This window comes from Tinamus guttatus, unplaced genomic scaffold (genome assembly GCF_059628265.1).
Source record: "Tinamus guttatus ecotype Peru unplaced genomic scaffold, ASM5962826v1 Tinamus_guttatus_pri_ptg000308l, whole genome shotgun sequence".
In the NCBI taxonomy this organism is placed as follows: Eukaryota; Metazoa; Chordata; class Aves; order Tinamiformes; family Tinamidae; genus Tinamus; species Tinamus guttatus.
Genome location: NW_028288842.1, coordinates 951,964 through 1,012,911, shown reverse-complemented (window position 1 = coordinate 1,012,911; position 60,948 = coordinate 951,964). Strand labels below are relative to the sequence as shown.

The following is a 60,948-nucleotide window of genomic DNA, read 5'->3' as shown; positions in this document are numbered from 1 at the left end:
CACAAAAGTGGAACGGATAGTTTCTCTGGCAATAAAGAGATAGGTTATCTAATTCCTTGGTAAAATTCACACAAGGAAATTCTGGAAGAAAAATTCCAGAATGAGCTGCGCACACATACTTCTCCATAATAAATGGAGAAATTAAAGGATCAGAGCAGGTCAGCTGAAGAACGCTGCAGGGGTTAATGTTGTGGAAAGATTCAAATGCAAGTGGCCAAGACAAAACTTGACTTCAGAGACAGGAAATGGGAATTGTTTTGCCTCATCGTATATGACTTCAGCTGACTTTTCCCTCACCTTTTCTGGCTCATGAGTTGAAAGCTTTGAGCTTCTTTGGCTGTGTTACTGCTATGTGGATCATTCACTCAAATGTAAAAATCAGTGAGGTCAAGGACATGCCTTTGGGGATGGAGATTTCAAGCCTGTGAATACTATTTTCTTTTTTCACCACTGAAGAGGAGGACAGGCACCTCCTTCGATGCTGGGAAACACTTCTGTACTCTTCTATGGGCTGGCTGTTCACTGTCACTGATAGAAGGGGAATATTTCCTAGACTTCCTAATTTAGAGAAGATGCTCAAAGTTAAGGAACAATTTTAATAAAATTTGTGGAAAAAAAAAACCCTCCTTTAAAGATCTGTGGAAAGAGCTGTAGGGCCCTTAAAGGCAAGTTTTTCTTGCAGGCAGCAGAAATAAGGTTAAACTATAGCTTTCCATGTTTGGGGGAGAATTAACCACTTAGAGTTGGAACTCAAATTTCACAATTTTCTCATCAAAGATTTGTTCAAATCAAAAGTGACTTTGGGATCACAGCATTCCCAGGTTTACAGGGATTTGAGAACTAAAAAATTTGCTTCCTGAGCCAAGCTTTCGATGGTACGAACAGATTCCTGGGGCTAGATCTGATTAGGAGAGTTTCCTTGAGGGGCAGCCATTGATTTGCTTAGCTCTGTTAATCTGATCACTGCCTCCTGCTGGCCCTGAGGACACTCTCTCTAACCATCTTTGCCTACCCATTAGAATATAGAAGTGCTTCCACTCTGGTTGATGATCTGCTGGACAGGAGCTTTAAGACAGGAGCAGAAAACAAGTAATTGATGCATAAAAAATAATGCACAGCAATATCCCTTTCTCCTGCAAGCAAAATAGATGATGTTTCTAAAGGTAGCCATTTACCTGAGTAGCAACATTGTCTTTTCTCTTGAAAATCACATACATGCATGTACACATATAATGTTTGTAGGCCGTACACATCCTAGTGTGCATCAGTACAAATACGTAATTACTATAAAACTCTGATGATAAAAATCATTTAAATAAACTTGACGTGACGGTCAACTATTAACATCGACATCCTCTGGTGTCCTTTCAGAGCCAAGTCTTCTCAGTTCTTGCAATGACAACCTGCATAATCATTTTGCAAAGGATTTTATAAAATGGCAAGCCCAAACAACCTCATCCTGGTCAAAATTTGTGCTGAAAGCTAGAGCAAGTGATGGGTTTGTAGCATACAGCTGTAAGACGGAGTGACAGAGTACTTCTGGAGAGCAGTGCCAGTAGGGGGAAGAGACCCTACATACATCCCTCTACCAAAATTAGGCTGCAAGAACGAAAACAAGATCTCTTGTAAGTACTCACAATGCATATAGAATTCAAACAATTCTTTTTTAATGAAATCCCTACTGAGTCGCTTAGCTTTTCTTTCCCCTCAGAAACTTAAATGCTCATGAGCACTTCTTATTTATCCAGCATATAGCAGGTGAAGTGACAGTTCAAATATCTCCTATGCCACTGTGTCAGACCTGAAACCAAGAGTCCAACAAATGTCCGCTTTGTTGCTGATCCTTTTCCTGCGACTCCTACAGGAGGCCAACTGGGCCAACTGGTGACAATAGAGATGCTACCTTCACACGTCTTTGTTCACTATGAATTGGACACTTGATATTGTGTTTAAGACCTGCCTTCCCATGCTGAAAATTGCCCATTGCTGGTAAATCAACTTCTAAAACCACATTGAGAAAAAAAGTCAGGTCAGGACCTAGTGGTATGAGCATCCCAGTCTTTACCAATTCTCTGACCCATGTATACTCTGCCTCATTCCTTTCTTTTGGAGTAAGAATGAAAAAAAAAAAAAAGAATTTTATCAGATCAAAAAATATCAAGGGGAAAGATAAATCGAGTTTTTCTAAAGGAATTACAGACCATGGATGATCCCAATGCTGTTATTTTAATGGTGTTGAATATTCAGTGAGCGATGAACATTCACTTTTGGAAAAATCGTGAGGTTACTCAAGGTTATCACTCTCACTATGATAACAATTTGACAACTTTCTGAAGCTTGTTAGCTTACATTTTCCACTTTGAAGCAGGAAAAAAAAAAGTGTGTCATAATTTTAGATATCATAACTAAGAACTCATGCAGACAAGTTGCTAATTTCATTGCCTGGCAATCTTTAACTGCTTTTTAAGCTCAGCCAGTATACAAATAGCTGAGGAGAACATGTGGCATTTTTAGATGGTTGCATTAAGAACTACCATAAAAATGAAAAATAATTCTTGAACCACTGAAATGAGGATGAAGTCATTTCAGCCCTCCTATTAATGCTTAAACAGGTACAGAGTGAAGAAACAAACCATAGAGTTCATGAAGGTCAATGTGAATCTTTTACTTGCTTATATGGGCATCGGTACTTCAGCAATACTGTTTTCTAAACTATGTAGTGCTGCTTCCTATAAACAAAAATGTTGTTCCTAAGTCAGCAGAGGCAATGAGTTTCCATGAGGCAATTGTAAAATTGAAGATGATGTTAAGTTGCTGCCAATCTCAGATCTCTCTTCTATACTATGTTTGATGCAACTTGAGTTGTCCACTTATGTAGAAGATGAGGTAAAAGACAAAGGTAAATTGATACATTTGTCAGAAAATCTTGGTCACAGGCTGCTGTTGTCTGAATAAGTCTCTGCAAGATGATTTTTGGTGTTTCTAATAATCGCAGTGCAGAGAGCAGTAGGAAAGATCTTATTGTGGAAGAATGTGGTCCAGTGCCTAAAGAAACAGTTGCTTTCAAGAGAAACTGAAATTTATCACAGGCAGAGGCAGCTGTTTACACTGTGACCTTGCAAGCATTATATTAGGTATCGGCCTGATAATGCTTAGCACATAAGGGTAGTTCTGAGGCTTAATTAATATCAGCCTTGAAGTTTCAAACCCACAGAAGGGAAGTGAAAAACAGTATAATTTGAGCCCGATAACTGGGCTAGCAGTTTCAGATCAAATACCTAAAGGGATTTAAGAAAAATATGTTGGCAGGTGCCTTCCCTGCAGTTAGTCTGCTTTAATTCCTTACAGAGTAGCAGTATTTTTAGCTACACATGAAACTACAATATAAAAAAACATAGCACAAATATAAAGGGTTTATGAAGAACTTAGGAGCACTGTACTAGTAATCATGAGGCAGAGCAGTTCCTTCAATATCTAACCTCCAAGAGTGGACAGGACCAAAGTTTCCAGAGAAGGGGAAAGAAACGCAGAAGTGGGTGATTACAGAAGAACTTCCCCCTAGGATGACTCCTGGCCTCAGTTATATCTTGTAGCCAGATCTTGTCATTAACCACACATTGTGGAGGACAGTCCTCTTTGATCTGTTCAAAATGCTCAATTTAATTAAAATCCATTGAGAGAATAACCCGAAGGAAAAGAGTTACTCTCTCTATACACTGACCTCTTTCTACTTTTTTTTTTTCCTTTTCATCATCTCTAAATGACAGTTCCAATTTTTTCAACTTCTCTTCCTTCAAACACTCCATCATTTTAATGTCCCATTTCTAGACTCTTCTATTTTGGCAAAAAATATATCTGAGAAAAAACAGTGAAAAACAAATAGAGTATTTTGGATATGCCGATAGGCTTGGTTTATAAAACAGCATTATAATACTTATAGGACCTATTTTCCATCCTGGATTATATAGTACTCACACAACTTGTTTCTGAATGCTTCTGCATCTGAAGTGGAGATGCAGTGGTCAGCAGTGATGACCCACTCCTCATTTCTAAGTAGTTAATTTTCGACTATCAAGAGTAACCGACATTTGTGCTTGATATTTTCTGTCCCAAATCTGGTTATATTTATTTGAAAACAGCAGATTCCACTTGTTGTCACACTTCCTATCCACCCACTTTTCCTAGATTCTTCTAATGGTTTTTATGGCTATCCCTAGTCTTCCAAAGCCTTCAACCATTTTGCCATCTGCAGATTTTATCACTACTCACCCTGTTTTCCCAAACGATTGACAAAACCAGCATAGAATACATCCAATGGTAGGGATCATGAAGACACCTACTGCTCATTTTTTTTGCTGATGTGAAGACATATCATGTCTTTCACACTTTATTTTCTCTCTCATACCTAATTTCTGAGCAGCATTTTAGCTGGTTCTTAAGATATTTATGACAAGTGCAATAAATAATACAGATATTGGCATTGTGGGATTAAGTAGAAGTGTTTTGAACAAAAACAGCTGCATGAGAAGCTGTCTCTGATGATTCTTGCCTTATGTTAATATTGTGTATGCTCCTTATGCTCTTCATGTCACATTGCACTAGTCCTTAAAAAAAACTATCATGGGGGAACATAAAGACACTCCGCTGCTGTTTTAGAATCAGTATATGGTAATGCAGTATGCTCATCAAAACTATTCAGATATTCTTTCTTTATTAGAACAGTCATCTTAAGCACACGATGAGGAAGAATATGTGTTTTTCAATGGAAAACAAATTCCACTATGTACAAAGGGGCAAAGCATGATTATCTTTACCTGCTAAGCCAGGAGATATATTGTAGGAGTAAATCTGCTGGGACCAATAGTCTGAACATGTTATTTCTATACTTATGCAAAACCATCCTTAAAAATTGTCTGACAATGAAATAAATCTGCCGTAGGCTGAGATTTAGTAACACTATACATTCAAGAGGCCTTGACTACACTGCGTCTTTCAGAAATAATCTGGCTTTAAGTACATCATGGCATTTCAAAGTGTGGCTTCTTTGGATGAAAGTGTAAGGAGCTAAACTAATATATGTAGGAGATATGTTTAGAAGCTGAAGAAAGAGGGCAGCAAAAGGATACCTCATCCTCATCCACCAGACCAAGTTAATTTTGGTTCAGGGCTATCTCTAATCGGTATAGACCTGTATGACGCAGAGCTTTTCTGTAGGGAGTACTGACCAAAATAACTCTCTGTGCTGACACCGCATTCCAGACAAAAGATCACTTTCGCTCAGGAATAATGAATGTGTCTCTAAAGCCAGAGGGATTAGTCTGCAATAAAGTCACCATTCCCCCAGAATCATGCTCGCACAGGGAACGAGTCTCATAACAGTAGTGATTAAAATGAAAACGTAGAAATTCGGACACAATGTTGTATCCCTTCTCTGAAAAATGCATCACACACAGCTGATAACTCAGCTTTGCATACTGACCACAGGAATATCTACTGCGCAATGATACACTCCAGCATTAGCTGCTGCAGCTCGTTTCCACCCCATGCCAACAAGCTCACAGCGTGGCTGAAGAAGTTAAGGAAAACTTTATGAAACACCTTTCTCTGAGTCAGAAAAGCATCATTGTTTACATAGAACAGTAAAACAAACATCTAATTTTAGGGAATTTCTACTCATATGAGTCATTTCCTCATTATCAATTTCCCTGTCATTCACTCAATTTTGGGATCTAGTATCATCACAGGGATCAGTTGGTGATTTGAGAGAAACTACAGACTCCTGGTAGCCTGGCTTATCCCTATGTTAAAAGGACATAAATAGGCACTTGTGCTATTCTGTATTTGTGATGAAGCAGAAAGAAGATGTGAACATTAGCCTAATATAGGGATCAGTTTAATTATTCTTTTGGCCTAGCAGAGGAGACTAGCTGGCTATAATGAGCACAAAGAGATTTTTACATTGCTAAGAGGAAAGAGGCACATTTAAGAGATGGGCTGCTCCACTTAATTTTTAATTAGTGATAAAAACACATAAGTTAGAATATTTTAGTAAAACACCAGGTTATGAAAAGTCAATGCAATAAACTTAACGTGGATGATAACACTTTACAGTTACAGCCTGCTTGCATCTCAGAAGATTTAGTGGGAAATCATATCTTTGAGAGGCTCTCACAAGATCCCAAAGCATGCTATGTGCCATAGCTCAGGTCCCACAAACAAGCAGCATCTCTGGTGTGGGGAGAGATATCCATCAGATATCCATAAGATATCAGGTATTCACAAGACACTACTGCCCCCTTCCATCCACACATGCATCACTCAGAGATCACACACTTCTTTGCAAAACCAGGTCTTTCATACAAGTCTTTTAAAATAAGGGAAGATTAGGGCAAACAACTGGATGCCATAAACCTGTGAAGAAGTGAATGGGCCTAGGTCCCACAGATTGCATCTATTTATACTGCCTGAAGAACAGGGCTATTGGGTCTGCACAACTGGGTTGCATTCTTACCTTTACAACATGCTCAATGTGACCACTCATAGAGCATTTGATCCAAATGTCATTTACATTATGTTTCTTTGGTGTTCACAGAATCCCAGACTGGTTGAGGTTGGAAGGGTCCTCTAGAGATCATCTAGTCCAATCCCCTGCTCCAGCAGGGACAGCTAGAGCACATGGCACAGGGTCACATCCAGGCGGGTTTGGAAGACCTCCAAAGAAGAAGACTCCACAACCTCGTGTTGTTTGTTCTTTTTTTGGCGGTCACAGGATACACATAGCTCAGTTTTGTTTTTGTCAAATACATGCACATTAGTCAGTGGAGAATGAAATCTCACTGTAATGTATGCAGATATCACATTCCCTTTTTTTTTTTTTTTTTTTTTTGGGGAATTAAGGTCTCTGTATTACCTAAGGCTGTTGATTACACTAAACAGGATCCAAAGCCTTGACTGTAACACAGAAGTTACAAAGCAGGACTCTAACCAAATATCTTTTGACAGGGAGAGAATATACCATGAAAAGAGACAAATCCCCCCTGTGAGGACCAGCTAGTTCCTCAGACCTTTGGTCTGCGCCACTCTAAAGGCAGAGTGCTCTAAAGGGCTCTGAAATAGGATGAAGGCCTGCCCTTTCTGACTGCCCTTTTGGAGACCTTTAGTCCAAACTCATTTGGAGGATAGTTTCAATTTCATTCTCATAGAAAGCAACTCTAAGACTCATGTGGAAATTGAGAAATTGTGTTCAATTTGCCTTCCCCTTCCTTTTTTTTTCTGTCAGAATGGATTATTAATGTAAACGTACTTCCCCTCGCCCAGGTTGCTGATTGTTTTTTGTTTGTTTCTTTTGGACTTTTATTTTTTTTCCTTCTGTATCACCCAGGCAGTCTAAGCAAATGCATCTCCTGCGATGTACATCAGCAAGCAACTCTTTGAAGATAAATCACTGTTCATCAAGAGAAAAGAAGAGAGTGTGTCATGGGGCAGGGAGTCCACCCAAAGGTTCTGGACCACAGAAAATAAGGGCATGAAACACAGCAGTTCCCAGAGAAGCACTGTGAGATCATTTTGAAAGGCCCAATACAAGTTTTTGGCCCAAGTGTTGTTTTGGATGTACAGAAGTAGGCATTTTCCACAAGAAGAAATCAAGTAATTTTTCAAAGACTCTACTTTTTTAACAGGGAAATTAACTTTTTAACTGGAAATAAGGAGAAAACAAATTTAAATGTCTAACCTTATCATAGAAGAATACGACTTTACAGCACTGGACAAGATGGAGTAATGGAGCATTGTCGCATTAGGGACTTAGTGAAGAGGCTCTGTATACACAGAAAGAATGGTTCACACAGCCTTCTGCTGAACACCTAAGTCCTTAAAAGGAAGAACTTTAGGCTTCTCTTCTGCCTTGCTGTGTCCTATGGGTGTCATGTGGTTACATTGCCTGTGTCCAAAGCCACACAGATTTTGGGACTGTTTTAAATGCCTATTTGAACTTTGCACGCTTATCTCATTGGCAAATTGCAACAATACCTAGGTCAAAGACTCCCAACTCTAAAAGACTTGAAGACCAGATAGAAGAGATGTTACAGTACAACTTAGCTGTTTGTGTACTTAGGCCAACCTTTAAGGCTATTCTATACTGTCTGGAAATTTCTGTAGCACAGAGTATTCCCATGATTTGGGATGACAAGATTTAAGCTTTGCCTTTCAGCCCCAGGTCATAAACCGCAGACCGTTCTCATGTCTACATGTAGCCATCTAAAAGGCAGGCATGCTGTCCAAGTTAGTTATATAGGTTCCCTCTATGGACTGTGGAGAGGAAAAGGTATCTCCAGAAGGAAAAATATCCAGTCAACCCTAGACATCTATTTTTGCATCATATGAATCATCTTCTAGATGCGTATCTCTCTTTACTGGCTACAAAGAGAACACAGACTTAGACTAGGCAATTTAGGTTAAATGAAGAAAGTCCTATTCTAAATTACAGTATCATTATGCTTCATTTCAAACAGTTTGTTGCTGTATCTTCATGGTGGAAAACCAACACTCTGTCACACAAGACAATCAAAAAGTTACAGTGATAAAGATCCTAATACTATAGTGTGAAGCATAATTTATTCTAGAAATGCCAATTTTTCAGGGCTAATCAAGCTTAGGGCAATGTCAGGAAAACTGGCCTAGCTGGCAATCACACCTTGGCAGAGAAAGGCTGCTGCAGTCAAGACATGCTATGCTTTCCCTCTCTCCTTTCAAATGTAATAAAAGCTTGGGAACTCACACTTTTTTTGCTATTCCTCTTGCTTGGTGTCCAGTAGAGTAAAACAAAAGTCATTTTTTAAGTACAAGTTTTAATACGTTACAATAACCTAATTTCTCTGTGACCCTTCAAGATATTGAGTAAATAGAGTCCAGTGAACTATTGGCTCCCCTCAAAAATCCTTTCCTGTGCAAAAAAAAAAAAAGGTGAACCCGGAGTTGAGATACAAAGGCATCCCAGGCATGTACACAGTGATGGAATGTACACTGACCTTATCATCAAATAAATAATAAATAAAAAACATGGCAATATCGCGAGGTAATGTGCTCTGTGCTCCATGAATACGAGTCACAGGCATCATCTGCGTGTATTGGCAGAGGGTATGGGTAAAACAAAACAGTCTAGGAAGGGAATCACTGCTTAGCTAAGGAATGTGTAGGTATAAATATGCAGATCACGCACCTTGAGACAGGTTTTAGAAGCTTTTCCAAGACTGCTCTGCACCTATTGGCAGAAGCCAAATCGCAAGTAGCCACTATCGATCTCTTGCCTGGTAGGTGGACACTGCTTTTCTGCCTGCAGCATCTGCTGACTCTTTCTACTTCTCCTCCAAAGTTGCTGTCTGAGCTGCCTTCATCCCTATATTTCTTAATAGTAACAACACTGCCAATGATCAAAACAAAACAAAACAAAAAACGAAAGAAAACAACTTGGCTCTGATCATTCACTCCCCAGCCCATTTCCCTTCTTTCTGCCAGCTAAGGGTAACTGCAACACACAACTATTTTCCTTTCCCCTAAAAAAGGTTTTTCCTTTCTGGAATTTGATCCAACTCCACTGATTTTTCCTGCCTACCCAATCTCAGAATAATTTAAAAACAGTCTTTGCCAAGTCTTTCTGGAGGACCACCAAACATGAAGTGAGTTTTCAAGAGAAGGAATACACTCCAAAAATGATAGAAGTGCATTCCTGTAACAAAATCCTGTTTGGATTGCTCACTGATGGAGTAATCTAGCAAGGTTCATTTCTGAGAACAGAGTTTAGCTGGTTTATGCCATCTGAGGGTTTCGTCCTGCCTTTATTTCCCAAATATATGTCAAATTTCTAAAAAATAATGAGGGTAACAGATCATGCAGCTACAGCCTTCCACTTGCTGATAAAATGGAAGGGATGTGAATCCCACTTTCTTCCCTTCTCAACAAGTCCTGTGCCATTTGTGGTACAGAGATGGGATTCCTTGGAGAGTCCTCTACACTCATTAACTTCTTCACAGATAGGAAATCAACAGATTTAAAACAAAATTGAGAAGATCTTGTTCATTCACTGTATAATTACACGAAGATAGCATTGGTATATTTGAGGAAGATAGGCGCTGAAGGTAACAGTTCAGCTTTTAATAGCACTCATGATGAGAATCATCAAGTGCTAATCATGATTTTTATTCTTTGAAATTATAGAAACTGTGAAATTTGGACCAGTTTACAGTCCACATATTTATCCCTCATTGTCAAGTAGTTTGCTAAATTCCAGGAAAAAAAGGAAGAAAATACTACGCAGTGATTTTAGTGATTTTTTTTTTGTTTTTAAATTAAACTTGCAAATAGAGAAGAATCAAATCAGCACCTGGCCTATGTGTTAATTTACTTCAAACAAGAGCTCTGCTGCTTTGAAAAAGCTTTGTATACAAACTTGCCTCTGGCAAAGGACTTCTTTATAGCAGGAGATTCTTAAAATGGGATGATTTATATTGCTCATATCTTTCTGCACAACCTCACAGAGAGGGAGAGGATCCATGTGTGTATGCAGACGCAAAATCTCAGAGGATGCTCTTTCCGAAAAGCCAAATATATTCCGCAGTGTTAATCTATGCTCTTCCAGCATAGATTCTTGTGTATCTTGTTACTTTCGTCACAAATTACAATGGGGACAAAGAACTACTCCAGCTGGATATAGATATTCATAACTGTTGTTTACTATGCACTTGGCAGGAGATATATATGGAACTATCTATATGACACAAGTGGACTATGCACCACAGTGCTCAATTCAGTCATAAAAATGCTCTAATTTATTGAAACAGTGCAGCTGGATGGCACAAAAACTAATCAAGCTAGTGACTCCACTGTTGCCTGGAACAAATCACAGCCCTGGTTCACTGCAGCTCCCTTTAGCCCATTCCTCCGTCTTTAGGATTAATCTCCAAGCTAGAAACGTGCTGGATAAATAGCTCTTGAAACTGAAGTTCTCCATTCTTCCATGGAGCAGATCTAGCCAGGAAACAGCAACGCATTCTCACCCTTGCCATGAGACACTGTGTTCTCCCTGCCAACGTAAACAGCATTACCCGCAATCTTCCCTTTCTGTGGGCAGGCTCCCTGACACACACGTCGGAGCGGGGAGCTGGAGAAACCCCGGCGGGTTCTGGCTCATTGCAGAGCACAGGCACCACAAATGAAGCTATCCTGCTTGCCCTGGAAGGAACAGCTCGGCCAAGAGCTGAGGCTGAGCTATTAAATCTCCAACAAATATGACTGTGTTGGCTTCACCCAACCCTAGAATGGGTGACTTGGCCTCACGATCCCAGAAGAGGGACAAGGCAGAGGCATTTCACAGAGTGATGTTGTTATCATATGCTTCATCTCTAGTAATAAAGGTGAAATAATAGGATGATCAACTACTGGACTTCATCAACCACAAGCATATTTAAATCAACTAGCTGGAAGCGCTAGCTCACCCAAGACCTCTATAAAGCCCTATGGTTCTTCATTCTGGGTGACATGAAGTCCTATGCCACCCCTGAGTGCAGGAGGATCTCCTTAAGTTATGCTTGCAATGAGGCTTAAGGTAGAACTGCCTTTAGGACTATGGCAAAGGGAAGGGAAAGGGAAGGGAAAGGGAAGGGAGAGGGAAGGGAAGGGAAGGGAAGGGAAGGGAAGGGAAGGGAAGGGAAGGGAAGGGAAGGGAAAGGGGAAGGGAAAGGGGAAGGGAAGGGAAGGGAAGGGGAGGGAAGGAAAGGAAAGGAAAGGAAAGGGTTTGAAGAGCTGTTCTATGTTATATGCAGTTTAGCATTTCCTTTTGGTGAAACTGCAGAAATGCCAGAGAATATGGTTAAAGCAAAACCAGTGAAATCATGGAAACAAAGTCAATCCACTGTGGTTTGCGGTTGCTGTGAGTGATGCCATCACACAATCACAGCAAACCACCAAGCATGTAATTTAGTGTAGTATTGCATAGTCATAAGGCAAAAAAAAAAAATTGTCATGCAATATAAATGGTCAAAACAAATCATGGGTCTTTTTTTTCTATGCTGAGGCTTCTTTGCAGCACGGTGTCCTGCTCACTGAATCAATTAATCCTGCAGGTTCCAGCAGTAAAACCTCCCTTTACAGGAGGGACAGGACTAGGGGTGTCTTAGTGCTGGAGACTACCTTCCTGTTTGCAATGTTTTTATAGGCCCAGATGTTGACTGAGGACAGAGTGTTCTGGCCCAAAAGGACATGTCTTCACAATACATTTACAGTGAGGTTGCATCTGCTCTTTGGAGAGACACAAGTCTAATAGGCAATCTGCTTGATTTATGTACCATGAAGCATGAGTACGGCATGGGTAAGATTCTCATTCATTACATAATTTCTTTGAAATGATGAGCACAGACCAAACAAAGAGTAACATTTTCAAGGTTGGCTTTAAGCCTATATTTAGCAAATCGGTTTTTGTTTCTGTTCGTCAGACCTATGAGAACGATGGAGATTTTTTTCTCCTCTGAGAAAAAATGTTACTTTCCCCATTGCATAATCCCTTTTGCTCCAGGTGCTTTGAAAACATGCATCATTTAAACTTCGCCAAAGCATTATGTCCTGGATTCGTACAGGTAAACTAAGGCAAATGGGAAACTAAGCAATTTTCTTAAGAAGCTGAGCTAAAAATACAAGAAGCTTGTAAAAATACAAGCTTCTTTTGTGTTAACTAGCATGTTGCTGATCTTTAAGTGTTGTCCATTTTTCTGGAGGGAAAAATCAATGCAATCATCAAAATATGCTCTAACAAAACACCGCATGTTCTTGACACAGGCACATTTTCCAGAGATTTCAGTTTTATGAAGTTGCACTCAAGGAAGGAAAACCAGTATTTTAAGGGCACAGTGGCATACATTTATATAACCAATTCTGACGTGAGAACCTTTGTGCAAGGAGCGTTTAGGACCTGATCCAAAATCTACTGATTTTTGTCTACTGACACTGGCTTAAATAAAGCTTGGATTGGAACCTAATCTGCTATATTGCACAAGTGCAGGATGTGACAGACTGTTCTGTGCATAACTTTAAAGATAATTATTATAATTAATAATGAAATTAAAGGCAGCAAAGGGAAATAATATGGGCAAGAACAGGGCAAGGAAATAGTGGGAGATGATTCAGTTGTCACTTTCCTTTTCGAGTGCAAATCATCAGAGAGGAGTGAGAAAATAGAAAATGGGAAATGAGCTGCACTCCAGATCTGAAAGGCAGGGTGCATAAAAGAAGAAAAAAATCTAATAGAATATTCATTTAGAATTAATCTCCCTCTCTCTTTTTCTTCCCGCCACACAAACCTCTCTCCATGTATGTGTTTACAACATGAAACATGTATCCTTAAGCAGTAGAGGTTTTCCAGAAAAGTTTAACAGTTCCCATTTGATCCCACTATATAAGTTATGGAGGCTACTCATTAAAAATCTCTAAGAAACACTTTACTGGTCTCGATGCCTACTCCACAGCTGATGTGAGGAAGGAAATGTTCTTTGAAGCCAGCAGAACACCATGGACTTGCCTGCATCTAAGATCTCATATTGGATCTGAATTTATGCCAGCTGCAAACTGACTGCCCCATCGGGGACTGCCGCAACTGAAAAGGGTCATATGGCAAGAGAAGGAGGTGCTGTGGCTATCATGGCAATCGCTTAGGACTATGAAGGAGGCACTGTAAAGCAGCAGGCTTCTTAAACTACTTGAGGATTTTTAAGCCTCTGCTGTGAAGCTTTGTCCAAACTTTCCCCAAAGTTTCAGCAATCAAATCCGAGATCAAGATATCTTCCTTACAGGGAACATGGCCAGCACGTTGCCTTGACAAATGATACTGCATCCTGCAGGGAGTCCTTTGCTTCTCCTCCCACCGATGCTATGGTCAAGGTCAATATTTGGAGAGTGTGGGATCTCTTTTTTGGGTATTGAACATAAGACAAACTCAGGAGCCGAAGGGAGAAGCAGCTCTCTCCAAGGCAGGGCTGGAGGCGCAGGGTTCGCGACGTGGGGCCAGTGCCCAGCAAGCACACCGGGCAGTGAGCCATGCGATTTGCAGCTGAGACACAGCCTCAAGTTTTTGGTTTTCTTCAGGAAGGAAGAGACAAGATAATATGTGCCTTGTTATTACCACTACAAAGTTTTGGTTGCTGAGAATAAATTTAAACAATCCGTAGGCTTTATATGAATTATTACTGTGATGTGCTTACCTGTTGAGCACTGATACTTTATGTGCTTGGGGAGACATGGAGGGCTGTGTTTTGCAAGAAAACATAATTCTACTTTTTTTTCTTCTTCTTTTTTTCCCTTATGCTGTGCACAAAACTGGAAGCAAGAGACCTGAGTTCTAGCTAAGGTGATGCCACCCACCATGGGGGAAGGCTTCTCCATAGTGTCTCGGTTTTTCTTTTTCCTAGTTTGCTGACGGCATTTTCATGCTGCCAGCTGTGGAGCAGGATTCCTCATCCCACTCATGCCCTCAGAAAGGAGGCATCCAAACCAGAGCCTCTTCCCACCTCCACTCCTGCCCCATCCCCAGCACTTCAAAGAGCCAACTCCAGCCCTACACCTGCTTCCCCTGCAACACCCCAACTCAAGACCAGCTCTGGTGGGGTCCCAACCACAACTCCCACAGGACAGGGAGGCAGTGGGGACAGAGGGGCTGCCTAAATGACCCATTCCTGAACAGCCGCCCTCTGGATTGCAGGGCTGACTGGGCTCCCCGAGCACGTGGAGCTTTCTCCCTGCTCCCCACTTCTTATTAGAGGTTCAGCCACAGCTTGAGACCCATGTGAACACTCAGACCCCCTAAGGGCACCAGGCAGTCCCTAAAGGGACAAGCTCACAGGCAACCTATAGTAAAGCATGAGCACATTTGTGCTGAGTGCGCTGGCAACGTCCTCTCGATACCGTGCATTGCCCCTTCCTCTGTCTGGTTGGTGTGCTTGCAAAAATTAGGACCTATTCTGAGACCATTTGAGGCCAGAGGTCATTGGATAATTCACTCACAGCAAACAAGCTGAAAATGTGATATATCATGCTTATTTGGTAGCTTCTGCAAATGATTAGTTGACCTCAGCTCCGGTCCTCCTAAGATGTTGTTTACTCTCAAGAAAATTACTATACAGCGGGTGCTATTTGTTATCTCTTCTGGCACTCTCAGTGGAGGCACCTACGAATGAAAGAGTGCAGAGAGCCATATATCATGAATGGCTTTCAGCACGCTGGCAAAACAATGGGAGGAAATTCATCCCACCGTTTTTCAAGTTCCGTCTGTTTTGCAGAGAAAAGTTCAGTCTCAGAAAAGTTTCAGAAGGTCTGCAAAAGAATCAGGTCCAATGTGGACATAGGAACTGTTTTTTTTTTTTTTAAAGTTGGGGCTTGCCTTTCCAAAATGCAGTTCATAATTAAAGGAAAAGAGGAAGCAGACCTCTATCTGCTTTCCAGTTTTTCAACCATTTGATACACTTCAATTTGACAAACACTGTGAAGCTGTCCAGCACATGCTGCAACAGCTGCAAAGACGGCAAATGACAACCAAGCACCCTTAAAACTAATGTCAGCTATCAAAATAAAGCTCTTTATGGAACGTACTTACCTCCCAGCTCTTTCATAGACTGCAGTTCAGGTTGCTCTAAGAGAAGCAGAAACCAAAAATAAAATTGCTTTATAGCCAGGTGTCATCAAAACACCCACCACAAAATGACAGAAGAAGACATCAGTGTCATCCTATTGCACATGATGTCTGCTTGAGTGAAATAGGAAGTGCCGCACACAAAGAACAGATCAGCGCCACTGCCACGTGTCGAAATCCGAAGGCAGGCGGAAAAATAGTACACATCCTGCTGCTGAGTCACATCCATCCTCTAAAGGGACTACGGAAAATAAGCAAGCAGAGCTTGCGGCAATTGATTTACCAAATCATCTCACAGCAAAAGAGGGAACTGAAGATTTCACCAAATTTCTACATTTTGACCGTTAGTCAGCAGTGACCTCCCCATGGCTGTCAGGCTGCCAGTGCAACTCCACATACTTCCAGCATTACTTTTTCCAGGACCACTCATGATTTCCATGCACATAGTCTTGTGCCCTGCTGGTAGAACTGTTTTCAAAGCCAATACAGGCAAGAAATGCCACATTAGTCAAAATATTTTGAAGGTAGAGACTAGGACAAAGAGTTGGGAGTAGAGGTACTTTGCCACGCAAACTTGCACTTTACACAGCATTGCGTAATGTAATTTATGAGGATAAAACTATGGCTCGGATGTAATTCCCATTTATTGTCCTGAAATGATATATTTTTATTTAAAGTTGTTCTTTAAAGCAGTTTCATTCCTTGGAACTTTAATGTCTTAGATGATATTCTATCATAATATCTGGAGGTCTTACACTTGCCTGGTGGGAGGCATCAGGATATTTTGGCAATATAATCAGAACTGAATCCTCATTTTTCCTCTTAGTCACATCTCTCTTAGAACTGCAGCTGTAACTCCAAAACAGGTCCTGAGCAGAACATATGAAGCTGGTAGCACAAGGTGTCCCCATGCACTGGATGTAAACACTTAGTCACAAAATACATGTATGAACTGTCAAGTATGAACTACTATGAACTACTCTCTTAGCAATTCTGGTGTGAGATTTGAAACCATAAAGAGGGACTTAGTGGCAGCATATGCCAAAAGACAAATTCGGCCTAGCTTTAAGTTTTGTTATGAAAGTTTCTCTCAGCACAGTAGGGGAGGAAAGGGAATTTATCAGACTTACAGCCCTTTCGTAAATTCCTGGTAAGGCATTTTCTTTCAGCAAAGTTACTGGCAAAGAACTTCTACAGTACTCAGAGATTCACAGGAGCCCCTGTTGCCTTCCTTAGCTCTCTTGCATGTCTGCTATCTTCCTAATAATTGTGACATAAATAGCATTTGATTCTACTTTGCTTTTAGAGCTCTGCCTAAAGAAAATGTGCAGTGACACATGGACACGTACCAACTCTCTGGGATTATGCACAGTAATACCCACCGACTGATTGGGTGAAACATTTTTTTAAAACCATGTTAAGTCCGTGGGGGCTTGCACCATGTGCTCCAGCATCTCCTGGCTGGTGCATGCTGATGAGATCCACCAAGTATTTTGTCTTATAGGAAGAGAAGCAGGCTAAAGGGAAACAGGCCTCCTCTCTCTCTCTCCTCTCCTCTCCTCTCCTCTCCTCTCCTCTCCTCTCCTCTCCTCTCCTCTCCTCTCCTCTCCTCTCCTCTCCTCTCCTCTCCTCTCCTCTCCTCTCCTCTCCTCTCCTCTCCTCTCCCTCTCCCTCTCCCTCTCCCTCTCCCTCTCCTCTCCTCTCTCCTCGATTGCACTCCTACTGGCAGTGAGCACTGCAAAACAAAGTATTCGAGGCCTGAAACCATGGGAGAACATGCTAGACTTCTAGTGCCTCTCAGTCCCACATCCCCTTTCCATGACAGAACACTGCCTAATAAACATATTTGCTGGTGATTTCTCATACCTTCATTTTTCAAGCTGCTAAATATTGCAGTGAGCAATTCCTGCTCTTCCCCTTGCCCTAACAAAACATTTTAGACTATGACTGAAATTCACTTCCAGGGGGAATAACTATTCTCCTGGCAAATCTTACAAGTCACCTAACAGCTACTGGAATTACCTTATTTCTGTGAAATCCAGTGTGTAAGTCTGGGGAGCTGTTTACCTCTTGTCTCATCTCTCCTGAAGTTAGAGTCTAGCTGATGCAAAACATGATCCTGGGGCACATTCATTTTTTTATGACAATTTTTAGCTAGTTTGTAAGCAGACTGAGGGACAGACTGAGGTACATATATGTATATGCTGACCTAACACTCCAACTTCTTCTGAAAGAATCTCCTTCCCTCTACGGCAAGGCAAAATAAGGATCTGCCTTGCCCCACATCAGTTAAGGAGGGTAAGTCTGGATAGAATTTTCCATGCCCTGAGAACTGCAAATTGCAGGAAAAATGAAGGATCAAAGATAAAATGCAAATTTAATTTCCTTGTTCTGAAACACCCTTTATCCTCCAGTGTGTGAACGAGCCTGAGGCTGGGGATGAAGAACCGAATGGGACAGCATGAACCAAGCCTACGCTGGCAGACATATAGGAATCTTTACACTTAACTTGTAACAGAAGCAGTCCTGCACACAAATGCAAAGCAACTCCAAGTGCAGTGGAAGAAAATGAGGAGAAAAAAAAAAGGCAGCACACGGGATTGCCTGCTCTATCCTCTTTTTGTCAGAAGACAAGACCATCATTTGTTCCTGGGCTATTCCAGGCAGCCTGAGGTGCAGCGAGGAGAATATCAACGTGAGCTCAGCGCTCGTGTTCTGGCCACTGCCTCTGCACCTGCACCCAGGGAGCTCGGGTTGCTTCTATATTCTTGTTCAAAAAAAAAAAAAAAAAAAAGCCTCAGAACACAGTAAAAGCTGATGTTAAATCTTGGGTTTAAAACAGATACGCAGTGATTCTTTGAATGTCATTTCTCAAATATTCTAAGCTCTCCCAGCACTTATTTGGCACAAAATTGGCAAGACACCTTTTAGATTAGTGTTTCTGAGACCAAACCTTTTTAATTACTGTAATCAGGATTTCTTTACATGAGATACTACTGAAAAAAATACATGTCAGGGAACAGCAGAAATTAGTAATTGGCAACAAAGGTAACAGAGGAAGAAATGAATGGACCTTAGGACTTTAGTAAATACCACTCAGGAGGCTAGTTTTCTTTGGTCATCTTTTTTCTCTTCTCCTGTCTTGAAAAGCTGAAAGTTTGAGGTCCAGCAAACTGCTCCTCTTTCAGGCACCAAGACGCCTTACAGGTCGCTGTGTGTCTCTCTCCTACCAGCTGCTGAGTGGATACCGCACCCTGGCAATCCTCCTGCTCAGGACATGCGCGTTTCCTCCTCCTGGAGAAAAGCAAAGTTGTAGCATACAGTGAAGGGTGAACCCCTCTCCAAGACGAGCTGAACCGGGGAAGCGTATGGTACTCTCCCATGTGCATACTTCACACTTTCTAAGCGACTTTGGAGACGAATGGGCACCGTAAGCGTCCTCATCCCAACATGGTGCTTCCACCCTGCCCCAGAGGTACCTAATCTCGGAGCCAGAGGACCAGATGTTAGTCCTTTCCCATTCATTTTTTTGCTTGTCTATGATGATAATCAGCAAAGTCCATAACAGTAATCAGCTAACTAATTTATAGTCTACTGGGGCCTGGAAGGAGGCTTACAGTTCCCTTCAACATTAGGTACCAACCCGAGATGGACTTCAGTGGGAAACCAGGAGCTTAATGACATCATTAAGCCACCTGAGCTCAGTTCATACTCACAGATGTTCCTCTGCAATGAATATATAGAACAGGAAGCAATGTCCATAGGACATTTTATAAAGAACTTTCCCAAGGTGGTCTGTATGGAAAACATACTGGTATAGCCATACCATGAAAGTCACAGGGATGTCTTTTGCTGAAACTAGAGAAAATAAGCCATTTTTTACATGTTGCTCCATGATAACTGCATACAGAGCATAAGCTACTGCAGTTTGTCAGATGTCCAATAACACTATAGGTCGCAGGTGAGTTGTTTTCTAGTCATGAGGTTCTCACAGCATGAACTGTGGGGGACTACTATGGGGACATCCAGCCCCATAGTAGTATGGTATTATATCCCATAAAAGCCTGAAATGTCACATAGTTGTCTGCAGCTACTACTCTAAGATATAATAGCTCGACTAAACCCTGAATATCATTTAGCAGCCCTAGAGATTAGAAATGAAGTTGCTTGATCATACTCCTCTTGGATATTCAGGTCATTCTAATTCAATAAATTTCTTAGGAGCTGTGAGATTCTTAAAAAAAACCACACATTTTATCGAGTGTCACCAACAAAAACACTAATTCATTGCACTTCTAAAGTGCCTCTCATCTAAAGATAGAAAACCCTTTTTTACAAACTGACTCACAGTGCCCCTAGGAGATATGTGTTATTACCGCTATTTTATATAAGGGAAAACTGACGCACTGATATATTTCTTTGTTTAGGTCTATACCTGGTAAAGAGCCCTGCTTCACCTATTCAGTTAGCAGAGAGGCACAAGCAATAATCCTGTACTTTTTTTGCTTCTTTATTTCAGTCTAATGTAGATAGACTGGCTATTCTTCCTGTCATAATTATTATTTATACAACATTCTAAATGTATTTAGCACTTTGGAGAACATCAATCATTGTGAGAAATATCAATACATGCTGCATAATTTAGTAATAATGGCAATAGTAATAAGCTTTATAGCTTGATGTTCTAAATCCATCAATTCTTATAGCTGTTGGATCAGATCCTAGTAAGTAGAGGTAGAATATTGGAATGATATTTAGCATTTCCTAAGACATTTCCAACAGCTGCGTTGGCTAAGCACTGTATTACAGTGAAGCACACAGCTGATATTAAATAAAACCAAATACACGGGGAATGAGTCTAGAAATCAAGAAGTTTGAGAGGAGCTTACTACAACTTGTGCCTGAGGATCTATACATTTACAGATGAAAGCCTCATTACTGACTCCTGATTCTAGGGCTGTGGGTAAAGTACTGCAAGTGATGAAGAGCCCTCAAATGGATAAAATATATGTCTATGTGTGCACTTAAAGCTTCTTTTTCCTGGGAGGAACAGTGTAAACAGACTCATACTGACAGCAAACATAAGATGCAAATATAAACTTCTCTAGACTTTGAATCACATAGTTGTGATCAAGTTGCACTGCTTGAATCCAGATGCTTTGCATTTGTGGTCCTGACATAAGTCTTATTTATAGAACAAAGACAAAAAAACTTGCCAACAAAATAAAGGCATTCTTCTGTTCTGAATACCAAATCTACTGTTCTTTTCTTTGCTTTTCATTTGTTTATTTTGCAAACTGAATTGTAGCAACTCTACTCACCCCTGCTGAACAAGTAGGTCTTCTGTCTTTCCCACTCATGCAGCTGGGAGCTGAGGGATTTCTCCTTTGGCTAGTTCCTGCATACAGGGTGCCTGATAACGACAGCAAGGATTATCTCCACATATCTTTAAAAAGAAAGGCAATTTAGGGAACAATCACACTAACAACAAAAATCCTCTGCTACCTCTGACTCACGGAAGAACATTTTAAATAAAAGCCATATTGGGATAAACATACAATTCCACGCCAGGTCACTAGCTGCCCCTGAGATACCTTTACTCTAAAGGACCAAACTCTCTCTTGCAGACTTTCATTTGAATTGGATTTCAGGAACCGCTGGTTGGCCAAAATCACAGTTGCACTCATTGGATGTCCATGTACAAGACACGCTTCTCAAAACCTTTAGCAGCCTCCAAACATCCAGGAATTGATACAGAGATCATGTCATTTCCCTCCTCATTGTCACGGTCCCGCTAGTTCATGCCCTCTGACTATTTGCTTATGTACCATCTCCATAGCTGCCTCACTGGAAATATCGTCTTGTCTCTGGCTGTGTTTTCACTGCCTGCAGTTGCTCACAAATTCTTGGTAGGGAGGGATAAGCTTTGTGCTCCTTGACTTTGAATTTCTGTCCATTCATCGAGCTGTGTTCAAACCTGATCTCAGCCCTTGACATAGTTTTGCTGCAGAAATCAGCTTTTAAATGACTCCACATTTCTATCAACATGAACATCACCTTTAAGCAAGTTTGCTTGGAGATTTCCTAAGTGCTGAGTATTGTTATTATATGAGAGTAATTTCTAGAAGTGAATCTCTGGACTTTATTTGATCACTCCATTATATGTCTTGGTCACAGACTGTATGCTGTAATGGGCAACTAGGAGATAAAGGGCCATCCTTAGTCATGGTTTCTTGAAGGTCAGGTTGTTCTGCCAAAATTACCCGGGAGAGAATTGCTTTTTCACAGGCCAGCCTCACAGTTTTCCCATAGTGATCAGCTGCAAGCAAAGGGCACTGAATGTACCTCTCATTCACATGGCTCTGCTAATATTTCTGGGTGACTTATCTGCATAGAAGTGTTCGCAGCTCAAAACCACCTCAGCTCTCCAGATTCTTTTTCCCAGAGGCAGTCAGAGTTTGTGAGAGCCAAATGTGTTAGCAAATCTCAGCACAGTGACGACTTTTTGCCTGGTAAGTGATGCTAATAAGCAGCCAGCTGGGCTGTGGACTTCCTCAGATGGTTCACAGGAGCGCCGGTGACACAGATTCTACTACCATCTCTGGTTGTCCACATATAAAATGGCAAAAGTATTTTGTTTTCCTATTTCCCCTTATAAAATTGCTTAAAAGTATCTCTTTGAACCCGACCTCCTCTCTTTCTCACTAGTATCATGGCTAAATGTCTGATTTGTTTTCATCATCACTAAAGTGCTCATACTGTTATTTCTTCGCCCATGATGGAAAAAGGTGAGTTGAGCTTGTTTTTATTATTTGAACTTTGTCAATAATCTTTAATTCTTTCTCTGATTTCCACATTTGACGACAGAGAATTATTAATATTTCCCCTTGATTCTTCCCAAGGTTCTCCCTCCTCCAAAATTTCAGGTCAGAAAAACCTGCTGTTTTATTTCTGGAGCACTAAAAATATACAAATGAAAATTGCATCAGTGGCATTTAAGCGGTAAACAATAAAAAGATGAACAAGTTATTTTGACAGACTGGCACCTTGCCTGGTAGATAGGGAAAAAAACAGTGTCAAATCATAAGATATCAAAGCTGAGAAAACAGCAATGAAGGAATCAGAATTTCTGTTTCTGATGAAATGAGGGTATAGCATTTGGTCCCTTATAAATGAAGCCAGGTTATTTTCACAGTTGTCTGCCACCAGAGACGTGTCCTTTACTGTCCATTCTTCCTCTTCAGCATGACAGTATGGTTTTACCTTGGAATTTCAGATAAATTACATGCATCCAGTGAAAAACTGAAAAGCTATTAAGGTTTTGAAGATCTTTGGCTGGCAGAGGGCACACAAATACCCATGAAGAGCACAAAGCTGTCAGTCAGGATGAATGACACTCTGCTGAGCAAACTGGGTTGCTTCACTTTGTGTCTTGGTAATGATAGGCACATCTCATTGCTCAAAGGTAGTCAACTGATCTACTGGAGAAAACTCCTGACTGAGTTTCTTACCATGGGACACCATTCTAATATCTTTTTTGACCTCTTGTTATGCAAAAAGTGTATCTCCGAAATGTGTGCCACATTTTTAATGGCCAATGTTATTACTTGGCCTTGTCTGTAATATGCCAGAGTCCTAAGAGAAAAGAAATGAGTCTGCAAAAGCTGCTCACTGCTAACTGGAAATTACATGGGCAGTCTCAGGGACTGCAGAAGTCCTTAGGACGAGTCAGGACAGCAAGAGCATCTGGATATGAATGCATCTGGTGTCATTCGACTCTCAATATTTGGGGGAAAAAAAAAGAGAACAAGTGGGAAAAATAGAATACTAACGAGCTTGCTCCATTTCCTAGAGAAGGAAGTGGTAGGATTTGGCTTCTTTTCACTGAAAATCTGTGCTAAATATGTTCCCTGTCTGCAGGTTTTAGTTTGCCACTGACAGCTTAATTAGCTGATTCCTCAACTAACAGGGAAACATTCTGATTGACAAAACTTATTGGTTTTGGCTGAGATTTCAAAGTGTTTTCTTTACAGTACGTTCCATGGCTATTTTTAAACTTCTTGCAAAGTTCACAGCTTAGCATTTTGATTCAGAGTGAAATTTGTCAACAACAAAAATTGTCATCGCCAGAGCAGTGCGCTTCTGAGGGAAATGGGAGGCATACAGCAGACCTGAAGTACAAGGAGCTCATCTTGAAAGTTGTGACCGACAGCAGCAGCAGCTGCCATATCCTGTCTCTCAGTCTGAGAAGAAAATGGGGACACCTGATTGAAGAGGAACCCAAATAGACAGTTTTGTAATTGAAAAAATAGACTATAATGTAAAGATGGTAAGACATGAAATGATACCATTTGTAGATAATTTGCAATGAATTTTTTACTGTCAATACCAAACAAAACTGTACATAGCTTTAAAAGGGACTCAGAAACCCAAGTGGAGGAACAATAAGGTGCCAATTAAAATTTGATATTGATGGAAGCACCCTGAAGGAACAGCCATCACACACCCTACTTTAGTCTGGTTAGATGCAACAACTCAGAACAAACACACAGGAGGCACTGGACCTAGGTAATGAAACTTCTCTTCCAGAGCAACTAAAAAGGAGAAAATAATGAGCTATGAAAGGAGAGAACAGGTATAAAGTTCTCAGAACACCACCCTGTCATTAAATGCAGTTTGCTTTGTACTGAAATATTGTATATTGCTGATATTTATACCCAAAAATAGAGATTGAAAATGATTGATTACTTTGGAGGAGAGCTAGAGAGAGCACAACAGATAAAGAAGAAAGTAAATATCTCAAGCTAATAAACAGAGACTATCAATCAGTATCATCTGTGAGGTCCATTTCTCTGAAATCTAAAGTGGGCCTTTATACTTCTGGACATAAGCACATGCTAAACTGATTTGGAAAAACAAGATTAAGTATCTAAGAGGAAAATGCAAAAATACTTTGAATTACTAATTTGATTCAAAGGCATCAACCTAACTTCTCATATTTTGGCAGTAGGAAAAAAATATCCATATTTAAAGGTAATAGTGATTAAAAGCACGTAAAGGAAGATAAATGGGAAGTCAACAATTCTGATATCCGTACGTGTCTGATATTACAAAGCATTTATGAGCTTATTGTAGGACCCTTACTGAATAGGAAAGCTTTCTTGGGCCAGCACCTAAGTAAGACTTAATTTGCCACATGCTCTAGGTGACCCTGCGTGTGCAGGGAGGTTGGACTAGATGATCTCTAGAGCTGCCTTCCAACCTTAACGATTCTATGATTCTATGATTCATGGTACAGCGGACTCCAGCTATTCATGACATGCTTGCTAGTCAAAAATACTGAAGCAAGGAAAGAAAAAATGAAAGAAAAAAAGGAAGTAGTCATATATTTCAAAATCATTATCTCATCACCGTCAGTAATCATGTCTAGCAGTGTGTATTTATAAATCTGCCTAAAGCACTTATAATTTTTGCTTTGTAATAAAATAAGAACGATGCTTACACATCTCTATTCATTTCTGGAAAAATCCTGCAGTAATATGCACTACACATGAATATTTATCAGAGTAAAAATAACTATTATGCCCATATTTAATTTTTAATCTGAGATCTTGGATATCATTATCTTTCCTGGCAGTATTCGGAGGAATAATTTCATAATTTAGTAGTGAACAGAACTGCAAATGAACCATAAGTAAATAGAACAGAATTATCTTTTGCAAAGATGGGAGAAAGGGAGATCAAGAGTATGCAGGCTGCATGTGAAAACCTACAGAAAATCAGACATATTTAATGCATGACAGACCTTCTTGCTTTGAATTTTGCCTCCAGAGCTTCCTCACTCAGGAAATATATCTCTAAGTAGGTCCTGTCTCTGTGCCTGGGTCCTGGACTGATGTGATCATGTTACAGTCTCAGGTGTTTCGGTTTGTTTTCATCATGTGAAACCATTGCTTTTTTTTTGGTTCAGCTTTACTGAAAAAGTTTCTAACCTTAATAGTTACCCCAAAAAAATCTTGAAAACAGAAACCCAGCATAATCCATGGCAATAACACTGCCCTTCACCTGCAGGTCAGTGACAAGAAAAGAGGATGTGTAAGAGGGCCGTATAGAACCAAGGGTTTTGCTTTATAGAGCCGCTCGTATTTGTCACTCCATGCGCTCATGTGGACACAAGCCCTGATGCCATCAGCACCCCTGAGTTGAGAGGTGCCAATTCTCCCTCTGTGCCCAGCTTTTTTCTGTCCAGGAAACATGGACAGCATGTAATTACTACCAAAATAACTACCAATAGGACAAGAGGAAATGCCCCCAGGTTGTGCCAGGGGACGTTAAGGTTAGATATTATGGAAAATTCCTACACAGAAAGATTGGTGAAGCATTGGAACAGGCTGCCCAGGGAATTGGTGGTGTCACCGGACTTGTCAGTATTCAAGAAATGTGTAGATGAGGCCCTCGGGGTCAGGGTTTAGCAGGCAGGGTGGTGATGGGTTTACATTTGCGCTTGATAATCTTGAAGGTCTTTTCCAATCATAATGATTCTATGATTCTACATATGGGAAAATCCAGCCCAGCAGAAGATCAGACCAATACAGAAAGACCCAAAGTAAGTTTTAGAAAATGGGACAAATCAGCATGATACAAAATAGATACCTTTTGAATGCTCGATGCAACAGAGTCAGACAGACCAGGAAGGAAAAAGTCCTGTAAACAGGACTACTGCAAGTCCTCCCATCAGCCTAGCCTGGATTTAGCATTTGAGAAAGGTCTTACTGACAGCCTTCATTGGACACAGGATTGCTGTTGGGCTGCATAAAACTAAGCAATGGGTGAATAGAAGATTTCCTGGCTCAAGCCAAAAGGCTTTTCATTGCACAGAATTCTTAGAAATGGGGAAAAATTCCTGACAACTATGTAGGCACTATCCAGGCCAGTCAAAGAATGGCTGCTTTTGTATATTCAAAGAATTTCACTAGTTTTAAATGCTTCAGTAAAGAAAGAATACGTTTTGCAAAGCCATCTGCAGGAACTGTACACCCAATTCCTTTAAATTAATGGCCACTGAGCGCCTAAAAATTGTAGGTGGTTTAAAATACTAAGTGGAGCAACCGGTACAACCGGAACGCCACACTACAGATCATTAAATCTCCAATTTATTACATATTCAGCATAAAACTTCCTGTCTTTCGCTTGGTCCTCTTCCTTCTAGTTCTGTTTTCTGGATCCAAGTCAGCTTCCTCCCTTGCGGTGCTTGAACACCCCACGCACGGCAGTCACCTTGCTCGTCAAACACACATCCAGCTCCCTTTAATCTTTATGAATCAATCTCTTCAGACATTTATACACTTTGTCATTCTCCCCGACTTCTTTCCAGTGTGCCGACAGCTTTCTGGGTTTGAAGTACCCGAAATAAACACTGACTTTCTCACCAGGGCCTGATTAACAATCCACAGCCAGTATAAGAGCCTCTCTCACTGATTTCTTATATTTTGTCTCATTCTCTAACAGCATTAGGATTAAGAAACAGAACCTGCCTCTATCTTGGTGAAACCATCCAGCTCCATGGATCACGGGGGTACCTCTAGCTTTTAACACATACGCATTATAAATCTGAGATTATTTTGCTGGAAACCTCGCCCCATTTTTTACCACTTTTGCCGCATTTACCCCACCTGCTCTTGAACTCACCTGGCACCGGGTCGGGCCTTGCTGACTGGCACCGGGACTGCCTGCACAAGCTGCTGCCGTCATTGCCCATGGCCAGGGGTCTAACCAGGGAGAAGTGAGGGTGGGTGGGCGCACCGGGACTCTGGCACCAAGCACTCCGAGCAGGGAACAGCGGCGCGGAGGGCTGTTCTTCCCTGCGAACAGCAAATCCATTAAGTTTACTATGTGGATTTCACGCACTTTGCATATAACGTGCAAGGGACAAATGAAATATGCATACTGGATTTATTACTGCATTATTTATTGTATTGTATTATCATGTTTATTGCTGTATTTTGCATAGATTCACTGTGTTTACTGCACACATAAACTAAATCTCTGCAATATACATAAAGAACAACACACATATTTTTGACATATTTTGCCCTTAGTTGTAGGTGGAAGAATTGCAACTTCCATATTGTTTGACACATCGTATTACAATTTTCTATTTTCAATTGCTTATAATTATGCCAGAATTGAACCCTTTGCACTGAATTTTCATATAATTTCTCTCTGCCTCTTATTTAGTTTCTTTGGAGAGCTTGAGCAAAACAGATTCAGCCATTTTCAAGGACAATTCTTATGAAGAACAGACAGTTTAATCTATGCTGAAAAATGTTCATTTTTGAACCTCTCCAGTCATCGCCTGCAGAAGAAATTTAGAGAATAACAACTAGTCCAAACACAGGAAGAGTCACCAACTTTTCATGTGAAAATATACCCAGATCTTTTCATGTGAAAATATATCCAGATAGGCTAATATCTTGGTTTTAAAACACTTCTACTTCTCTGCACGTGTTTTTCTGTCACGTGTTTAAGAGCCTCTGGAACCCAAATTCTGGAGGGCATTAAGAAAATTTCTAATTTAAAGACTTCCTTACTCAAAGTAGTTTATGGCTCTGGGCGATGTTTCTTGACTGAGGCCAGGCTGTGGCTGTGGACCAGCCTAAGTCCACAGCTAGTCCAATGAACCATCTTGCTTTTCATGGTGGTGTGGATTCTGAGTTTGTTACAAATGTTATAAGATGGTTTTGAAGTGATTTAGAAAGCACTGGTTATCAATCACTACCCCAGTCTAAAAAATGGACTGAAGGAAGACTGAGTTCAGGAATTTCCAAAGATAAAGGTAAGTAGTCCTGTGAACCTCGACGTTTGGGGGTGAAAACTTTCCAAGATTTGGATTCTGAATGGTGGCTTCCATGCCCATGGAGCTCAAAGGGTGAATAATATGCAGCGATAAACTCACACTTCAAGACTTTTACTTGAATTTTACTTTCCACTTAGCCTTACTCGTTCACTTAAAGAGTCAGGCGGGCACAGGGCTGTAATTACAGAGTACGGTCAGTGAAGGCTGGATACCTTTTAATGAAACTTCGTCTTTTTGTTCTTGTTTGCCCTGGGTCAGGCCTTTTCCACTCTGTGTCCATCATTGCAGGTTCCTGTTCCCTTTCCCATCCTTCTTGCTGCTCTGTCGGTGAGGAAAATGGTTTCATGATGTTCTCCAACTTCTCCCTTTCTTCTCTCAACCCCCATCCCTGCCTTCTGCTGCAGTGGCGAGGAATATACCAGGCAACAGCCTGAAAAAGCAACATACACGTCACTACTTCTTTATATTTTGCATTTTCTCATCAATAATTGCTCAGTGTAGACAAGCCAGGGCTGAAAGGGCTGAAGGACTGTAAGGGTAGATGCTCCAAGGTATTTCTGAGACATCTGCCTTTGAGAGATAAATACTAATGGCATCCACCTAAATCCATTTTTTTTTCTTTGGTCTTTAAAATCCATTTCCACACTTCAAATGTATTCAAATGTATTCAATATTAGATTGGCCATGTAAGAGCTTTAAAACAACCCTTCTTCATTAAAGTGCAACAGACAAAGAAGATGATAAAAGGAGATAGGACAACTGTGCAAGTTTGTCAAAGGCTGCTGAAGACAGAAAGAGCAATCTGCTCTCTGTGTCCACAGCGGATAGGAAGGAATGGATTTAAACAGAGACAATGAAAGTCCCGTTCAGGCTCTAGGATAGCTGTCTGGATGAAAAAACACAGTGATTTTGGACAGGACACTAACCTGACCATTAGGTTCACAAAGAATGGTAGCACAGCTGAAGCCAGTCTTGAATCTCTCTAGGTCCTTCCATAGAAAATCAGAGGGAGGTTTGTGAAGTGCTTCAGCATTTGCTGCCCAAACCTGCAAAGATCAAGCAGCCATCAGATTAAAGGCAAAGTGGCTCCTGGATATTTATTTAATACATGGACTCTATAAAAGCATCAGGCTTTCCTTTTCCTTTTTGATTTCTGTGACACTGCCCCCCATTTTATCTGTGGAATCAAAGCTGAAAGAACTTGCTGCTTAGTTATACTGCTTATTTTCAAGTACCTCTCCTGTGGATTAATAGAGATTAGCAAAGGCACATTTTTCAAGAAGTGATAGTAGGTCCAGGGCTTTTTGGCCCAGCTTGCTGAGAGTAAGATTAAAAATAGGCAGCTTCTTTTATTTGCTGAATGACTAGGGACTTTTGAAGAGATCTGTGATATCAGCTTTAAAATTACAGTCTTGGCTTGATTCTGGATTCCCTCTATTCAGGGAGAAGCTGTCTCAGGTGGAGACTAGAAAAAAAAATCGTACTTTTGTCTTTACATAAAAGATTTGACAATGCTGTCATTTATAAACTTTACACATTTATTTGTAACCTTTACCACTAACACAGCAGCAAAAGGACCCATTATGAAAACACTTCTCTTACATAAGACAGTCACAGCACACTTTTGCAAGCAATGTTCCTAAAGGATTTGGCATTTGCCATCTGTGAGAAAATAACCATTTCCTGGAATCCAAAACAATTCTCATTTGATTTTAAAGGAGAAATGTCTTGAAAAAAAGTAAGTGCTCTCTTCCAAAAGTGCTCACCATACAGCTCTCTGACAAGGTGTATTTGTGGCTTTTTCAGACGTACATCAGAAGACAGCAGCAACTGTGGCTCTCCTGTGCCCCTGCCAGCCTGCATTTCCAGGCTCACAAGAGGGCTCACACAGGGCGAGGATGAACTTGGCTGATGAACATGGATTTTTCCTCATTTTATTTTGCAGAGCCTCAATTTTCATCTCAAAAAAGGAGGCAAGTCCTGGTGGTAAAAGAGGCTTCAATCCATACTACAACCATCTCCTCTGGCATCTAGCTTGCCTGTCTTGCCTTGTTCATCTCTTGTTCTCACTTGGAGCTGGAATATGGAAGTCCTACATAGCTATCTGTCTGACAGACACCAATATTACTGCACATTAATTTTATATGCAAGAACAGGCAGGCTGAACACTGCCCTTTGAAATTAATAAACCAGCAGGAAATTCCTGCTTGCATTTGCTGAAATAGCATCTCCAGTGGACCTTCTATATCAGTTAGTTGTTCACCCCAAAGTCACTTAATGATAACGGGAATGGCAACCTTGTAAAAGTCTTCAGCAGTGACCAGAAAAGAGCATTTCAGAATGAGCAGGGAAAAGCGAGCCTTTTTTTTAAATGATTGGAGCATAAATTCCAAATAAGAGAAGGCCATTTCTGGGAAGCTCTGCAAGCCAGCAGCTTTATCCAGCACAGCAAAGGTTGTGTCAGGTCACAGGGTGGGTTTGGTGCTTGGTATTTTCATCCCAGAGGTTGCTGGAAGCTGGCTGTTGTTCTTGAGCTACACTTACGACGGAGCCTTCTTCACACTGAGTTCACACGACCAACCTTTTTTAATTACCACGGATGCCAAGTGCGTATTAGTGTTGTTTTCTACTTAAAGCTTTTCTGGATTATGATGAAGTCATCTGATTCTTGACATCTTATATCCTATCTATGTCTCTATCACTCATTCAAGCTGGCAAAAAAGGTACATCTGAACTCCTTGGAGGGGAAACCATTTTTTGAAAAGCAGCAACCCATGCACTTGATTTTTAACATACAGCTCTGACACAAAATCAAAGGAGAGTTCATCATTATCTTCATTTTTTTTCAGAGTGGAAAACTAAGGCACAGAGAGTTAATATTTACTAGAAGTTGTTCAAGGCAAAGCCAGAAACAGAACCCCATTGCAAGGACACCGGTTTATGCCTTACTGTGATAGATCACAGCTGTCTCCAGAAAGTGCACACAGGTTGAATGTACATGACTCTTTTCTTCAATTGAGACACTACAGCTACTTCTCAGGCTATACACAGAATGGTATTAGTGGCATGTGGAATACATGGCATTAGTTGCAAATACAATTTGTCTCCTTTCCAATTCTAATTTTTGTGGATGTTTGATCTAAGGTTTCAGTCCACACCCACTGTTGGCAAAAGAAATGACATGACTGACAAAAGTTGGACAGCACAGAGAGCTTCTGTGAGCAGTGGTTGGAAATAGGAAGGCATCAAAGAAGGGCTTTCCAGGATTTCCACTGCTGGGCAGCATGAAATGTTGGACATTTCATGAGAATGCCAGACTTGTTCTGGTGGTGGGCACTAGCGGCTTCTTTTGGATTCATCATGACTTGTGTTAATCCTTCCAAAAATATGACTCTACAAATGCAACATGCACACACACTCACTGTCACAACAGAGCCAGCTGCCATCCTGATCTTTGGGGGAAACCGGAATACTGCCACTGGTTGACCTTGGACATTCTGCATCAGGAGATGGTCCCCAATGCTCTCCTCTTTCTGAAGGGCACGGTTCAGGATCTTCAGAAAAAGACCACCTGGATGAACTTCAGCAATTATCAAGTTTCCAGTAGCACTGAAAGAACATAAGCAGATTCAAAAGTGTGAAAGCCTAATAGAAAAAAAAAAGTATGTATTTCCTTATAACTGCTTTCTTTCTTAGATGTCAGTTTTTAATGGTAAGTAAATGCACCATGGGCAGAATGTTTAGAGCACTGCCATTTTACCTTTTATACAGTGGCTCTCTTTTAAAAAATCCATTTGCATTAAAATTAGTATATCCTATTTATCTCCTGCCCTTAAGGAACTTTCATTACCGTCAGAAAGATTTCTTGTGGAGCAAAAAGTCACCGTTATACCATTTGCATTTGCTTTTGTCTAAATCTATATAGGATACAACCTCTAAAGCTGTTCCTTCTACCCATCAGCCTTTATCCACCTGCCTCTCAGTCCTCTTTATTCCTTCCTAGAAAGAAAGACAAATCTTCATTACAAACTACTTATTATCAATGCAGAACGACTCCATGTCACAAGAATTAGATTTCATCTCTCCTTTCTTTCAGAATGATATGAAACCAGGGTCCACAATGTATCTCCAGTAAGATCAGGGACTTTTTGCGTGAGTAGGGGATCCCTCGGTTTACTCCAAGCTCTGGAAAACAGATTTATCCCTTAAGCAACACGTCTATCAGGAGTGCTTTAAGAAACTCAGTCCCAGACTGCAATGCGTATCACAGGTCTTATTAGACATGTTGTGAATCACATCGAAGAGTCATTCAACTTTTCGTTGTGTTTAATTATTTAGCGCTGGTGCAGTGTGTGTCTTCTGTGTGTGTAGGGACTTTGCCCCCGCTGCATTTGTCTCGTTCCAGTAACTCCTGTGCGTCTCTGTGTATGGAAAAGGTTGAATCAATAGCCCAGAGAGCTGATGTGTTTGCGTCCCCTGGCACAACACTCACAGGCAGTGTGACAAATAGCGCCCACCCACCCCGGATAACGCGGCCGTGCAGCGGTGCCCTGAGTCACTTGCCCACGCAGCCCGGCTGCCTCGGGGCTGCCGCGGGCACTGCCCAATTTGGAAGCCGAGGCGGGGGAGGCCCGTCCCCTCCTCCCCTCCGTGGGCAGAGGGAAACACTGAGCGAGTCTCTGACCTTGCTGCCTCTCCCCTTTCACAAACTTTGGTAGCTCCAGGGCCTTCCCGCTCCCATCCTGGTCCATTTGGCAGCGAGAGACCTGGAGAGAGCCTTGCAGAGAGGCAATGCCTCGGGCAAGCTTTGGGCAGCCAGGTCAGCTGAGGAAGTTGTTCCTCACGTTCACACACTCCTCCCTCTCCTGGCTGCTTCTTTGTACCCAGCCACTGCAGTTTGCCACCTTTCTCCCTTCCTCTCTGCTTGTGGGACCATACTCCATGCAGCATCACTGAAATAACCCAGCATTTAACAGTTTGGGGGACATTATTTTGACCTGGGTCTTCGGCAGGCTCTGCAAACCGCTGTACCAATGCAGCTGAAGGGATAGCAAACTGTGGCCAAGAGCTTTTCAAAATACTGATGCAGAGAATGATCTTGCACTGTCCCTCGAGTTCTGGTCATCATTTTCACATAAGAGGTGGAAAATGCTGCCTCTCAAACCCACCGTTACTTTCTACGGTCCTACAGCCCCTGAGCTCCGCCGCTGGACTAGGATCTCACTGAGCTTGGTGCTCTAAAAACAGAACAGCAGCAACCATCAGAAATCCCTGCCATTTTTGCCCTCTTAGTCGGTGTAGGGCCACTTACGTCAATGGGAGAAGTCTTTTAACCTGGGTAGTGGGAAAAGATCTTGCTGATGACTCTGAAATTTAGGTCGATTCTTCTCCCATTTCCATCTATCTGCTAGAGGAATATGGAAGCTTGAGTAAAGGCGTTTAGAACCAGAATGCATCTAGGAGAAGGATAGGGAAAAGCAAACGGGGAGAGGAACCTCTTAAAATCATTGTAAAAGACCATTTTGATTATGCAACTTTGTAAGCAGCATGATCCTAACTGATAGCAGAGTGAATCGAAGGTCTAGGTAGTAAGTGTTTAAGCTTGGGTTTTCCCTAAACAAGACTTCACTTTGACCTTAATTAAGCCAAGGAGACTCAGGAATATAAAACAGAGCTGACAAGCTTCTGATACAGTGCAGGGGATTGATGGAGAAACAGGTGAAAGGACATGGGAATTGGGGATTGGATGCTCTTGAAGAGGGACGTTGCAGGGGAAAAAGTAAAACATCTAGGACTGTTAAGGATTTGTGCAGTCAGCCAGTCACTGGATGGCAACAGACTTTTGTGGGTTTAAATGAGGGAATAGCCTCTCTAAGGAGATGTTAACTGAAGGTTTTGAAGGTCTTTCTAAAAAGTTAGTTTATGTCTCAAAATATTGGACCAGCTCCTAGGAGATAGGAGCCAAAGTGCTAAAATGCATAGAGGAGAGGTCAATGCGCATCGATACTGTGCTGTCTTCTGCTACTGCTAATATCCTGTGTTGGAACAGTCTCCAAAACTTTGAATAATGCACACAAAGCTGCATGTTGCCACAGGGGAGAGAAAATGTCAGTGCCCTTGGCAGCACAGGGCTCGTCAGCCACACACCTGGGACCAGCCACTAGGATGCCATTTGAACTGGTCCTCTGTGCACTGGCAGAGGTATCAAACCGGCATTTTAACTACAAAACATGCCAAGAACTGAAGTGTCCTAAGAGCATAGGCTTTAGGAAAGTTCTTGATTGACACGATTGTTATGTTGGGAAAGACTTGCCTCCAGGAGTGCAAATCTATTTATTTGTACGCCACCAGATTTGACTACAGCAGAGGGAGAGGACAGGAAAAGTCACAGGTGAAGGTATAGATCCATATTTGCCGAAGGCTGCTAAATGTCGCATGCAGAGTAGTCGTAGACCTGAAATGGCAAGGTTCAACTGAGACCCAGAGTGCTTTACAGATCAGGGCATCTGATAACTCATCCTCATGCACTTAGTTGCCAAATAGATATGGTGATTTTCAGTACCCACAAACAAAGCTTCAAGTGTCACTGCCTCCTTTTCTTCTGCAACACAGTCACTCCAAAATATATAGTGCTTTAACACTGGTCAGGAGCAAAAGCCAGAGAAAGACTGAGTGCTACATTCACATGCAACACACAGTGGCTGTCTCTAAACACTAGTGCCAGTGACAATCTTTGTTACATATATCTAATAGTCGAAAAACCTGATGCAATATGTGCTCTCAGCTTCCATTTCTCAGTATACATTACTAACAGTGTAATTAAATATATGGCCATCAAAGCACTCTCAGCATTTTCACAAATCATTCTCAACAGCAAAGGCTTGCAAATCAAACTTGGCTACAAACAACATCAAAATATCCTAGTTGATCCAAACCATGTATTTTTACTAAACTTGTGTATTCTTGTACTGTGGCTTCACTACAAATTGTATATAGACAGATTAATCACGAGTAGTATAGAACTATTACCAAACTAGGTGTGTACCCTATATCTTCACACTAACTCCAAAGCTGCTGTATAATGCAATATCAAATTAAAAGATTGTGTATTGTGTATTGCTATGCAGTTTTATTCCATTAAGGTCTATACCAAGAAAAAAGTACATTTTAAATCCAAAGTGAGCAAAGTAAAAAAAAAGAGTGATAGCGTTCTGGCATTGATGAACACCGTGATAGTAACAAATGAAAAGAGAATTTAAAAAAAAAAGCCTAATTTAACATTTAACCACAAACAAAGCAAACTGTCATCGCCTTGTACTCTTTATCTTCAACTATTAGCAGACCTAATAATTTCTCTTGCTTTCTGCATGGGACAAGAAGTGACTCAATCCTCACTGGAAAACAGTTCACACAATGCAAGGAAACACATAAAGGGGAAGATAATCTCTTTTATCTCTCGGTGTTTATCTAGAGTTTTTTCTCCCCAAACTCCACCAAACAGCACTTTGTATCTCATTACTTGGAAATAGCTGTAGAGCCCTGAACATAACAGGAGTTTTCTTGCTGGCTTTCAAAGGTACCTTTTGTTATGGCTCTCCCTATAATGTCCTGAGAATTACAGAGATCATTAAGGAAACATACGCATGAAGGAGCACCGAGGGTTTACGAAGACTAAGTCCCTGAAAGAAATGCATATAAAATTGACAGAATTACAAAATGAATAAGGCAGAGAGAAGAGCTGAGACTCAGAAAAACATTTGATAAGGTGCGTCTCAAAATATCGTCTCCCATTGGCTTCGATATAAACACAGTCACAGGAAATATCTGAAGCCCTGAGAAGAAGGAGTAATCATAGACAAGGGCGTTGGGTCTCATATGGCACCTAGAGGGGCTCGGGGTAGCTCTCTTTTCATGGAACATTTCCACTTGGGATGTGGAAGGGGCAATAAAACAGCTGGTTAATAAAACATGTAGATAATGAAGCTGGGAGGAGAGGGCAGGGGAACACAGATGAGGACAAAAGAAATAGTACAGAGTCCATGATAGCTCAGAAATACAGTTAGGAAGTAAATGAGATGCAGCTCTTGGAAAGCGGTAAACTAATCTATCAGTGGGGAAATGCATTCACTGTTATTTCCCCACTGTTCTCAGTGTTCACTGTCACTGAGAAAAGTCAGTGAGTAGCAATGCTGAAAGAAGGCTAGGAGGAAGCCGATGATGCATTTGCGATGTGACAGAAGAAAAAAGGCTGTCTCTTTGTGCAAGAGAGGGGAAATGTGAAAAATTGATCTTGATTTTCACATGCACCACTGTGACTTCACTAACTGTAAGAAAATTCCTCCTAAATTCTCCTCATGTCAGGAATAAGTGCCAATGAACAGAATTCCCCTGCTTCTAGTAGAGGCAATCTAACAAAATCTACGGAGTTCATCTACTCCTAACTTCTTGACCTGAAGCACCAAAAAGGTCATTTTATCCGTGATGCTTTGTTTTGTTTTGATCTACTACACTACTAGAAATTATGGATTTGGGCTGGTACAAGACCAGAATAAAATGCATTCAGTCCATTCCAGGACATTCATTACCAAAAAGTTACTGACAATTAGGAAGGAATCACAGAGGGATATAAAAAACAATGGGAGATCTGGGGGCTAATCAGTGCCAAACGAGATTAAAAGTGATAAAATGCTCGTCTTAACTAGATAATCACAAAAGGAACTGGGACGTGCGGTATCAGAATGAGTATGACTAATGGGTGGAAAACCCCCAAAAGGCAAAGCATTATGAGCTTGAACTACCAGTTCAACCATACTACCGGTATGATAGAAGTTGAATATTCTGAAAGATATATTAGCAATAACTATGTGCTTCCCTGTGCACTGAAAAATGTGATAGCAAATAGTCTGCAGCAGACAGTGTCTATATCGGGGCTAGCTTTTAAACTGGAGTTGTCAGCTATCCACATTTCTGTGAAGGAGGCAGGGCTAAGACAGTTATCCAGCTAAGGATCAATTCTGGCAGGTCTTTCTCACCCCTAGTATCTGCAAAGCTAAATTAACTATGGCAAATGCCTTTCTGGGACAACTAGCTTATCCAGGAGATAATCCTTCATTTTTTTAATGGCATTTCTAGGTTGACATAAAATATGTAAAGCCCAATTCACTCTCTTAGTTGCCTTGCACTGCCTCAAATAGCTTTATATAGCTTGTGTGATAGAACCCTCTGAAGATCTCTGTAGCGTCAGTTCTGTTCCTGAAATCAGAATTGGATGGCCTCAGTTGAAGACAAGGCCAAACCAGCTATGAGATACAGGATTTCAGTTCCTTTTTTTGGGCTGCCTCCACAAACAAAGTAGCTCTGAAGCCTTCCCCGAATATGGTAGCAAACATTGAAAGGGACATGGTGATGAAGGGTGATTTACCCTTTGTGAGGGTAAATTTCCATTTAGGGACAGTTACCCCTAAAGCAGTGAGTAAGATCCTTACATTTTAAAGCCTCTGAGGTTCTCCCATGTCTTCCTGGATAATGACTCAGCTGATCTTCAGGGGTTTGCTTGTGTCTTGGTTCTCCCCTAAGGGCAACACTTCAGGAAATGCCACCTCTTTGCTACAAAAATAAATTGCATGTACCTGAATGCAGACTTTTGGTAGTTGTCATAAATTGAATGCATCCTTCCATGACTGTCCACGAATCCAAGGCTCCGGGCGATCTTTCTCTGGTCAGCAAATGAAGGGCAAACAGGGTTCCAGCTTGATATTTCAGCATGATCTTTGGGCTGAACTGATGAGTTAGCAAAAGACAAAGATATTGAGTGATGTAACACTAACAAAAAGACAAGTTATAAGAAACAAAAATAACAATTTTGCTTAACAAACTCTTCTTTCAAAGCTTTAAACCAATGGCTATAAACACAGCCGGTAAAGTGAGTATTTTGTTGCTGGCGTGTAGATTTATTACCTCATTAGAATTACCTTGGGTAGCTAAAAAATAAATAAATTATGCTATCAGTGGTATAATTGTCATCCTGCATTTTCAGTGCAGTAAGACTGCATGGTATCAGCTGTGAGCTGACAATGAATATATCAAGACTCCCTTCCACTTTCAAAATGAATGTGATAATATCCCCTACTCTCCTTTATGTTCTCCTTTTGTAACATAAGTCTCCAGGAGGGACCATGAGGGACTCCCCAACCTGGCAAAAACAGAGAACTGGAGAGAGGGAACATGCCCCATGGACCTGACCCTCACTAAGAAAATGCTTTCCACCTCCTACACCAAAGTCTCCCCCAGAAACTAAGCCCTTTCAAAAGCCTTTTGCTTTGCAAACTTTGCAATTGCAATCTCCTTCAATGTTAAACCTTGAATGTCATAGGAGAGACTAACTCCATCACGTAACTTATCCTAATAAGATTCAATAGGGCAGTGAGTAGCCTGGGCTGTTATGAGAGGATCTGTCCCTCATCAGATCTTGGCCCTGAAATGACTGGAACATAAACTAGATTCATTTGGCCCAACGCCTGGGTCATGGAGCATCACTACAACACAAATCAGCTTCACCAGCTCACTGGGATTGACGTCTCTAACTAGATACACACTGTTTCAGTTTTCTGTATGATTTTTATTTTTAAAGCTACAAAACCCAAGATGTTTGAATTTCTGTAGTCCCTTCTCCTTGTGCAGTTCCTCATGGCGTGGCAGTGACACAGCATCAGACTTTATCCCAACATCATTACAACATCCACTTTCCTTCCCCGGGGATCCTGAGGGAAATTGCCCATCCACTCATGGGACAATGAGGCAGGTTCACTTCCCTTGGCAAGCAAACAGCGAGTGGCAGCCAAATGCAATAACACAGGAGTAATAACGAGAGTTAGTGCTACAGCACAAGCGGTCTAAAGAGAGAGCTAGGGCAGGTGTGCGACTTAACGGCATGTCAATTTTGTAGAGGATCAGCTGAACCAGGAAACCTGGAGGAATGGCGCTAGCGGATTTAGTGGTAGAGAAACAAGGACAAGGAACTCCACAAGCCAAGGACTGGAAATGCTGGAGCTGATTTCTCTGGGCTGGAGCTGCTGCTAGATGAGACGTTCAGCGTGGCAGCCAGACTGGGTGAACAGACTGTGTTAGAGCCGCTTTGCAGTGATGTTATCAACCAGCCGGGCTGTTCCTTGGCTCAGACTGATGGTTCTTTTTCTGGTGCTAGGATCTGGGCTCCTTACAAGAAACTTTTAGGGAGCCTTTAAGAGGGGCCCTTTCACTGCTGAAATTCAGCAGGATCACGTGACTAATTCTTCGGAAACTGCTCTCTAAACTGTGGTAGTGTTGCTTCAGCACTCAGCAGGGGCAAGTGCTGTAAGGGAAGCCACGAGAGCAGTGTCTCCTGGGCAGGAAAGGTCTCTGGCCCTGTGGCACCCTGGCCTCTGGGAAAGTCCACCTCCATGTGTCATTCAGCTGCCTCAAGCAGTTCACTGCAAGTGCTGCAATCAAACCCACCCTACCCAAATCAGGGCAAGGATTTTAATCATGGCTTTCCACTTAGCAGGTTTCCAAAGAAATGGTGTGGAGGAAGGATGCAATCTGCCCAATTAATCCTGCTAACATCCTCCCTTGGACACTGAGACTCGTATGGGAACAGGGCTCGAAGCTGGGCGACAGCTTGTGCTCCAAAGCAGTGCGAAGCAGAGGCTATTGCTCAGCATGTATCTACCCCACTGCATATGTAGAGGAGCTTCAACAAGAGCATCTGGGAAAACTGAGCACAAAAAATGGTCTAATTTGTTCGAAGCAGGTCAGTAAGTTAAAAAAATACTTGGAGGACAGAATGCACGCACAAGCATGAATGGAAGTCACATTAGCCTCTTTTTCCAAGCTAATTCCACCTTTTTCTTACTTGTTTTTCTCCCTTTTTCTTCTTTTTTTCCCCTTTTCAGTCTGCTGTTTAGGACAGGAGGAGTTAAACTCCTTTCAGATAAAAAAGCAGTCAGAAAGCAGATTGGGATCTTTCCCTGCATTTTAATCTTCGGGTGAACTTGATCTTATTTCATCAATACTCTGGAGATAATCAAAATTGCGCTTTTGGAGAGGGAATGTTGCCTCCTCCCAACCCAGGGCACATGAGTGCAGCACGACTAAGCTGCAGCTCCCAAACTCTTCATTGCAGTGCTGCACCAAAGCTAAATGTTTTGATTTGGTTCAATAGGCAGGAATGAAACTTTTCAACCGAAAGTATTTGTTTAGGTCAAATGAAACATCTCGACCTTTCTGAACACCCTGTTCTATGAGCAGCTGAATTAATGAAGCCTGATTTCTAATAACATTTTCCCTTCACTCTGCCATCCCTCTGCCTACATCAGCTCCGCATCATGTGGATTCTCTGATGGCTGAAAAATGGAAAGGACAAGAAATGGGGAGCAGGATACACCAGCCTTTTCTTCTCTCGGAGCCCTGGCAGCACCTCTCACTCTGACTGACTCTCAATGGTTTGTAAACACAAACCATGTTGGACCTCAACCCCAAGGAAACTATCCCCACGACAATTTGCAGTGGAAAAAAATGGCCCAAATATACCAGCGCTATTAAGGTCATTAGAGAAATGGGTGTAAACATACACCAGTATAATAATGTGCAACAATAACAAAAAAATCATATTTTTTTTTCTTCCAAAATGTGTTTCTATTTTTTTTTTCACTGGGCAAGCCTAAAACAAATGCCAAAATATCAGAACTGCCAACTGACCAGAAACACAAGCCCTAGCTGTGTTTCAAGAGCTGTGCTCCATCCCTCTCTCTGTGGGATGTTGTGCAGCTCCCCTAACACGATCTGCAACATTGTTCTGGCCTCCATAAACACAACCAAGGAACATTTAAAATTGTTTGGGGAGAAATATCTCTATTCATGAATAGAGACCATCAGCAGAAAGGCACAAGACAGTTTTATCCTCCTTCTTCCTTGAACTTCACTCCCTTGGAGAGCTCTGGGCACAAATCCCCATCCAGCGGGGCAGCTTCTTCCCCAGGACCTGGAGACCCTGTGCTGCAAGACTGCTAGTGCCACCAGCTGTGCTCTGTCCCACCATGCAACGACAGGAGAAATGACTTGGGAGAGGGAGGGAGAGGGCCCAGGGCATGCAGCCTACTCTCAGTCCTGGCTGTGGTTTGTATAGCTAGGAGAAACTATGAGACATGGAAGAGCAGGATTCCTGCTCAGTAGCTTGTTCTGGTCTCATCACTGCTCTCAGAACAGGCACAAATGGCTTTTTACAAACTTCCTCCAGGCTTCAACACTGCTTGGAGCACAGTTACTGACTTTTCTATGCAGGGAAGCTAACTCTATTATAATAAAAAGCACAAAAACATAAGATTCTTTTAATATATGGTTTCCTTATTGTGCCTGTAACTATAGTGAAACACAAGGGAATAATAACACTTAGCCCAGAGAAAACAGAAATATTCTCTGCCACCTGAGGCCCCACCTGGCACCATCCTTTACAGGGACAGCTGATCAGTCCCAGGCAGGGAAGGGATGTGAAATGGGAAGCTGGCTGCTCTGTTGCATTAGTTGAAATATAAGTGAAGCCTCTTCTCCAGCCCCAGGGTTATATTGCCATACTGTGTGCACAGGGACATATCAAGGGCAGAGTTTTCCTGTCCTAACTATGCACCAGTCCAGGGTCTCCAGAGACTTACCTATGGCGCTTCTCCTTGGACTGGAGGCCTCTGTGTTTTCCCCAGCAGAGGTGAGATGAGATGAGCCTGCAGAGAACATGTCCACACAGTGCCTTGGCCAATCTACTCTTGTGGGGTACAGAGGAATAGAGTCTGCAACTGACAGCTCCGGAGACAGCCTCTCTGCTCTGTAGGAAAAACTGACTCTTTAGCAACTTACTAGAAAAACCATCTTTAAAACAGAGGACCAAAGCACACACTGACCTCTGCATATGATAAACAGGTAAACATGAGCAGGATCTTACACGGGACAAATCATATGAATGTCATCCAGGAAAATGACATTCCAACCTATTTCTTATTTTGAAGTGGATACACTTCTAGGTGAGTAGTGCAGTGCTGCCATACAGCCAGGAAACCTCTCCTCAGTTCTGAGCAACACGCTTGCACTGTCTAATGTGTCTACACCCCAGGTGGGCAATTTGTCACATCCTGCCATCTGGGCTGGTCCATATCTGCGATGAGATCTCTGCTTTGCTTTAGGCTAGCAAAGCTTACTTACATACTGCACCTTTTGGCGGCAATCTATATTTCTAATTCTCTTCTGCACGTTACCATGGGCAGAAGCAGACTCAAGCACGTAGGGCTTCCTTTCTGGGCCAGATGAACCTAAGCCAATTCCCACCTGGAAGATACCTTGCCAAGCCAGCACAGCACTAGGACCTGACTAATACAGCTGCTTATCATAACCTGGTTGTGCAGCTTTTGGATCAGACTAGCTTATGTCCATCCTGCTGGCAGCACAGAAGGGGAATTGGAATTTTTGTTCCTAAATGTGTTTCCAGGTGCAGGCTGTGTGCACTGTTCCCACAGAAGGAGGGCAAGACTGTGGTTGGAGAGGCTGCTGACAGCTTGCCAGCACAGCTCAGCCGCAGCACCATGTGGTTTGCAAATGTCTTCCACCATGATCTAATAGGATTTGATGGGTTCCCATATATTAAGTCCTTCAGCTGAAAGTCTTCATCCTCCTCCTGAAGTTAAATACCCATGGGGCTCCTTTTGGGTCCTTTCAGAGCACCTTGCAGAATTCCTTCATGTGGCTGAAAACTTCTGCCAGGGAGTCAGTGAGAGGGGCTTGGGGAAGGGAGGAGCTGAACTGTGGAGCTGTCCCTCGGCCAGCTTTCACTCGTGGACAGGATGGAGGGAGAGGAGCACTACCCCAACACCTGTGTGCTGCCCAAGCAAGAGGTCTTGTTCTCTGAAGCATACAATCTCTGTTCCATTCGTCATCAGTTTTTTGCATCATCTATTAAACTGGCTATGGCATTGACACTCAATGAGCGCTAAATTTGAAGCATGGAGGCATGTAACTATCAGATCCAAGCCTGATACAGCTTACATCCTTATGGATTTTCTAAAGGAACTCATGTGACTGAAGGCAGCATTTGGACAGATGCCTCGTCAGGTGCTTGCAAATGCAGAGGTCCCCTCTGCACACCGCAGCAACCATCACTCTCTGCATTTCCCCAGATTTATGTCATGGGTCAGGACAGCAGAAACCTCTCCACAGTTCAGACATCACTGACTTTTATAATTAGAAAACTCACAGCTCAGCAGCATCTGTTGAAAACCACAAAGGAAAAAAATGTCTGCAAATACTCCTGGGAACACGACTTTTGGTCATAGCTACCCAGCTAAAGCCATCAGGCCACAACCTGGCTTGCAGGACACAGTGGCAAGAAAAGGGTTTCCTTCCCAAGCATCTGGGTTTCATCTGTGTGGATACACTTGGTCAGGCTATTTATTTTATGACCTGCACCTGCACGTACGTGCTCATGCCTCTCACTCCGTGTGGGCTGCACGCTGAAGGGTTTCAAATGAACTTAATTACCTCCTGCTTTCAGCTGCAGCACTACAAGCTCAGAGCAAATCCAATAACTCCCGTGAAATTGCATATACTGGTATAAATGAGACCTGATACTTTCAGGTATCTGCTCACATTAGGCATACAACTGTATTACAAAATCTGAAGAGCAGATACATTTTTTTTTCTTCAGTCTCAGTACCAGACATTAAAATGTCCACCTTGCTCTGCCATTCCCTCAAGTACAAACCCCAGTGCTTGCACCGCGTGCAGGGATTAAGCGGAGGAGCGCTCCAGCCTCCTGGCAGCAGAAGCAGCAGCTAATGACAGCAGCAGTACTGTGGGTGCCACATCATGACCAAAGTCACCGGAATTTGCTTTACACACAAACTTAGGCAGTTTCCAGGCAAAAATGCTGTGTTGATTAAAATGACTTGGAAGCTATTTAGCTTACCAACTTGCCAATGATCCCAGACTGAAAAAGATAAGCATTATATAATACATACATTTTTATATTAAAATATATTATAGGCATGTACGAACCATGCATAGGCATGTATATACCTAAATAAATATTTGTGACTGAATGAATTTTTAGCAAGCTTCAGCAGACCCAGCACTGCTGCATGAAATCAGCAAATTATGTTGATCCCATGGGTGTGAGGGAAATCAACGAAAAAGGGTTATACTTGTGAACTTACTCCTTGCTCCTCGATGTTTTCTGATCAGAAGAGAACAGGAGGTCCTGTGCTGACCGATATGTAGGCAGCCCTTACATTTTCCTTTCAGTTATCCATTGCCTTCATCAGTGCCTTTGATTTTGTGGGGTTTGATAGCACAGCTGGTTATTGACCCTCCCTCACCTCTATTTGATTTTGCAGAGCACAAGCATATGCAGTTTCAGACTAGAGTGAGTAACAAGAATCCTGCCCCAATGGAAATGATGCCTGCTACAGGAACCAGTAACAAAATCACAGAGTCACAGAATGGTTAAGGTTGGAAGGGCCCTCTAGAGATCATCTAGTCCAGCTCCCCTGCTCCAGCAGGGACACCTAGAGCACGTGGCACAGGGTGGCATCCAGGCGGGTTTGGAAGATCTCCAGAGAAGGAGACTCCACAGCCTCTCTGGGCAACCTGTTCCAGGGCTCTGGCACCCTCACAGGAAAGAAGTTCTTCTTCATATGGAGGTGGAACTTCCTGTGTTTCAACTTACACCCGTTACCCCTCGTCCTGTCATCGGCCACCACAGAGAAGAGCCTGGCCCCATCCTCCCTACAATCACCCCTCAGGTACTTGAACGTGTTAATCAAATCTCCTCTCAGCCTTCTTTTCTCCAGAAAAGTTCACAGTTCAGCTGCTGATGCCAGCTGGGACCAGAGCACAGGGGTTCTTGTTGTGTAAATGCAGAAAGCTGAATCAGGGCAATAGCAGTAATTTCCCTCATGAACCTCCCTGCTCTGCCTTCTCCTGGTCTAGCTGTGCTCTCCAGGTACAGCTTTGTCCTCAGACATGGAGACCTTCTCATTAGCACTATATGTGCTAGCAGTGACACACATAATGTCACCGCCCCAGGAGAGGTGGTCCCTTTAGGTCTCAGCTTCTGCAGAGCCCAGCACTTGCTCCCCTCTGTGCAGTTCACCTGGAGATGTGAAAGGCTCCTTGGATTAGTCAGGAATAGCTCAGAGGAGTGAGCTATGTAGGTTAGCAAACCTACGTAGGCTGTTTGGCCTCAGGATAGTCTCCTTGCCTTCCAGATGAAGGATTTGTGGTGATTTACCATAGAGGTGACTCTGAGTTGGCTACGAAAAAATAAAAGGGAGAAGCTCAGAGGGCTGATTTGGGCCCTCTTTATAGTAACTAAACAACCTGCCCCAAAAGCAATAGATATTAATAAAGGTTTCAGAACACAAAGTCTATGTAGCTGCATGGAGAAAGGAAACTGGGAGCATGGCAAGCAAGCATACTACTGGAATCAAAACTGCTAGATCTGAGCAAGCTGGAAACCTGAGAAAAACAGGTATCCCATGCAGATTGTAACACATAGGTACTTCTAAAATAAACACAGATGATAAAGATTCGACAGCATGTGAACACCAAGCTCCACTCTGTGAGGTTAGACAGGATAATAAGGCTAAACCACAGGAAGCAAAAGTGTGTCTGCCCCTCCTGGGTCTTAGTGACTTACAGGTAGTGAAACTCTATGTCATCTTAAGTAATGCCTTTACAGACCTGATAGATACTCTTTTTTTTTTTTTTTTTTTCCAGCGGCAAAGAGCTAACAGCTGTGGCAAGGGAGAATTTCCTTTGTCTTACTCTAAAACTTGCAAAATCTGGGCCTGACATCTGCATATGTAAATACAGATTTAAAGTGGATGTACAGCAAAACAGGAAATGCTGTGAGCAGAGATTGAGTTTTTTTCCATCTTCCCCACCTGTTTTCTCCTTCAGGCACTTTTCTGGGTGACTTGATTTCACTTTCCAGGAGGACACGTCCCTGCTGAACAGCATTCAGTGCCTCCTTCTTGGCAAGAAGATGTTGTTTCACCTAAGAAAGAAAACACATGAATGTTTTATGATGAATGGTTTTGAAGCTTGTGGCTGTTTCACACCAGCTAGCCTAACGTGGATTCACATCTGTCTGAAAAATGAGAAGGTCTTTCATATTTTGAGCACTGTGCCAAAGGAGCTCCAAATGTTTTATGAGCCTGGCTACCTATAATGTTTTTATGAGCCAAACAGCATGGTGTCATTATAATTGCAACATTTCAAAAGAAGCAGTCCATTTAGTCATTACATCTTAAAATTCAACCATTTGCCATCAGTTTCTCAGGTAACCATGTATTTCTACTTGTAATCTAAGTAATGGCAAGATCGTTTTACAATCAATAGTAGTTAAACGTGGTGCAATAATTCTAAACAAAACTAATGTTTAGAGTACTAATTGATTGTAAGAGGTTGGAATTTCTCTCACAGGTATATAGAAAAACAGAGGAAGTTCCTAAAATAAATATGTAGTGTAATGCACTTAGAAAAAAAATAGAATGAATAATAGAAAGGAAAAAAAAAAAGAAACAACAACCAGAAATTCTACCAAAACAAAGAAACATCACAACACTCGACCAGGAGAAAGATGGTAGAACTGTCATCTCCACCACCTTGGCAGTCACCTCACTCTATTGGAACATGTTCGTCACAGGATAACATAAGTACAAGATGTCCAATGTGCACACAAACACGTGCCGTATGTTGTTTTGATCAACTGGACAACATGCGTTGAATGGAAAGGCATTAACACTGCCTAACAAATTATGCACTAAACACTTCTGAAGAAGGATAATACCAGTGCTCTTACTGGGTGAAAATGCAAATCCAGCTACCTTATTGCATAGGAAAAAAAAAAAAAAAAAAAAGGGTGCATGGGTCCTTGGGAAAGTAGGACTCAGTCACTGAGCACAAAGAGGCACCCTGTGCACAATTCCCTTAACACCCTGGAGATTAGGAAGTGGTCTCCCCCTCTCCAAGTAGGGTCAATATGTCTCAGGCACAACTGGGACACTAGGCATTCGGTGTCAGTCTCAAAACATACCCCAGAGCTTTGGCATGAACAGGACTTTGGAGGGCCCAACACTCATCAACCATTAGTCCAGAGAATTGCTTGAGATGAAGGAGCAATTCACTCATTGAGTGTCTTGACCTTCATTAGTCTCTGCTCTTCGGAGAAAGTAATATTCTAGTAATTGGCATGTGGACAGAGCTTCTGCTTCAGCTCGAGGAGGAAAGGTCAGTGCCCTGTCGCTGAACATCATACTTTCAACGTCGTCATTTTTCTTCTACCATGAGAAAAACTTTCAAAATTTTGCCACAGTGGCATCCCAAATGATTTTTGCTTTCAGCAACACAAATGATGATATCAAAGATGAAGATACTCCGTATTAATTATGTACACACAGTACATGGCAATTTGCACACTTCTGGAAAACAAATCTTGAATCAGACTTGTTTCTCTATCCCTTGAAGATCTCCTCCTCCAGAATAAGTAAGTAGGTCTACTGGCATCTATACAATTCAATCACTACCAAAGCAGCGTATGTGAGAAGAACTGAACTGCTGACTGTTACCCTGCACTATACTTGGTAGCATGAACTTTGTAATATAAATGTTTTGAGAAAACAACAACCAACTCAATGCTAAAACACCACCACTTTGGTCAGGGTTGGGGAACTAATAATGGAAAATTTGCAACATAAAACCCAATAGTGCCACAGTAAACTTATAAACAGAATTAGTCTGGGTCAAAAGACTCCTACTAATACCAAACACATGTCTTAACACATAAACAGGGACAGGCAATAAACTTCAGAGTCATGATTTCCATTTCTAGGAAAGATGATTTATCTAGCTAATGTGAAGAAAACGTTGCCTTTGTTCTGGTTGGAATGGTGCCATTTATGACCTCATTTTAAGAAAAAAAATCTAGGCTATTGTTCATACATCTCTGAGTCAGCAGGAGGAACCAAAGGAAGTTTACCGGAGCAGCCTCTGGGAGAGCCAAACCGGAGAACGGTTCCAGTTTTTCCTCCCTCAGAGGTTTTTCTGACACTCCTTCTGCAAAATGACAGCATGGCTGCAAAGAGCCAGCTGTGACCCGCGGCCACCAAGCCAGCCTCCTCCTCCTCTCCAAAGAGACATCCTGGGCCGGAGCCGGCTCGTCCGCCAAGCGTGGACAGGCCTGCCCTGGTGGCAGGGGCCTTCACTGCGGGCTCCCCCATGTGCTGCCCACCCACTCATATCCTCCTCGCACTACTTCGTCTGTGCTTGGCCGGTGACGTGCAGCTCCGTTTTGGTTTAAAAGGGAGAGAAAGAGGAAGTGAAAGAGTTTATTCTAAAAAGTGTGTCTGCCTCTATCCGTGAGCGTGCAGGCCTCAGGAGGGCTGAGGAAATCCCACGTTTCCTCCCATTTGGAGGGTCATCGTTATTCAGACACTGAATGGGATGAGTCAATTCTGCAAGAATCACACTCTTTTTTACGCTGCTGGTTGCAAATCACTGGGATACCCCATGACGTCCCTGTTCAGCATTCATAAGAAGACATGTTGTCTTCTCACATGTTTCTTTCCACAGCATATATTCCAGCAATTTAAAAGTTAATCATTGTGATCCAAATGAAGGGGAACACCATACATAAAGCAACCATAAGTGTAGTGAGGAGAGGCCAAGCCAATTGCTCCTACATACAGGGAAAAGTGACCTGTGGCTGCCCTACCACCCCGGGGCCATCGTGCATGCAAGGACCAGGCTCCTGAGCTGGGGCATAGCCAAGGGCAGGAGCAGGGGAATGAAAAAGCCCTTTGCTCCACTTATGCTTCCCTTCCACCTCCAGAGCCACACTGGGGACTCCACACCAAAATTCATGGGTCTGGGCAAGTTCCCCATCGATAAACCACATCCGCAAAAGCAAGTGCAAAGCTTGGGATTTCTTGATTCCACCCCAGCAAGCAAGAGAAGGGGGACGGTAATAATTAAACCTGACTGCTAAACATTTATTACAAAGACACAAGTTTGATATCAAAAAATTAATTTCTAGTGAACTTTAACCCCAATGCCAAGTCTAATTTTACTTCAAGATTTATTGTTAGAAAAACAAAAAATATCTGATACTTAGATTTGAAAAGCAAATGTAATCCAAGGACAGACATGCTGCAAGGTGAACGAGTCATCTGCTTGATATGACAAATATTTTGTTCGAGTAGACACTTATTTTTATTTTGCATTTCTAAATTATCATTATTTACTCACTTTGCTAATACTTTATAACATGCAGTACAACTCTTGGGAGAGTTATACATGATGAGAATATCACACATGTATTTAAATCCTATCTATATGCGCCCATGTAGGGGGCAGCTCAGGTTAATCAAATGCTGATTGAGCGTTCGGTTCGGCTGAACACTACAGACAGGGTTACATTTATCACTTCCAGGATGAAAATTCACCTCGCTCTCACTAGTTGTTTTCCAATCATCCGGGAGTTCAATTCAGCTGATTGCTCCCCCTGACCACCCTATGGCTGCCTGCTTTCCTTGCCACCCAATCACACTAACTGGCCTTGTAGTCAAAAATATTCCAGGTTTCTGGGCTCCGCTCACAGCTAATTGCACCCAAAGGGATAATTTTGGCTCATCATTCAGTGCATATTTCCAATACAGGCACTGAGAACAGTGACTTAGGAGGCATTTTAATTAGTGTATGAGTGGAAACACACTGTGTGAAGGTGTGGAACGTGGCCACACCATTACACGCCAGCTAGCTAGGTAAGCATGGCAATCAACTGACCGGTCTACCCAAGAATTTGGGGATGGGGTACTATTTAGTATGGAAAAACCTACATAATATTGTAGCTCAAATCCAATCCCATCAACCCAGCTCTGTGCTGTCCCGTCCCAAGCCAGTATCCAACCACAGAAAGAAGCAGCAGTGAAATATTGAACTCTCCCAGTTACCAAAATTTGGTTCTGCTAAAAGAAGCCCAATGTGTTGCCAGTGGCTAACGGGCAGACGCGACTCCAGCACCTCGTCTGCTCTCTGCAGCACCTTCACCCAGGGACACAGGCTCTTGAGAAGTGCCATCCAAAATGCAAGTTATTGGGAGCCAGTGACAGCTGGATTAGGCTCTAATTCAAACACAGGGTGCCTAGTAGATGCTCAGCTGTCATTAAACATTAAAATAATACTGTGTGTATAACCTGCACAAGCAGCAGGGAGCGATTTGAATAGTGCTGGGAAACTTTTCTTTGTCGAGAAATCTATATGTTTTCAGACAACAAGAATTAATTTGGAAAAGGGCATTCTAGTCAACACTTTGTTTCCATTATGTGCTGCTAGAGTGAATTAAACACTATATAAAGTGTTTGAGATTGTTAAAGGTTTGCTTGCTGGCAAGAAATTGGTCTCTTAAGAATAGCCATATCTGAAAAATCGAGGAAATTCAGCATGCAAAATATAGCAAGTCGTTTATCTTACTGGAAAATAAGGATCGTTATAGTTAGAGGTTTATCTAGATTTCTCTTATAGGTCTGGTTTTAAAGGAGTGTTGATTTGTTCAGAGTATTTAATCTTAACTTTCACTTGATATTTAAATTATTATCAGTAATAATAATACAAATAATCTGATAGTATATCTTCATTCCATGGAGTTTGAAGGGACAGCAGAGGGCATATGTGATCTTAAGACAAAAAAAGAGGCTATTTAAAGAGGAAAGCTTTTTAAAACGGAAACTTTGCTGTCTTATTTTGGGATATTAAGCACAGAGGGAGAGAAGCTCTTGCCTGGATAATTCTAACTCGCTACCAATGGTGGGTCTGGCATTAAAGGTGTTATTAGGAACTGAATGAACAGAACAGCTTTTTAACACCGTAAGTCAGTGGGAGAAAATAGAACCATATAGGAATCTGAAATTTCACCGTTTTAAGAAAATCTTAAGAAAAATTAATACTCGGCTAAGAACCCCCACTGTTGCTTCACCTCTTCTGCCAGGTCCTATGATTAGGCAGGAGAGGGCATGGAGCTGAGCTGACGGAGATGGATGGGAGCCCGCTCACCATCAGCCCAGCTGCTGGCTGCTGAGGCCTTCACCTCCTGGGGACTAACATGGGTCAACAAGCCAAGTTTAAAGCCTGGCACCACCTCTGCTATCTTCAGAGGGTGTCTGCAGCATCCTGACACTTGAGGATGGGTGAGATAAGGTGAAGGGGGTCCCGTTTTCAGATCATCTTTATGCAGAGCTGCAAAATGGTTTAGACTGAAATGCTTTGCTAAACTGAGAAGGAAGGGACTGGCCAGGACTGCTCGGGGAAAAAGCACTTGGGGCTGAAACAATATGCTCGTATATTATATTGCGATTTTTTTTTCCTAATCCTAATGGACTTTCTCATCAGACAAGCACTGCAGAAGTATCTTCAGGAGCCAGCGTGCCAGCGGAAGCGGTGGTGGTTTTGAGAGCACGTTTATCACGCCGTCTCCCTATTTATCTGGCTTTCCAAGTGGATTTGCAGGTTCGGATGCGCTCAGGGTTGCTATGGCTACTCCCTCAGCAGTACCTGAGCCAGCCTCAGTCAGAAGATGGCCTGGGAGATGCTTATAGGGATTGCGGTCAGCACAGTTAATGCAAGGCAGCCCTTACCGAGTCACGGCTGAGCTGTGGCTAAAAAGACACCACGGGAAGACTATTATGTGGCACTTGCAATTCAGTAAGCACCCCTCAGGAGGCGAAAGCTGCAGCATGTGGTTCATTTTCCTTCCAGCCCTGTATCAGGTGGTCTTGAATGCAGTAGACTATGCAGGGAGTGACAAGAATGTAGCAGCAGGAGCATTAGCAATATTGCTAATTTTATACGCAGCTGGCTCCCTGTGTATTTGCTACTACTCACACTTTTTAATTTAAGTTCTGTTTTCTTTTAGGGGTGGCTTCCTAGCACCTTTCCCTGCCCGATCTGTTTTGTTTTCAGGCATCCAGGGGTATTCAAAAAGGCTCAGCTTGGCAGGACCAATTCACTCACCTGCTCAAATCTGAATAGACACAAGAGTTAAATCCAAAGACATTTTGGTTTTCTATTTTGCTCCATCGCTATGTGCAAACTATGGCAATGGGCAGGGAAGACGCTTGGCTTGCAGGCTGGCTACCAGCCAGGATGGGAAACAGGACAGCTGATACTATTTGAGTTCTCTGGTGCAACATCAGCACAAATTACCGTGCGGTTCAGCACGCCATCCCAAGAAGGACAAGGCAGTTAACTGTTTTTCAAAACAGAAAACCAATTAAAACAAAACCAAACAAAAAAGCTGCTAAAAGATGGAGTGCTGATAAAAACCATTATACGCAGTAGTTATAGAAACATATATATACAGATAGATAAATAGGAAAGTTCTATCTGGTGCCACAAGTCTATGTTTATGTTACTGGAGTTAGTCAAGAAACAACTAGTGGAAAATAAAACTTTTTGCCTTTTTTTTTTTTTTTTCCTTGAAAACCATTAAGTGAAAAGCAATCACTCTGACCAAAAACTCTGCACTGGAAATCTCAAACTAGCAAACATTCGCAGAGACAACTTCCTCCCAAGATCAGTGGCAACTTCTGCTGTCTCCTACAGATATAAACACGAGACAAGAACTCCTACTTTTCAGGACCGAATGAGATAACCCTGTATCACTTCCCCGCCTGACTCCCGTGGCAATCTGCTTGGAGGTGTAATCATTCAAATGGGCTGTCCTCTCCTAAAAATGCATTTTTCTACCTGACGTTGCTTTTCATACTTCATTAGCTATTTCTCTGCTGCGATAAAAGTACATTATAGTATTGTAGGAAGCTATTACAGTGTTAATGTCTTTGTACTGTGTTTGGTTACACTGCAGCAATTGTGCTTTAAAAAATGAGGAACTTTTAGTGTATTATTGCTGTGAAGAAAAGTGTTATTACTATTGATGCCATATTTACCCCTAGAAGCCCTATCACAATTGCAGTAGGCACTTTTGAAATTTGCAGGATGAGACTAGCAGCACTGAGATGCTCTTCCCATCATAACACACAAAGCAAACATGAGCAGAGAGGCAACTTAGGCACAGAAATGAATGCAGCACCCAAGGGGCTAGGAATTAAAACGTATGTCCTGACTCAAGTACAGCCCTTTTCCAATAACCAAGAAGCATCCTTGCTTCTGCTCTGTAGCTTGAATATTGACTTGTATTCAAAAAACATTTATCAGACCTTTAAGGTTAAATCAAATAGCATGCAGGGTACAGATCTGTCCTACTGGAATATGCTTTTTGATCATCAAAGGATGCAAAAAGTTTCAGAGGTATTATAGAGGATGCGAAGAGAAATATGTGTGTATAAACTAATCTGCATGAGGAAAAGTCTTGTGGCATTTGCGGTTCTGAATGTTTCAGTGCTACCTGGTTCATTCCTCTTTCCATGGGAAAACGAAATCCTCAGTGTAATCCAAAATGTGGCTGGCAATTTTATTGTTCCCCTGTCTGTCAGCTGACCTGCTTCACAATTTGAACTAAACCATTTTAGCTTACAAAGCAAGGTGCACCAAAGCAAATTAAAACTGAATCCTATTTCAGGAGCAATTTAGGTCCAAGGGAATCTAATTTCTACTGGAAGTCAACAGGATGTGGGTTTCTGCTTCACAGGAGCATCACATGCCTATGTCCACATACCCTAACCTGTACAAGGACAATAATGTTTTGAAGCATTTCTCTAAAGCACTAAACAATCTATGAAAGTATCATCTAAATGCTAACTAGATGCAGAAAACCTCAGGCAGATGCTTCTGGGCCTGCTAGATTACGTGTGTGCATGCACACGTGCACGTGTTTTGGGCACTAGCTTCATGCTCCCTGATGCTGGCAAAGTATGATCTCAGCTGGCCTTTTTTGAACAGTAAAGATGACATTTACACAGCATTTTTGCTTGGTTTAAGGATATATTCTTCACTTGGTGTGCATTTAGGTTTTATTATTGACTCTACAGAAACCACCAAGCTAAATAGGAAGACAGGTTTGATAGGTAAGTTGACAGAACAAGAAAATACATTTCTTCAAAGATAAAATTAGGTGATGAAAGTAAAAAAAAAGGCACGTGGAAACGATCAGAACAATCTCAAGCACATTCTGCATCTTCAAAGTGTCTGCAAAGTGTAGTAAGCAAAGTTCCTGCTCTCCTAGAACAGGAATAAGCTCAAAAACATGTTATAGAGAGCATGGGCTTTCCAGAAGATTCCATGAGTGGTCTGATTCCTTCTCCCCCGAGCCCTGATCCCGGTGAGACCAGCTGGTATCCCACGCAGAACGCTCTGGGGAACCTTTCCCATCTTACACCTCAGCAAACACCAGCGCAGAGGTGCAGGCAGCAAGAGCACCAGCTACATAATCATGGTTACCTTGACAAAGCTCTTATACCAAGAAAAGATTTCTAGACTGTCTTCTAGACTTCCAGATTTCTGTCTTCTCCCAGATGTTTGCCCAGACCAGAGCCCTTGGGGTGAGGTATTCCTCAAGGCATGGTCTCAAACAGAACTCTATATTAAACCCCCTTTTTTTTGAATGCCGAAAGGGGTCACTAATAATCCTCTCCAGTAACCAGCACAGAAGTGCTGCTCAAGCCAATACGCTGCTCCTTATGCAGGGACCGAGTGCCTTTCTCTCTCACGTACGCTGCTAATCTCACCAGCTGGGACAGTACAGTGACACAGACTAAGATGAAGCATGTACTTCCAAATATTCATCACTTAGCACCCAGTAAAAGTGTTCAGAAGCATTTTAAAATTATTAAAATTACTGGTATATTTCACAAAATATCCGTAGCAATTAATTACTAATACATTGTTCAAAGCTGATATAAAACTAAATTAATAATTTAACATTAATAACTTATTTAAAGAATTTAGCGTCCTTTTGTCTTTTTCTGGAATGACTCCTCAACACTTAACCTCTTTTTCTTTTTTTTTTGTCCAGACAAGGATCTTTGAATCTATCTTTGAAATTACTTGAAATATTTCTCTCCCATGAAATGCTATTACTTTACAAGACTGAGTTTAGGCAATTTATTACATGTCTTTCATCCTAAAAATTCAAGTATTATCATCAAGAATTATGATGGGTGAAATGTATTAGAGTTTTGGGTTTTTTTCTTCACTTACTGTCTTCCTTTTCAGAGCGAAAAGTGCTTTAGAAAAACACTCAAACTCTCCATTTTTCAGGAACAGGAGGCAGCAGAGAGGACAGAGGGAGAGGATAACAGCATATACTGGGATCTCTGGGATACGTATCACCACATTTCCTCTCTAGATACAGAGGATTGGCTGAGATGGTTTTGCTAGGAAAAAAAAAAAGGCTACTGTAAAATGACAACCTTTGCAAGAAGATATACACAGCATTTTAGATATCATAATGTTTTCCCTTCTCACTGCAGGGAAATAATGGCAAAAATCAAAGATACACTGAAATCACTGGAATCCCTCAAGTCTTGCAGTTGACTTCAGAGGGCTACTGATCTTATCTGAGGTGCCAACACATGGAGCTGCTTAGCAAATGTTGACATTTTAAGGACACTGTATAAATGTTGAGTATTATATGTGTAATCAGCTTCATTTTGAATGGGGTCACGGGGGAATTAAAAATAGTATTCTTTCTTTAGTCAGTCCTTAGTAGTGACAAGTACTTGGATGAGAGGAAGAATGGAGGGATAAAGGGAAAGTAACCAGAACGGTGACCTTTACATAATCCACCCAAGGGACATGCTGGCAGAGAATCCAGAAAATGAGGAATCTGTGATCCACGTGGCTTCAGTCCTGGCTCAAGTCTCACCCTTAGCATCTAAAGCAGTAGACTACAATATAGCACTTGCTGCCAAAAGAGAAGAAAATAAAACTAAATAGCAGCCATCATTCCTGGTTCTTAACGCCTGCCTGGTATTAATTTCTCCCTGCCAAAAATGGCTGATCAGCATAACACCTACTTTGTTTTGCTGGAATTCAGGTTTGGTTTAGCACTGCTAGGTAGACTGGGAGGACACTGTGCTTCAATGCTCCCTTTGTTAATCATTTTAATGCAACCTGAAATAAAATTTTGCTCCTTACATTGTTTCTAGAGACGAGCTTGAGGCATGGTGTTTGGAGACGGGTTTCTCTAAAGTGAAGGAGAAATTGCAGCCAAGGCTTTAATGCCTTGTTAAGGCATTAAGTTAGGATATGGGGACTGAGGACAACTGCTGGATGAAATGCAGCATCTTAAAGGGATCATTTTACCTTTCTCTACCTTTTTTTCTCCATTTGAAACTGAAGATGATGATGGTGGTACCTTCCTTTGTAATGTCATTTGTGCAATTTGAGTTTAGATCCACTTATGAGAGTTCCCTTGTTGGTCATTTGGGGATTCGTCCATTTTTAACTTGTTTAGCTTACAAAGATCTAAATAAATACTCAGCTCTTCAGATGCTAGCCAATCCAGTCAGACCCACTGGTAAATGGAGCAAAAAATAACAACTTCCAAACCATATATGCCTATTACTTCACAAGTAAGTAATTCACAGGCAACAACGCAAAGCATGTAGAACACCATCTTCTTTGCCTCAACACATTGCAGCCATGCAAGTAGCAAGAAATCCAAGAAAAATAAAATAATTTTTTCAAAGCTGGCACTTACTAGTCTAGAAGCTTACCAGAGCAAGAAAGAGTGCCCCAAGCCGCTGCAGAGAGCTAGAAGTATCAGTTATCCGCACTGCAGCCCTAGGTCTCAAAAAGACCCTGAATTCACCACAGAAAATACCAGTCAAGGAAGAGACTGGACTTAGAGCTGGTCAGCTTCACCTTGGCATGTAGGGAGCAATAAATCGCTTTTTCAGAGCTGCAGTAACTTACATCCATTCATGCTTCTACTTGTGCAGAAAGGTGGCAGAACAGAGCTTGCATTTATTGGAGCAGCTCTTTCCGTCCTTCAGCCTCATGCGAACGATGCTTCTCTCCCCTGAAGGCTCAGTCTAGCCCAGAACCACTAGGAAAACATTATTAGATTATGCTGTGGAATGATTTATGTTTATATACATATGGTGGGTGTGTGTATCCCTATAAAAATCTGTTTGATGCCCATTAATCAAACATGCCTGTGATGGAATACAAAATGTGCCACTGATGGCAGCACCTCTGAAATGGAAGTTTTTGGCTCTTTGAAATTAATTTAAGCCCCACTGCATCAAAATGGCTGGCTAATTATTTGTATGTCATTAAGCAGGGGGGGTGTCAGCATATAAAGATCCAAATTCCCAAGTAACAGTAGCCCGATGGAGCAGAGAACCTATAGGTGCCAACAGCCTAAAGAGCAAACTCAGAAAGCAAACAGGAGGCAGCCTCTCTGATATTTGAATTTATCAAAAAAGGCTCTGAGCAGCTCCCTGAAGGGCAAATGGAGCTTGGGAACCTTGTATAGTACCTGCAATTGTGGAAACGCTGCAGCAGGGAGGAGGAGCTGGAGGAGTTTTATAAGAAAGTGGAGGAAAAGAGGAAAGATGAAGCAATTGGCTCCTTATTGCCTCTATACCACTAGTGCATGAAGGGTTATTAAAGAAAAAGAGAAAAGGGATGGACTATTTTAAAAACGTAATGGTGTGGATTCTGTTCAGGACTTGGATAAAGTCATTCTTAACTTAAAATAGCAAAACAACAGTGTCCACTTGGCTCAGCTGCAGATTTTATGGATTTTTATTACCAGTGACTGGAGTTCAAGATGAGTGAATTGTAAATAAGGAGAAATGGAACACAATAAAATAGTCTCTAGAGATTTACCTAGAAAACATCTGGAGTTTTGGCACTAGTCTATAGAAATCTATACCAATGGGAACACAATGTATTGCTGTGAAGTGTAGTAAGAAACAACAGGGATAAATGAGAAGTAAAGGTCTCCTATATATCACAATAAGATGTTTCACCTCCTTTTGGTGGTGTGAGTTTATAACACTCTGAAGTCTTGCCAAATATTTCATTGTTACCTTATTAGATGTTCTTGGTTTACTACCTTTTGCTTTATAAAGCACTGATTTAGTGTCACCTAATTTAATTTTTAAAAACATAACCAGATGTCCTGTTCATTTAGCATACGAGAAAATAATATCAGAAACATGTGCTTTTGTACAGTCCAACACAGACACTGAGATTTCATTCTCTCGCTAAAAAAAAATCTTGCTCCTGAAATAAGCTCCCCTTTTATCTTTAACATCAAATGCCACATTGGCACACAGCAGTATTTTGATCTTTATGGGTCTCTCAAACACTTGCATCCCGCCAAAAGCTCCTCAGGTTGGGGGGCTCTCTCCTGGATTCCCGCTGAGTTTTTCACTGCTTTTACAATAGTGACATCATTGTTTGCATGTTGGGCTGATCTGGCCCCGCTGCTTTAACGGGGACGGCGGAGGGGGGAAGCACTGGATGCAAGGGGCCCTCCCGGAGCAGGAGGTATCCAGGCGAAACGGCTTCTCCCACAGGCCAGGAGCATTGCTTGGGTAGCGGAGGTTAAGCACTGGCAGCACAAGGACCTCGCGAGCAAAGGCTAAAGAACCTCCCCAGATTCAGCCTGGGTGGCGTTCGATCCAGCATCTCCTCCCAGGCACTGTTTAACTGGCTCTGCTCCCGTTCGCCTGGGATGCAATATCGCCCTGTTTAAATTTAATAGCGGAGAATGAGCCACTCAACATCCAACGCAGAGACAGTGTAAATACAATTATCTCCGCACTCCTGTAATTTTGAAATCCTTGGCTTCCCTACGGATTTTCAGAAAAGACTAATGCTCATCAGTGATTATGAACTATGCTAGAAGAGCAGTTAAGTTTGCAGGGTTAATCTAACTTCAGAGTTGTTTTTGTTTGTGGTTATGATTTTTCCTTGGCTAGCTAGGGGATTATTTAGATGGTTCACAACCCCACAGTTTTATTGCTTACCAGAATAATGATCCTGTATTTGGCGAAATCTGCAAGTTCTTTTAAAAAATAATTTAGCCAGGAACAACCAAGCCCAGATGCTGCCAGGTGTGTCGATAACAGACACAGATGGGTCTTTACTAAACAGTATTTCTGCGGGTGGCCTGCAGTCACCAGGACCAAGCTCAAGCTGCTCAAAGACACCCGGATCATCCTCAGACTCTCATGTTGCCTGATGTTAACACTGAGACGCCTTTCTGCCTCTGTCTTATTTCCTGGCAGTCTTTTTCAGTGGTAGCCAAAGATGATACTTTGGGCCAGCTCTTCAGTAGTTCCCCACCACCTTCTGAAGAGGAGCCCAGCACCATCATGCTCTGCTTCTGAAGTCAGACTGCTTCTCCTACATGAGGGCTGGCTGCTTCTGGGAATCGTGCCCTGATCGAGAAACTTGGACACTCCTGAAAAATCTGGCCCTTGTAAGAACAAAACCCAAAATCCACCTGAATCAATAGCCCAGATCTCCTCACTCCCAGACATACCTGGGCAGAAATCCAGGGCTTGAAGTTTAGGTCTGCTTTTCAACCAATCATCTATCAATTCAAACCCTGCCATCGCAAAAGTAAGCTCAGTCTGATCTCAGATGTTATTGTAGATCTTTTGTACCTCACTGTGCAGTTCTGAAGTTCTCTGTAGCTTTGATTTGCCTCATAAATTTCAACTTACTTTCCATCTTCGATCATACTGTTTCTGGCAGTTCACTTGTATTTACTCCCAAGTTCCCCATAAATTACAAGCTGCTGTATAAACCCTGAAGCGTTGGGCTGGCACAAAAGAATTGGTGAGGTTCAACCATCTCTAATGGATCAGCTTCTCCTAGAGACTCTGCTTTCACATACAAAGTGCACTGGGTGTGAATGAATAACAAGAACGGATTGTTCTCTTTAACTGCATCTTCTTCATGCAGCTGAGCCAGGAGAAGAAGCGTTTAAGACACCTGCTGCCAGGAGTTGCCCTCCTACCCAATACTGACCACATCGCTAGGTGGCAACCTCTGCCCACTCCTTCGCCCTCCACTACCTGTGTAGGTAAGGCACGTGGTGAGCTAGTGCCAACTCTGAAAGCTTGGAAGACTTGGACACTCTTGAACGCTGCTGTCTAAACAACAGCCGTGTAAACAGCCCTTATCTTGGGCTGCTTGCTCACCATAAAGTCACTTTGCATCCTTGCAGTGGTGCAAAGGGGCCTGAGCTGAAACCCATCCACCGTCTGGGTGTTCAGTGACTTCAGTGGGTACCGGGGCCATAGAGAGGTGCAGTATCCAGCTGACAAACCCTCCGTGCACCCACCAGTTCAAAGTCCTAACCAAAACCAAACCAACATGCAGGACTCGGTACTACTTGAATTTCCAAACACGCAAAATGTGATTACAG

At 42.0% G+C, this 60,948-nt stretch overlaps 1 protein-coding gene across 1 annotated transcript; it reads right to left on the bottom strand.

Moving 5' to 3' along the window:
* Positions 1 to 1,482: 1,482 nt before the first annotated feature.
* Positions 1,483 to 42,287, bottom strand: LMNTD1 (lamin tail domain containing 1). The gene is made up of 8 exons (XM_088528457.1): positions 42,209 to 42,287; positions 38,153 to 38,345; positions 31,946 to 32,132; positions 29,450 to 29,569; positions 28,736 to 28,953; positions 27,356 to 27,528; positions 20,989 to 21,080; positions 1,483 to 1,599 (listed from the first exon to the last, which is right to left on the bottom strand). Exons 1-8 carry the CDS (start codon positions 42,285 to 42,287, stop codon positions 1,483 to 1,485), a joined length of 1,179 nt encoding a protein of 392 aa, XP_088384583.1.
* Positions 42,288 to 60,948: the final 18,661 nt, after the last annotated feature.

Coding starts and splice junctions, on each gene's coding strand:
- LMNTD1 (XM_088528457.1), bottom strand. CDS start 42,287: ATGTTCTCTGCAGGCTCATCTCATCTCACCTCTGCTGGGGAAAACACA. Junction 38,346..42,208: donor TCCAAGGAGAAGCGCCATAG/GTAAGTCTCTGG, acceptor TCTTTTTGTTAG/TGTTACATCACTCAATATCT. Junction 32,133..38,152: donor TACCAAAAGTCTGCATTCAG/GTACATGCAATT, acceptor ATGTTCTTTCAG/TGCTACTGGAAACTTGATAA.